The sequence below is a fragment of the Ictalurus furcatus genome, chromosome 10 (genome assembly GCF_023375685.1).
Source record: "Ictalurus furcatus strain D&B chromosome 10, Billie_1.0, whole genome shotgun sequence".
Lineage (NCBI taxonomy): Eukaryota > Metazoa > Chordata > Actinopteri > Siluriformes > Ictaluridae > Ictalurus > Ictalurus furcatus.
This window is the reverse complement of record NC_071264.1, coordinates 13,845,649-13,917,737: the sequence shown is the minus strand read 5'-3', so window position 1 is coordinate 13,917,737 and position 72,089 is coordinate 13,845,649. Positions and strand designations below refer to the sequence as shown.

Genomic DNA, 72,089 nt, shown 5'->3' with positions numbered 1-72,089 from the left:
CCTCGTTTTGCCTTCCTCCTGCAGAAATGACCAAATTCCAACTCACCACAGAGAGAAATGGCTGCCACATGCTCAAGAAGTCTGGTCCTCATAAGCTTAGAACACAATCAGTGCCATTAGATACGTCCAAAAAAAAAAAAAACCAAAGGAAAAAGAGAAAGTTGATTTTATTGTCTGTTCCAGAATTCTTCCCTTTCATTCCCATAAAAGTGTATGGACTACTGGACCATTTCTTCTATGTATTCCAGATGGTCCAGCTCATACTTTCTGACTAACTCAATCTCTATTTCCTTACATTATAATCTCAGAGGTGATTGTTGGAGCATCCAACTCCAGAATTCATGCCCTAAACAATGAAGAGAAGGAATGCTGGGATTTCCAGCGGAGGCAGCTGTATCTGGTCTTGCTGTATGTGATTTAGTGACTCCTCACTATAGAGGATATTAAAGCGGTGGGGCTTTTTTGGATGACCAGGCATTTCAGGACCTTGGCATGTGTCAACACTCATTTCACAGAGGACATGAGTGAGATTGTTAGATATTGTGATGTATCTCCATTGGAGCTTTGTGTTCCCAACCAGTGACAGTAACTGTGATGAGATTAAGATGGTGATGTGATCAGAGAGAATTATTTATTTTATTTGTTTAACAGTTTTAACAATAGACATTGTCCCAAAGCAGCTTCTCAGAAATCTGGATGTGGATTTGGATCCCTAATAAGCAATCCAGTGGTAACATGAGTAAGAAACCTTGAGACTCTGGATAATGCAATTAGAAATCATTACCCAGGTGTAGAAGAGTAAAGACAAACAGTGCTAAGTGTTCTGAGATGATTATTTATGATTACAGGAGCATGTCTTGGGTACAAATCTACAATATCCATCTGGAATTCAATCATAAAAGGAGGAATTTTGAGCACACATTGTTCTGGGGAATTTCAAATCTTCGGGGTGGCAATCTGGAATCATCCAGAGCAGTATTCTTTCACAGTAGTCGTGCCATCTAAATGAGTTCTAGGTGTTTTAATATTGTAGGAAATGCTCTGTAAGGATCTTTTTTTAAATGCCTACCTTAATTCCCTGTTTCTCATAGAGACATGTGAAGGGGTCAAGTGTGGCTCGGGGAAGGTGTGTAGGATGAAGGGCGGCCGTCCTCAGTGCATCTGCTCGCCAGACTGTTCCAACATCTCCAGAAAGCATGCTGTCTGTGGGAGCGATGGCACCACATATAAAGACGAGTGTGCCCTCCTGATGTCCCGCTGTAGAGGCCACCCTGACCTCGAGATCATGTACCAAGGAGAGTGTAAAAGTGAGTTGTTTTGAACATTTGTCTTAGGTTTTGGAGTCTTTACTAAACTCTCTTTTAATGAATTGTCTAGTAGAAACTAAACTTAGGACTCCTCACATTTGTTCTCAGAGTCATGCTCCAATGTAGTGTGCCCGGGCACCCACACCTGTGTGACAGACCAGACCAACAGTGCGCACTGTGTGATGTGCCGCACGGCTCAGTGCCCGATGCCGATGCTCAGTGGTCAAACCATCTGCGGCAACAATAACATCACCTACCCAAGTGCCTGCCATTTGCGCCGTGCCACCTGCTTCTTCGGACGTTCCATAGGAGTGCGCCATTACGGCCACTGCAGGAGTAAGGACTAAACACCTGTGGATTAAACACCTTCCATATACGGTAGATCAGATCATATCAGGGGTGCAAAGATATTTAAAACAGGGTTTTCGACATATGAAGAATAAACAGATTTAACAGATTTGTGTTGTGTTTTTATTAGATAGATGAATCGTAAGACCAATCCTCTAATATCTGAATAATGAAATTCTAGAAGCTTCCCTAAACAAATAATTTCATACTTTTGTACATGAATTTGACATACTCTTCCACCTCTGGGTCTTACCTCTACTTCCAAAATGGAGCATCTTGAGATGACAGGTTTCCTTTTGTGCATGGTTTTAAGTCAACAATTGGCATTACTGTAATAATCAGTGTTCCACTGTGTTTTGTGTTGTCTTTCAGGTAAAGAAGGTAGTGAGGAGAATTTGCTCTTTTAGGGATCTTGGCTTTGCATGAGACCAGCTTGTACATCCGATGACAGCACAGTTTATGTGAGCGAGTTGTAACCTCCTGGCAGAGTCATCCGTTCTGTTAAATGAAGCGCTAGGTGCATGCAGTACATGCACCTCTCTTGCTCTCTGGTATGGTATTTTAACAAACGAAAGATTTGAAGAGATAAACTGTTGTTCAATTTGGACCTGACCATGTGCATACTGTAAATACATTACTGCTTTTATTTATTGGAGAAATCTGCTTCTCCAAACATTTTTTTTTATTTATAGTTCTTTTCGTTTGAGCTGCATATTCCCAGATCGACTGCCTTCAAATTGATATTTATTGTGTTTTCATGTACAGACCAGTTAGAGTATAATACTAGCTCATGTAAAAAAAAATTAGGTCACACTTTAATGTAATGAAATGCTATGCCTTGCTATACGGCTAACTCCAAAGATAAATCATATTCTAGCATTAAAATTTCTATTACAAAGCTGTCCCTAAATGTTTTCGAGAAATATCCACAGATGTGCCTCTTTCAGAAAGCCATGCACCAGGAGAGGTAGCATTATTACACACTCTGGAGACTATTTATTACAGAAATAAAGCCAAAGAGGAGTGTGTGTGCTGTTTGAGTTCTGCTCCCTCACGTCTGGAGGTTAAAGAGTTTGCAGACATAGAACCAGAGGTTCCAGGCCTGATTCTATGCCACAAACATGAAGCAAGCTGCCTGCTGAGCAATGAAATTTCCAGCTATAGTCTAATGGCATTGTTTTTTTGGGTTTTTTGTTTGTTTGTTTGTTTTTTTATGAGCAGGCTGGATCAGTCCAAAAAATGTTCAGTCCATTGTACTGTTTTATGGTTCTGCCGTTATTGTTGCATGAGTGTGCACATTTGTGAAGTACTTGAGTGCATTATTTTCGTAATGCGAACCATTTTTTTTTTTTTTTTTTTTTTTTTTTGAACAATGATATTTAGTGAACCACTACATAAGTACTTTGGTAATCTGTTATGTTTTGGGAATAAGTGACAGGAGAGTGATATAGGCCTACTCATTAAAAAAATTTATGAACCACACATATATCCTTGTAAATATATTTTTCTTTTTGCAATCTTTGTGTATCTACTGTGAGATTTCTTAATGTATCGACTTATTTTTGTATTTTAAAACTGACATTTTAACTCTGATTAAAAGAGACTTCCTGATTCGCTTGTTATGTTGTAATCTGTCTTCGTGGTTCATGATGAAAACAGAATTGCCAGTGACATTTAAGAAAGGTTTGTATTAACCCAAGGCTATACGATGGCACTTTAACGTGACTACAGCCAATTTTCAGTTTTCCTACTGATAGACACAGAGACTAAATGACACTCGAACATAATGGAGACTACTAATTAAATGTTATCATGGTATGATCCACTGCAGTCCATCGCACTCTGAAAGCCACAGTGCTCCAGCTGGGAGTTAATGCATCGTTTACAGCTTTCAGCATCAACAAAGGCAAACCGCAGGGATTTCCCCTGAGGTTTTGGCTTAAGGACATTGAGCCTTGGTTCTGACCAAATGGAATTCAGTGATGCTATACACAGTCCAGTGACAGTGCAGTAAAATGCCATGACCCTTTGAGGTTCCCTGTGGGTGAGGTGAGACACCAGAGGACCACTGACTCATTTTCCTGTATGAAATAGCTCATTTGTTTTTTGTTTTAAAAAAATCCATCAGCCCGGAGAGGAAAGAGGCACTCTCGGCTGCATGCCGCATCTGGTTTAACTTTGGAAGATGTTTATATTCCAATCCAAGCATCATTTTATAACGGTGGGACTAGAATTAAATGTTTGCTCAAACAGACCATAACAATTCCGTACCAAAAAAGTTGTTTTCTGTAGTGCCTCCCTGTTGTTTTGTGGGCCTGTTGCTTTCCTCTGCAGTTCTCACGACTGCTTCAAGCTCTTTGTCTGAGTGACACTGAGAATTCATCGATTGAACTCAAACCCTCCTTTACAAGCATCAGTACATTGAGAGAGTTTTCTCACATTCTCATGTCATACATAGAAATTTAAGAACACCAAAATGGTAACTTCAACTTTAAGCTGTAAACATGAGATTATAATGTAATCTGATAGAAAGAGTTGAAGATTTGGTCTCAGCTTATGAACCATCCAAAGAAGAACTATCTAGAGGGATATGTTTACCACATGCCATGGAATTAAAGTAAAATGGCATCTATCCTAGAAGAATCCAGTCTCCTTGAATGTAGATCAGAAGTGAACTTCATCTGTTCCCAGTAAGTATAATGCTCCAACTGCAAATGCAGCGGTACAGCTTATAGGACCATGGATAAATGATTTCATAATGGTAATTGAACCAGTGATTTCAATTAAACTTTTTTCCCCCATCAGGACCTAATGATTTGGATCTATTCGTTTTTCTTGAGTTTTATAGATCCAGAATATATTCAGTGAATGAATAAATAACATTTGCATTTTTACATTTGCATTTAGTCATTCGTTAGACACTCTTGTCCAGAGTGACTTCGAAAATGTACAGACAGTTGAAGTACATGGAGAATCATAACCTGAAATACTAAAGAGGGTTTGTATTAGAGCATTTAGTGCTAGTGCATTTACCTAAAAAAAAAAGAGAGACTCAAAAGGGAACCTTTGGGGTGATACCAGATAGTGAGATTATAAATCATTACTCTTCCACAAATGTATACTGTGATATCAAAGAGTAAGTGTGTTAAAATGATGTTCAGTATGAGAATCACAGTCTTTATTAGTTTAGCAGTAGTTTAACAGCATCCAGGTGAGATTATCCACTGAAGAAAAGGTGAGACTTGGGTATAACCTTGGTTATCTGGACTGGTCCATTGAGCTAGTACACTAAAGCAATTAGCATGTGTTACAAGTATGCAGACTGTCAGAGAAGGACAAGCCACGTGCTCTGCAGGCCTGATATGGCATATGGGTGTGTAGTTATAAAGAAGGGGATATGGTTCAGAACAATGGAGTCAGTTGCATACCAGTACCCATGAATACATAATTAGTTCTTGATATATCAGTGCTTTCTTTATTTCTTGCAGACTGAAGTGCTGAATAATTACAGATCACAGAATTCAACTGAATCACTATTAAAGTGCCAATGAAATCAAAATGTTTGTATAACCAGTATATATGGAAAAATGACAAAATATGTGTTTTGTAGCTATTACTGCTTTTAATTTTATTGTTTGTCATTTTCAGGGAAATGGTTCAAAAACCTGATGACTCTGATGGTCTGATGCACTTATTGGTTTTCCAATCCATCCCTTGTGTGTTAGAGTTTACATGTCTGTGTATCAGAATCTTGATCTCGGCTCATGTCCAACCTCACTTCAAAAACATTGTGGGCTGCACTGGCTATGACTATCAAAAGCACTACAACTCATAGTTAGTATACAGCTAAGGTAATGACAATGCCCTCGTCCACAGGGCATGAGGGTTCACTGAATGTTTTGAGGAGTATAAATGATATAAAGCATATGTTATGACCTTCACATTCACCAGATCTCAATGCAATTGAACGGTTATGGGAGATTTTTGGACTAATGTGCTCTCCAAAAGCAATGTACAGTACTCTCCAAAAGCATCATCAAAAGACTAACAGAGGGAATAACTTTTGGAAGTGTGCATCCCCCCAGTACAGTTCCAGAGATGTGCAGAATATAGGAGGAGCATTGAAGCTGTTTTGGCAGGTTGTGGTGGCCCAACATTTTACCCCTGGTTTATACTTCTGCATTAAGAGATATTTGCATTTTTGTGTCTTTGCATTGTGATACAAAGAGGGGGATCATGGGTAAACATGGCAAGCAGAGACTCAAAGACATGCTAGCGCTCAGTCCTGTGTGCGTGCAGTAAGTTCGTAAGACACTTTAGGTTGGTTTTTCCTTTAATTTGTCACTCATCTGGATATACAGTGGTGCTTGAAAGTTTGTGAATTTTAGAAGTTTTAAAAATTTCTATATATCTGCATAAATATGACCTAAAACATCATCAGATTTTCACACATGTCCTAAAAGTAGAAAACGACAACCCAATTAAACAAATGAGACAAAAATATTATACTTGGTTATTTATTTATTAAAGAAAATGATTCAAAATTACATATCTGTGAGTGGAAAAAGCATGTGAACCTCTAGGATTAGCAAGTAATTTGAAGGTGAAATAAGAGTCAGGTGTTTTCAGTCAGTGGGATGACAATCAGGTTTCTGTTTTATTTAAACAACAGGGATCTCTCTGAGTCTGATCTCAGATGTTTGTGAATGTGAATTATGGTATGAACAAAGGAGATTTTTGAGGCCCTCAAAAAAGAGTTGTTGATGTGCAGGCTGGAAAAGGTTACAAAACTATCTCTAAAGCGTTTGGACTCCACCAATCAACAGTCACACATTGTGTACAAATGGAGGAAATTCAAGACCATTGTTACCCTCTGCAGGAATGGTCAACCAAAAAGATCACTCCAAGCAACTTCTAAGCAGCTAAAGGCCTCTCTTACATTGGTTATTGCTAATCTTCATGAGTATACCATCAGGAGAACACTGAACAACAACGGTGTTGCACCTATTAGAGTGCATTAATATAAACCTTTCTGTTGAATTACAATTTGCACTATTGTCAAGAATTCGATTAAATATGAAGTCTCTCAATCTGCTTATAATATTCTAATCCAGTTCACTTGTTTCCAGTAGATACCTGCATATTTGTTTAATCGTCAGAAGAGGTATGGCCTCAAAATGGCACAAGGATACTTATCAAAACAAACTAAAATTATGTTTAGCATGAGTTTGACTGCTAAACCATGTAGTGCAGTGCTGCTCATTTTCAACATGCAGTGAAATTCTTCTGAAACTGATTAAGGCACTGAGGGAGAAGAAGTCAATGAAATGTGCCAACTCGCCCTGGTAAGCCTCGGATGATGCTGAACCCAATCGGCGGTTACACCAGTAGACATTCACAGTAAATAATTTCTGAATATCCTTAGTAAAATTTAAATTAAAGTGAAAATGTTCATTGTGTTGTTCTGACATGTATTTTGTCAATAAACCTACGTAACTGTAGGTCTGCATTATTGCTACCCGCTGAGATGAGTATATGCTGCCAGGAACTTTTAGTTGACAACAACAATTTGAGGTTCTAGGAGACCACCCACTCTTACTTCTGCTGTTTCATCCTCAACTGGAGCAGCTCCAGACCTGCATGAACTGAGACAGATGTGGTTTATATGTATGACGTCATTTTTAGATAAAAAAAAAAAATGCAAACAAAAGTGATTTTGTTTTGTGTATTCAACTGACATTGTGGGTTTGTTTTCATTAGACTGTGACTGACATAAGATTCAGAACATTGGTGTGTAATAAACTAGGGAAATGCACAACAACATGTTTCAGCAATTAGTGTGATCACATGGCACCTTTATAGGTACAAATTTCAGAAGAACAAAATGGTAGCAGTAGCCCTAAACTCTGACTCTGAATGCAAGTATTTATGTGAGTAAACTGAAATAACTGGCTTAGGGGGCACTCTTACCATCTGAGATATCTAAAGAGGAACTATCTTAATGTTTATTACATAATGTTAAACCAAAATGACTTGGAAAAACATGCCATCTTCTAGAAGGTATCCTGGAAAACAGATCTCAAGAGATCGAATCTACCATTAACATTTCTCAAGACATCATGATTCAAAAGTTGCATAAACAGCCATGTTTTCTATGAGGGAAACGGATTGAGATTCCTTGTAACGAGGAGAAAAACAGACTTCGGAAGTTAAGCAACCTCTAATTGTTCCAATTAAGTACCGAGAGTCGAGATGTTATCTACAGGCTGCTCTACTGGGACACTCCGTCTGTGTGGTCTGCTTCCACATCACTTACTGATTTGCTCCTTGGGTTCAATCCATTACAGATGACAAATTGTGCAGTAAACGTCAGCTTTTGATTGGAGTTCTGCTTTGCAGGACAGCCAGCATTTGAAGGCAAATTTCCTCAAGACAAGCCACACTACTGACAAAAAGTCCCCATGTAGGGAATACATGATGTTCTAGTAAAAAATAGAGGTCATTTTTCAAAGACTCAGGATATATCATGTCCAATACAAACCCACAAAATGAAATGAGTTGTTGTTCAACAGTTCAACTTAATGCCTGTATTAAATTACTGGCCATTTGGAAGAACTGGTCTCCAATCTAAATTATGAAAGTTCAAACGTGATAGAGGAAATACAAAGTGCCTGTTCCTGGTGATCTCATTTAGCCATATGGAGTCCATTTCCTTAGAAATCTACACATCAACAGAGCTTGCAGTCCTAAAGCTCGTCTGGAAGACAGACCTCAGACCTGATATGGTCATTAGACACACATGAGTGCCACCCAAGCAGTTCAACGCATCTCCTCTTATCTGTGCTAACTATGGCATGGTGGGTCTTGGGTAGCCATATTGTTTTCAATGCACTGGGCCTTGACCGAATCCATTTGACACATCTGCCCTGGTTAATTTCTTCCAGCAGAAGATAAGGATGTAAATCTGGCATGGCATCATGCCTCCATCTGTTATAATGGTTTAAATGGAATATTTCCAGAAGCACAGAGGCAAACACTGTTTATAGGAATGTCAATCTAATTCCAGCAGACCAGCAGAGATCAATATAATAGTGAATACTCCAAAACTTGGTTCACTTAATATGCAATTAAGTGAATCTGCTAATAACAAATGATTGCACATTAAGTGATTTAATGGTGTATATATTAAGTGATTTAAGGAGTTTAACCAATAACATTGCCTAATCTGTGGTTTGCCATTCACTAGATATGAGATCAGCAGTTAAGATGGAGTAATGCAAATCTTATGAAATGCTGTGCCTTGAATTAACCAATTAACCTGCAGCTTTTTTTAAACTGGACCCGTTAATCTTGAAGTTGGAAGTAACAATGCACAATCACTTTGTTACTGTACTTACAGTGCTGTGATTTCTTCTGTTTTTGTGTGTCATACTAAATAGTTTTAGATCTTCAAATGAAATACAACATAAAATAAATGCAACCTGACCACACACATAAGACAGTTTTTACTTATTTATTTTTTTATTGAACAAAAATAGTTATCCAACATCTATCACCAAAATGAAAAACTAACAACTGTTTCTTTTTAGTAACTTACTTTTCCAGCCTTTTGCTGCCCCTGTCTTGACTTTTTTGAGACATGTTGTGGCCATGAAATTCAAAATGACCTTATTTTTTTCTTAAAATGGTGCATTTATTCAGTTTAAACATTTAATATGTTTTCTATGTTCTATTGTGAATAACTTATGGGTTTATGAGATTTGAAAATCATTGCATTCTGTTTTTATTTACATTTTACACAGCATCCCATCTTTTTTGGAATTGGGGTTTTACATTTCTGAAACAATTAGTATGAGACATACACAAAAACAGAAGTAATCAGGATGGGGCAAATACTTTTTCACAGCATGTATCTGTATTTTACTTGATTTTCTTTAGTTAATACTTTTGACTTTTACTTACTATATTTCAAAAGATAACACTAAATTTTCAAGCACTGTTTTTAAAATAATATATAACATAAAAAAATTACCAGGCAGCTATAAGGAGATTTAAATTCCTAAACGAAAAGTCTAAACAAAAAATCTACATAAATGTGACAGCAAGATAAAGACCTAATCTCTGCCTATCACTGTTATCTATCTGCCATGTATACTGCATTTATCAAGGCAGTTTGTATTGTAACAGCTAGCTATTATCAGAGTTGGAGTTATTAGCTAGCTAAAATTTGAGATATTAAGAATAAAGCTGTTGTTAGCAGTGGTGGAAAGGGTACAAAAACACTGCCTTGAGTAAAAGTACTGTGACTTGTAATAGTTCACTTGAGTAAAAGTAGTGATCAAGATAATTACTCAAGTAAATTAAGCAATCTGGTGAAAATCTACTTAAGTATTTACTTCACAAATTACACAAATTAAAAAAAAATAAATAAATAAATGTTTTTTTTTACATGTCTACAATAGACACAACTAATGAAAAAGGTTTTGTTCTCTATTCTGATCTTGTGTTACCTAAACATGTGAGCTATGCTGAAATAATGTAAGCTGGCTAGCTAAGGTAGCCAAGTGCTGTTGGGGTTTAGGTTGCTTGCTGTGTTCATTATCTAGCTAGCAAGCTAAAGTTAATTCATACATCTTATCAGCTGCATATTTAGCTATTTAACAAAAGTGTTAAAGGCTCTGGGTTACAGTTCAGAATCAGCCCCAGCACTGCCAAGCTGCCACTGTTGGACACTTGAACAAGGCCTTTTACAGCATCTGCTCCAGATGCACCATATCATGGCTGACCCCATCTTCCTAACAAGCTGGGATACGAGAAAAATTTGCCAGGATATCCTCCTGAATGTCAGCAAGACAAATGAGTTGGTAGTGGTCTAGCAGGAGTGAAGCTACCACCACCTTGAGATCACTGAGGCCCAAGTGGAGAGAGTAGACAGTTTCTGATACCTTGGTGTTCACATCACTCAGGACCTGTCATGGTCCTGGCACATTAACACTCTGGTGAAGAACTTTTACACATGCAGAATGGAGAACATCCTGACGGAAAGCATCACAGTCTGGTTTGGGAACAGCACCAAGCAGGATAAGCGGCTCTCCAAAGGGTGGTGCGATCAGCTGAGCGTACCATCTGCACTGAGTTCCATGACCTGCAGTCTATCTACAACAAGCAGTGCTGGACAAGGGCCAAGAGCATAGTGAAGGACCTCAACCATCCAAACAATGGACTCTTCTCTCTGTTGCGGTCAGGGATGCGCTTCCACTCCGTGAAGGCCAACACAGAGTGAATGAGGAGGGGCTTCTTCCCACAGGCCATTCGGGCCCTCAACCTGGACAACACACAGGACATGAGCTTGAACTTGTTTGCACAACACCCACTACCTCAGCTTTGCACAAACAACTGCACATATCTCCACCTTACTTAAAATACAGTCATACTGTTTGTCACCAATCTTTGTATCCCTTTATCTAAATTCTATTTTTGTCATAGACAGTGGAAAAAAGCATTTCACTACACGTCATACTGTGTCTGTCTGTGTATGTGACCAATAAAATTATACAGAGATTTTATACTGTAAAACATCGAAAGATCAGTCTAGCTCACTCAGCTAGCTAATGGCTTACCTGTAACATGTTTCCACAGGTCGGACGTTGAGCAGTGAAATGGCGATATCTCTACAGGTTTTGGATAACATAATTTGCACATCATTATTATGCTGTTACTTTTCAAGCCTTTAAAACTGAAGACACCTGATAAATTGGGCCAGAAATACTTATCTGTCTTCACTGTCTCAGACACTGCAGCTACTGACTAAAGCATTGGTACTAGAAGTGTAGACTTTCAGCAGGAAACTGCTTTATTTTACTCTGAAACACTGTTCAAAAATAAATATAACCAAGTTGAATATTTACATTTTTTTTAAACTCAAGGAAAAGTAAACATGCTATGATTTAATTACACTAGAAAAAAGCCATGTACTGTAATGAGAGTTCATAAAATTGCCCCCCTGGTTGGTAGTTAGAATTTGCTAATTGTCCCACGTTCCTTGGTGAAAGGGACACTAATTTACCAGCATAAACTAAAATCCTTGTGTGATCTGAGGCAGACATCTTTAATTATCATGATTTTTTTCTTATACTTTTATCTTCATACTTTAAGTCAATTTAAGTTTACAGTTTACTACTTTAACATGAATGAACAATTTAAATTGGTACTTTAAAGGTTTAAATTAAGATGAATTGTTGCACTTTTACTCGAGTAAATAATTATGTACTTTTACCACCTCTGGCGAATTCTGTACAGATGGTGTAATCACATGTATTCACTCACTGTGCGACATGAATGAATCTATGATGGTGAGATCATGTGATGTTAGTAATGGACTTCCCGCCAAACAGGATGACTGGCAGCACAAATAATGTGCACGTAATTGCACACAGAATTAATGAACACCTTGTTTTTCCACACTTGTATTAAACAAAGCTCTCAGCTGGTGTTAAAACTCTCTCTGGCTCAAGCCCAGGACGTTTCACAGTTTGGCCTGACGCATGACTATAGTCAGAGTAAGTGTTAGTGATGGGAATCATTTGGTGAATCACACAAGATGGTCTAGGCCAGAATTTCTCAATCCTGGTCCTAGAGTACAGTACCATCACCATGCACATTTTGGCATTTCCTTGCTCCTATCTCATCAGACTGAACTCATCAGCTAATTAACAAGTGTGAACTATGTTGAACTTGGTGAGTTAGGTGTGGGAAAACACTTGGGATGCATACTGGTAATGGTATTGGTTCAATATTGTGTTCATTTACTCATACTCATAAAAATAATACTCAGATACAAACATCCGATACCATGTGGTGTAAGCCTTGTGTACATTGTCGTCATGAACAGATGAAACAATCAGGATGTATTTCATGATTAATGATGGAAATTGCCAACTGTGCTCTGCAAAAATATCATGAGGAGATACTATATCATCTTCCTACAATACATGTAACTCGATCTTAAACATCTTAAACTTAAAACGCTTGAGGAATTGATTTCTAGTAACACACAGCAGCAACCAAAGCTTCAGAAAAATGTCTATAGATAACACTTGGTGAGTAAAAAAATACCAGCTCTTACCCAGTATATTGTTCTTGAAGAACAGCTATTATCGGACATTGACAACAAAGGATTCGGATGTAATTAAAATAATAAAGCATACATTACTTGCAGCTGTACAGAAGTGATTTTTCGAAGTGAAACAAGACCTGCTCGTCAATGTCAATTCATGGTAATTAATGTAGTTAGCTAATTCACTTCAAATCAACTAGCTTAAAAATCAAATCAAACTTATTGTAAAGAACAAGATTAGTGCATGAACATTCACATGTGAGCTTTTCATGACCACTATTTACACCACGGCAATAAAGCCTGAGCTAACTAAAATGTACCATGATGACCATAATTGATTCATGCGAATTATTAATATACCTATATGTATCAGTATCTGTGTAGTGAGTACCAAAAACTTACTTTTTTCCTTTTTTTCTCAGTCAGAAAAAAATGTAGCAATTCATTTTTAGAAAACACCAAAATGGGCACGGTGGCTTAGTGGTTAGCACGTTTGCCTCGCACCTTAAGGTTGGATGTTCAATTCCCCCCTCTGCCCTGTGTGTCTAGAGTTTGCATGTTCTCCCCGTGCTTCCTCCTCCAGTCCAAAGACACGTGTTGTAGGCTGATTGGCATCTCTAAACTGTGTAGTGTGTGCTCAGTTGTGCTCTGTGGTGGGTTGGCACCCCATCCAGGGTGTCCCCCTGCCTTCTGCCTTGAGTCCCATGGGATAGGCTCCAGGCTCCCTATGACACTGTAGGATAAGAAGTATGGAAAATGCATGGCTGGAAAACACCAAAATATGTAGGGTGGAGGTATTCCAGGACATGCCTGGGTTTTTTTTTTTCTGATGTTATTGCACACATAATGTATGATGTCTCTGCTTTGGCCTTTCATTCTGGATCATCACTAAAACATGATTTGCTCTTCACAGTTTACAGATTCCGTTCTCGCTTTGGCTGTACTGTCATCGTCACCTCATTATTTATTCCAGGGGGGCAATGAGTAACGCTATCACTGTAGTGTTTTGAATATTCAACATAATAATTTTTTTTTAAAAAAAGAATGATGCAAGCACCATAATGTGTAAAAAAAAAGGCTCTGGAAATGAGAAGTCTGGAAACAAAGCAATAAGGGAATTTCTAAGCTTGCATAGCTTCTGTAGCCACATGACCTGCTTCTAACCCACGTGTCTGAGCCGCTCTCCAGACACAACAGAGAACAGTGAAGCGGCTCATTTGGTGACGCATTTAGAACTGAGGATACAATAACTTTCTTCATACTCGCAGACACAGCAGTCCTCCGCTATCAAAGCCTCCTTATCAGAGCAGTGTCACTCCTACATAAGGCCTGAACCAGTCTATAACTGCTTCCTATTAGCAATGCATGTTTGTCAGTCCATTAGTGTTTGCCACATTGCCTTGTAAGCAGTAAATGTTTAATCCCACACTGAAGCTAAAAGCCATGCCCTGAATGTTGTTCCTCGGTGTGTACAAATAAAGTGGTTGTGCCATTATTTTTATGAACACTGGCAATAGCATGTTAAAACTGTCCAACGCCGTAAACATCTTTTGTCTGTTTTTTTTATTACTGCTTCTGCAGGGTATTGTCCATTGTTCTGTGTATATAACTAATTGGATCCTGTTACTTTTTTTTTCAAATTTAACAAGCCGTTATGGGCAATTAACCTCATATTCTGAAGAAGCATGTTTATAGAGCTATTTCACAGTGGATGTCTGAAGTTCTTGATGAAATTGTAACATTTTACAGAGTGTGGATCTGTTGTTTTACCCCTGCCAGTGCTTTTCTAGGTCAAAAACTTTCTTTTTTTTTAAGATATGTGAAACTGGGCTCGGGTGAGCTGAAAGGAAAGACAGGATTGGCTAATGGAAAGTCATGCAGAACCTCCTACTTGCCATCTAGCGTGTGTTTCAGAAGGAAGCAGAAACACAGTGTACTCTGAGTCTGGACGGATATCTTACAAATATGTCTCTGGAGCCTTAAAGCACCAATTTTGCAAGGACTTAAGATACCTAACCAGAGGGAGGACCACATGGTTTGTTACCCATGTCCTTTCTGAAAAAAAAAAAAAAGGCTTCTAAATTTAACCGTTCTTAAATAGTTTACAGTGGTTGTTTTTTAGTTATTGGGTGTTTTTTTTTTTTAACTCAAGTGCTCAAATAAGGTTTTAAAACAGAAATGAAAGGGACATGCCTATTACACCCAAAAAACAGATATAAAGCAATCAGGGACACCCAATTCTAATCTAGGAGGGCCAGAGTCCAGCACATTTTGGTGATTTTCCTGCTCAGTGCCGTTTAGGCCATCTATAATAAACAGATGTGACAATAAATGTTGTCGTATATCAAATTGTAAGGTGCCAATCCAACTTCAGAATTATGAAATGCTCTTAACATGCATGAACATGTACACATACAAGTGTAAATACAATGTGAAAAGTGAAATAAACAGGTGAGAAGGAATGCGACATCAGGTAAAAGAAAGCCCTGTGTTTTCAAAGCAGTAATCATAAGCACCACCTTGTGGCCATGTGTTCCAACATAACAAGAATAATCCAGATGATCATGTATTTCCTGTTCCGTTATTTTAATTGGTGTTTTGGTTTGTTATGTGAGCAGTATTTCAACTGATTACATTACTCTTAGGGTGCGAAAACAATTAATCATGCAGATGCAAGATGTTTATTTCAGCCTACTGTTCATTATAAGCCTATCAAGATCAAACATATCATGTATTCATCTTTTTTGGATTTGTAGGACGACAGTCTTTGTTTTATAATTGAGTCAGAGTAATCAGATGTTCTCTTAAGTGCGACAGTAGCTTTCACAAAAACACAGCTCATCGTGAATCAAAGAGGTCATCAGCCAATAATTTGTGCATTCATCCTCAGTAACCACTTTATCCTGGTCAGGGTCGAGGCGGATCTGGAGTCTATCCCAGGATATGCATAATAATATTCATAAGATATCTGAATAACCTAAAGTGCTTAGCTACAATATTTCAGCATTTTGCAATAGCTCTTTAATAAAATTCTGTTTCTGATAGAATTGCAGTTTCTTTGTCTGTTTCTTTAAACACAGATCATTAATGTACACACATATAGAAGATAGGCAGAAGTTAAAGTTATGTGTTAGTGACCACAGCATGGCCTGCTCAAATCCCAGGATGGCTCTTGTGCCATTGTAGAGTGTTTGAGCAAGATCCTATTTAGAGATGCACTGATACTAAATTTCTCAGCTGATACGATAACCGATTATTCAGAGTGATATCGGCTGATACCGATAGTTCTGCCTTTTATGCATTCTTTTAAAATAATAATAATTAAGTCCACAATTCTGAATGAAATGCAAATAAAAACATTATTCTCTCCATTTCAACAAGTTGTTTCACAGTAACTGGTCTCATAAACAGAAAACACATTATTCTAATTAACATTAACACATGAACTAAATTCTGAAGATTAAAGTAAGATTTCTTAACTTATTGAATGTTATTAATTCATATTAACATTGACTGAATTCTAAAAAAACATCCTGTTAGTCTCACATTCACTCACCACAAACAAAAGCATTTATACTTCATCTTTGTACATCAAACTGGTAATATATAATATAAACTTTTTTATATAGTAAGATTAATCGGATACTCCCGTTTCACTGCTGCTCACTTCCGGTGTAAAATTTGAGCAGTGCAGAGATTACAGAGATTACAAACTGCAGTTTTGTCATCATTCCACACAAGAGACATCATCTTTACACACAGCACACAATCGATGTGTTTTCCCGCCCTCTTTTGATTGACAGGATATAATCGGCCCTGATCATCGCATGTTTTTAAACTATACATCGATACATCGATGCATCTCTAATCCTAATCTCTCAACAGCTCAGCTATAAGGTTGGATTCAATTCTGCATCACTTCTGAAACACGTTGGATAAATTGATCTGCTGTATTTAATACATGTAAATGTTTGAACATCCTAAACTTACTAAACTTTGGTAAGTGGATCAGTTTCTAAGAAGATCGGTCAAAGGGTTGAAAGGAGAGTTCACCTGGAAATCATGAAATTTTGTCACTTGCTCTCTGTGAGTGTGAGACTCAGTATTTACTTCCTGTTTCTGAAATGAATGGAACAAAATCTAGAACACATGGCCTCTCTGCCTAGTGTGTTTTTTTTCACACAACATAATAGCCTTACGTTTTCTGGAGTTTTTCCTCTTGCGGTGTTTTTTGTTTTGTTTTGTTTTGTTTTACTTGTCTCCTGGTTGCCTCATGCTGGACATGTAAACATGAAATTTATACGGGGGGGTGGGTTTGGGGTAGGGGGGCGACTCGTTCACTGGAGTGAAGGTTGAAAAAATGTAAAACTGTTTGATCCTGTTTCACAGAGAAACTATACCTAATACATTTCAACACAATTCTTTTAAACACTGACTGTGCAGAAAGAGTGGACTACAGTTTTAGTGGGGTTTTTTTCTAGAACCCTTAAGGTTTCTTCTGTTGTTGTATCGGAGAATCCCTAAAGTTTCTGTGTATAACACTGTTTCCCACTCAGAAATGATTGTAAGAAGTCTGTAGGAAGGATTCTTGGAAGCTAAGAATCTTTGCGAAGAGAACTTTTTATCAATTACATTTGTTAAGTTGGCAAACACTTTTATTCAAAGTGACTTATGTGAGGATTCTAAGCTAAATACACAACTGAGCCATTTAGAGAATATGGGTCTTAGTCAAGAGTTTAATGGTGGCTCAAAGGCAGGTCTGGGATTTGACCTCACAACCTTCAGATCATTAGCACAGAGCCTTAACTACTTTAGTCAACTGATTATTTATTGCACAATATTTCAGACTAAAGCCTGGCACAAAACCATGATATCAAACACTTACATAGACAGTATGGATGTCCTTTTTAAGGGAAAAGCTTCAAGGATATTCATTCACAATACCTACAATACTTGATACTTCTGAAACTACTGCAATGCCCACAGGATTGCAAAATAAAGTTTTCAGTCAGCAGGAGATATAACTCAACAGGTGACATGCTGCACATGCATAACTGATCTCTTCAAGCTTGTGTGTGTGTTTGTGTGTTTGTGTGTGTGTGTGGGTGTTTGTGTGTGTTACATGCACCTTCCTATATTAAAGGATTCAACATGAAGCAGGCATAATTTGTGCTGTTTTTTTCTTCTTCATATTAATATATGCATTTAATTACTTCAGTATTCTCTGTTCTTTGGCTATTAAAAAAGAATGCTATATTAAAGTAAATATTTTTCATACAGAAAGCTTTTCAGTTTGTCGTTTTCTTAAACCTGAGATTGTCCATTAGTGCTGTTACGGCCCAGTCTAGGTTAGGCCGCACAGAGTAACCCCCAAAAACAAAGCCCCAAAAACCAAAGGTAGTCTTTCAAATTTTGACACAAAATAAAATTCGTAATATGCCAAAACATGAAACTTATAATACTATAATACCGAGTTAAACCCTAGAAACACTCCTTGCAGTTAGTATGTGCTTATGTCAGTAGTTGGCACTAGATGGCAGCATTGTGTCTTTTTTTTTCTTTTTGTTTTAACAAGACGGGGGGGGAATCATCAATTGGCAAGGTTAGTTTTGACTGCTTCATAATGGACTAGATGGAGGTTTTACACAGTGTTGAAACGAGTCGATTCAATCTGCCAACAATAATGGACAATGGAAAAGCAATATCCGCATCAGATTCACTCTCAAGAACAGCCGCAATTAAATTTTTAATATGTTTGACCTGAGCAAGGAATAAAGCAGTAAAATTAAGTCTGATCATCGGATATGATCGCATACTAACGCCAAAAGACAAGCATTGTTATTGTTCTGTAAAAAAAAAAAAAAAAGTTTGTGTAATAGTCACAGCTATCAAAGTGCAGTCTGGTTTGTGTTTGTGCATAAAGATCTAATACTAACCGACAATTAAAGAAGAACGTGAAATATAACCGAAAAGAACTTTTTTTATCGATATTTGCGATTCACCTACTATAAAAACAACAAAATACATTTTGATCGAAAAACATTATTGATTAAAACTGGAAGACTATTTTCTGTCTCCCAAATAGCTACCCCTTTAAGTGCACCCTTTAGATTATGCAGCTTTAGCTTATACACCTATCACCTATAGTAGTGCACTGTTTACATCAGACGGTTTGTGATTCCGTCTCGCGCACGTCGAAAGTGACGGGACCTGATGACGCAAACACGTTTTAACTTTGTGTACGTGCGCGTTCTAGTGCGCGTCAGGATCAAATAGAGGACAACGAGCGAGCGAGCGGCTAGTCAGAAAATAGCAAGCGTTTATTTGTTGCTGTTGTAGTGTACATTTACAGCAGGTTTTACATTTATAGTACAGTGTTTCACTCGAGGTAAATAGTTAACAAATGCGAGGAGCCATCATGCGGCTGCTGTGTGTGTTTGGTGCTATTTTATTTAGTTTTCAGCAGGCCTTCGCGCAGACAGGTAAGACTGGTGTCTTTCAGCGTCTATCGCTGATCAGCCATTACTGAATTCTATACAATAGTCTGTTTGTTTTCCCCCGAAAACGAGATTTTATCTGTTTACGTTTGTTTTAAATGGACATGATATCGTGAGATTTTATTGTAGATGAGTTTCATGTAATGTATTACAGTTTTATGGCGCTTTAAAGGTTTTTCGACGTGAGTGAAAGGGTTTCCTTGCCAGCAAAATCGTTCGCGTGAGCTAGTTAGGCAGGTTGGTTAGTAGCACCTTTTATTGTTTCTATAATATTATGTATGTAGGTGTGTTTATATATATATATATACTTTTAATTATTTGCGTCGTTCCAACATTTATATCAATGTCTATTAATCGTCGACGCCGTTACTAAGGTAACCAAGTCGAGCTCTTATCTGTTAGTTTTGCTAGTTAAAATGTCTCGATAACCCACCAACTGTTAACCTGTATAGCTTCGGCTACTAAAAACAACACGCCACATACGACACGAATTAAATGAACCCACAAACTCTGGGTCGCTAAACTAATTTAGCTCACGGCCTTTAAATTCAGGTTACGGACAGACTTCATGCTCAGCTGGGGTTGAGTTCAGTTAGGGCTCAAGTTATCATGAGTTACGTTGCGTTTTAAATTCACATCCCGCTAAATATTGAGCCTACATGATTAGGTTGCATTACAGCCCTTACAAAAAATTGCGTTATGTGTTGTTGGTTTAGACCAGTTTTCCATCAACCCATATATTTGGATATGAGGAAATTCCCTGTTTCTCATATCAGGTTAAATGTAAAAACCTGTTTCTTTCAAACTGTTGTCTTTAACCAAACTGTGCTGATTAGCGTGCAGTGTGTAGTAAAAAAAAAAAAAAAAAGAAAAACAACAACAGAAAATCCAAACCGGTTTAACAGTGCAGTAATCTAACCAATTTGATGGACAATGTACCTTTCAGGAAGGCCTCAGTCGTTAAAGGATTTAGTGTAAGCTTATTATAATTTTCCAGCACTGTGAATGGCCATGGAGCAGAAATCCATACCAACATTGCTGCCAAACACAAGAGGAGCAGAAACATCAGGCTTGAATGCTGGACATTGTGCCAGTAACTTGGCTATGAAAGATAAAAATAACAATAGTTTATATATATATATATCATGAATTCCCTGTGTGCATGCCATGACATGTTTTACCACAGCTAAATGAATGTCAGCACCTGTTAATCCCTACTTAATCTGCCTCATGGTTAGAAACAGAGCCAGGGTATGGTAGGGGTGCAAAGCTGAGGTGATCCTGTACTTAAACCCAGGCCCTCTCTACACACTGCTATTAAATGGCACCCAGTTTTACTTTTGCCATGAAGTTTGTTTTTCTGTCTGTCATTTTAGGACCACCTTTGTGCTAGTAGAGTAACAGGTTGAGGTTGTTGGAAGGCAACAGCACCATTAGCTGAGAATAGTTGTGCTGTAGGAGCGCCACATCAGAATTAAAATGAAATTTTCCCTCGGGTCTTCTGTCTTCGGCTTGGCGTAGATGGAAAATTGGGTTAACGGGAGCATGCAGGTATTTATCCACAGCTGAATGGCTCTGATATTGTTTCAGCATGATGGCTGACTAGTGACTGCCATTTTGTTCACGGGGGCAGTTTCTCACTGTGGGTCAGTTACACAACGTTGTCATGCAACAAGATCAGGAATGTCCTGTACTACATAATTGTGCTGTTTAAGCAATGAACTGAATCATTTAGTTGTGGTTCAGTCAAAGCTGCTATAATTATGATGTATTTAGATAAGTTTGTTCTCTAGATGCCAAAATACCACTTTTTTCCATTGTGGAGTACAGTATTACTGCATGATCTTGTTACATTAGTTCCACTCCCTTAAATATGATTCTCTCTCTGTAGGGATGATTATATTTTTTCAGTACTGTTTTGTGTGTGAGAGAAACCCATTCTATGCTCCATTTGTATTTTGTTATTGAATCTTCTTTTTTTTTTTTGTTAACTCACTGACACAATATAACCGTGCTTAACATGCTAAATTAGTGAAACACACGTATGCCTCCAGGCATTAAACTAGCTGGGTGTGTTCATACAAACTCCGCGAAAGAGCAATCAGTGGACTCAGAGAGAGAGAGAGAGAGAGAGAGAGAGAGAGAGATATATATATATATATATATATATATATATATATATATATATATATATATATATATATATATATATATATATATATAAAAAAATAAAATTAAAATAATATATAAAAATAAAAAATTAGTGTATGTATATAGGCTTCTCATGGTGACTTTCATAAGCTGTTGAACAGATTATTATTATTATTATTATACAAAATATTTTTTAGCTTGTTGCAATGAGCATTTGATCACCAATTCATATGGTAAAATGCATTTGGTTTCTCTACAGTGTTATCAGTCATCTGAAAAATCTGCCTACAATAAGTCTTGAAGTCTAAGAAGACAAACAAGCTCCTAGTCAAAAGCATTTATGTATTCAAAGTCAATGCATTCTCTTTTCTCTCTCTCACATATAATTGTCCCCCCCCCCCCCCCCCACTTGTCCTAAAACACATGCGTTGTGTACATTCTTTTAATAATCCCTGTTATGATGGGTTGCTCATTTAAAGTTCCTGGAATTCTATAAAATTCAGGCTAACCTTTACACTCTTTTATAGTTATTTGTAATTTGCCTTTATCAGTGTGGAAAGGAGAGTTTTGCTGTCTTTATGACTGAGTAAATAAGTTACCCACCACATAGAAGACTTTGAACTCGCTGAATTCCCATAAATGTCACTGAAATCGGCTAGATTTGTATGCTCATCCCTGTTGCTCATTTGGTGTTGTCATATTAACATGGTTTGTATGAAGCATGTGCTGATATAATATACCCTGATGGTAAATGTATACGATATTATAGATGTTTCAGAATACTGTAATGTATTCAGTCTTCTATTCAAGATGAGGTAGGCCATATCCTGGCCAACATTTGTGATCTCAAGTTGAATTTGATGGATTGTACATATTGGAAGGAACATTACATGCGTCATTTAGTTGACAGAAATCCTTAAACAGTGACTGGTATGATCTTAAATCATATTAAGTTGATTTCCAGTCAGAACATTTACAGATGAGCACAGGAATGTTTTTGTGCTCATGGTCGATGAAGAGCAATCACTAGGATGGCTAAAATACTTTACTTTAGCTTGTGATAAGGCAAATGGAACATTTGCAGCATGACATGAGGTTAGTAAGTTTGTTTAGTCAGATCTGACATTATGCTATTAATGCTCGAAAGATAACCTTTAGTAATGGATAAACAGATGCAGCCTGTTCCAGTTTAAAGGCCAAATGATATTGAATCACATGCAGTGGCTTCTTCTGAGTTTACCAGCTGGAGTCGGTCGAATAAAATAGTGATGCAGTATTCTGTGGTCATACAGCTCAGCTTTATTAGTTCTTCTGTGAAATATAATTCAGAGCATACATTGACTTTTAATGAAAAAACACATTTTGTTAGGATCTCCGTGTTCTCAGCGTTGATGTTGAAGTTTGTTTATTAATTAGACACGCATGCACTCCCAGGTTATCCACTCTGTGTATTGTTCTGAGACGCTCCATTGAAATGGCTTCATAGGAGTTTAATTCAAGCCTGTTTGTATGCAGGCTTTGTTTTCTGAAACAAAAAGTAGCCTCCAAGAATCATAGGAAGGGTGCTTGATCTTCGATAAAACTGAAACAATAGTGCCAATGCGTGACTTTTTTTTATATTCTTTAGCAGTTAAGCATGCCTTAAGTCATATTATATTATTTTTTTGTTTTCCTTGTAGCTTTTCCATTTGACTTGTTCTCTGTGCCTCCACAGCAAAATGATTTCTTTCTTTTTTTTTCACTTTTCATTGCTTTTCAAGAGCTGCTGTTTTCAATCATGGATTTGGGTATCATGCAGTATTTACATTCACACAAGCCAGCATTTGTTCTTGCATAGTAATTCCCAAAACCAAGCAAGCATTAAGTTATACTTTATATTACCTTCTTTGTTCTAACAGTCTGCTCTCTGTTTGTTCTTTACCTTTTCTTTCTTTCTTTTCTTTTTTTTTTTTTTTTTTTTTTTGAACCATCAACATTACCATCACTTATTATTCATCATTCCAATGAACTGCTTGCACTGAATCCAAAATTAATCCTTGCCACTTATCGTCCTTTATGGACAGCGGGCTTCATAAAGTCGCCCATGTCTCAGACAAAGCTGGTAGGTGATAGCGCTGTAATGCACTGTGAGGTGATGGGGAACCCCATTCCAGAGGTGCAGTGGTGGTTTATAGAGGGTGACGAGCCTAATGAGAGAGCCTCTCAGCTCTTTGAAGGAGCACAGCATGATCGTGTGTGCATCAACACCACCTACATCCAGCACAGCGCCAGCACCCTGCTTCTCTACAATCTCACATTCAATGACACCGGTGTTTACGAGTGCCGCGCTTCCAACGATCCCGACCGCAACGCCCTAAGGACACTGCCCAAAGTCAAGTGGATCCGCTCACAGGCCAATGTTATTGTGTTTGAAAGTGAGTGGTGAGGTGTAGAGGAGCAGCCAACAACTAGAGGATGTGAACCCCTTAGATTCCAGTTCTTACCCTTGTAATGCTCCTCCTGTGTCTTCCCTTCAACCACAAACCGGCCCACCGACATTACTGTACCCGAATTAGCAAACCGATGCTTTGCTTAGTTTATTTTTTTTTTTTTAAACTACAGTTGTTACAGGAAGTGAGAGTCCCATATATATATATATATATATATATATATATATATATATATATATATATATATATATATATATTTTTTTTTTTTGTCTGTGGTGTTATGTGGATGGTGTTCAGGGCTCCCTAATTTTTATCCTTTAAACTGTACTAACTTCTATTATCCAGTTATCTTCCGAGATCAAATTATGCCTGTAAATTATTTGCTTGCTTTTATTTTGTTGCATTGTTTTTGCTTTATTCAACGTTGTCAATCCTTTAAGCATTACCTGAATTCCAGTGCACTTCTTGGTTGATTAAAGCCCCTCACTTCCATCATCACCTTTATTTGTTAGCTCTGTATTTTGTTTCCTTCTAACTCATAGTCCTAATATATCTTCCCTTTACAAATCTACTTTCAGGATACTCTCCCCCCCCCCCCCCCCCATGTGCACTTTTTTTACCTCTGAACATTTGACAGCTTTGTTCCTCTGATTTGTTTTTATTATTTTAAAATCTGGAATGATTATACCAGTAGTTATATTACTATTTGTAGTAAATATTTCTGGATCTAAATAATTTGAACTTCATTTCAATGAGATTTGTGAGATGTTAAAGAAGGCATGTCATTTGGGTTAGACCATGCACATTTTCATGCTTATGTTAGTCACTGATTAGTCTGGCCTATGCATTTCCCTACTAGCAGATTCATTTAAATGTTCCATTGATGCACAGAGTGATTTTTTATTTATTTTTTTGGGGGGGGGACTTGTACCTCTACAGGGCCTGTGATTATGCCTATTCCAATAGAGGTGAGCAACCAGACCTCTGCCACACTCAGCTGCAACCTCACCAGCCCAGGATTTAAAATCACAGGCCACCACTGGAAAAAAAATGGCAAGATTATCGAAAGCACCAAGAGGCAAAGCACAGCGCAGTACATGGAGTACAAGTACGTTCTCATCACACTTACTTACCACATTGCTCAAAGCTTTGGCCATCTCATGTTACATATATGGAATATTATGCCTTAAAATGCAAAAACTGATTCTAGATTAACACTAGCCAAAGAGTGATAAAGTTCCAAGTAGTTCTACAGTTGCAGTCAAAACTATTCAACCCCACTGCAGATCAGGTTTATTGTCAGAATGTACAGACTTTCAGCTGTTTTCATTGAACAAATAAAACAAAGGCAGTTGAAATAGTTCAACACAATGAATGCTTCAAATGGTTTCTCCAAATTCGACGGAAAATGCAACTTGTGATTTCTCCAGTTTCAAAATTATTCAACCCCCCGAATAGAATCTCTCTCAACAGCACAAATATGCAAAACAGGTGTTGTCTCAAGCACACCTGATGCAACTAAGCGAGGGCTTCATTAGTTGCACCAGATGTGCTTGAACTGGAACACATGAAATGCTTGAACTGGATAGGGGAAGAAAATACATGAAATACCTGGACTGGGCAAAAAAAGGAAGCTATCAACAGCTGCAACCAGATTTCTGAGAAGGCAGGTTGTGAAAAACCCTCGAGTGACTGCAAAAGACCTGCAGCAAGGCTTGGTGGAAACAAGCACTAAGGTGAGCACAGTATGGAGGGTAATAAATGCAGAAGGTTTCCATGCCAGAACTCCAAGACACACACCAATACTGACCCAAAAGCACAAGAAAAGTCGGCTCAAAATCATAAATAATCCCCCACTTTTGGGATTCTGTTCTGTTGAGCGATTAAACAAAACTGGAATTTTTCGGCATGATGGATCAGCGATATATCTGGAGGAAGAAGAATGAAGAAAGAACACTGTCACAGTCAAGCATGGTGGTGGTGCGGTGATGCTCTGGGGCTGCTTTGCATCCTCTGGCACTGGAAACCTGCAGTGTGTGGAAGGCAAGATGGATTAATTGAAGTATCAGGAAATCCTAGGAGAAAACGTCATGCAGTCTGTGCGGAAGCCGAATCTTGGCCGTCATTGGACCTTCCAACAGGACAGTGATCCCAGGCATGCCTCAAATTCCACCAAGCCTCGGTTGCAGAAGTCGTTCTGGAAGATTCTTCAGGGCCATCACAGTCACCTGACTTGAACCCCATAGAAAATCTCTGGTGGGATTTGATCAAGGCCTTTGCAGCAGACAAATCCAAGAATATTATTGAATTGGAGACCATTGCTCATGAGGAATGGGCTAAGAAGCTGGTGTCTGGCTATGCATCTCATTTACAGCAGGTGAAAACAGCAAAAGGGTGCTTTACTAAGTACTAAAGATGCTTGCCATGAAGGGGTTGAATAATTTTAAATTTTGAAGTCATTATAAGTTGCATTTTCAGTGGAATTTAGGGGGAAACCACTTGATGCATTTGTCTAATTATTTCAATTGCTTTTGATTTATTTGCTCCTTTGCAAACAACTGGAAGTCTGTAAATTTTGACACTTGATTTGCAATGGGGGTAGGGCTGCACGATTATGGCCAAAATGATAATCCTGATTATTTTGATCAATATTGAGATCTTGATTATTTATCATGATTATTCATTGATTTTAGTGACACATTTTTATTGCACTTTCACATTTAAATACAGACCGCTGCTTTCACCTCCATGTTGTGCTACATTCCTGCTAATGTAGGAATCTTTGCATTAAATTAGACTGATCCTTAAAGTGCATCATCTCGTAGAAGTAAAACATAAATAAAATAGTACCCAAAATATAGGATAAGTAAAAATATATATGCCATCAACCAAATGAAAATATGAAATCACATAATATGCAACCAAATGAAAACAATTCAGGCCTATGCAGAAAAGGCAATAACAGGGTTTACAGGAGGAGAGATGCAAGACAATTTCTTTAATAATAATTACAAAAATTTAGGAGCACAGTTGAAGTCGAGTGTGGTTTTTTTTTGAGATGGTAACATTAATGTGCCACAATATAACGCACAAGTAGGCATGAGAAAATTTGAGCTTTGTCAGTGATGACAGAATTTAGGAACATTGTGTGAGCCATGACTAATTTGCCTTCTGATAAACTAAATTTAATATTTTCAGTTAATTTTACAGACTGTATGCAAAAAAACCACTGTTAACCTGTTCCACCTTGTGAACAAATACAATAAACATCAATGTTCAATCTTTGAAGTCTGCTCCTCTTAAATATATTTAAATCTACAATATTAGACATTTTCCACTGTCGTGGTTCTTGGCTGGAGTCAGTTATCGAACTGTTCTGTGTGTGTGTGTGTGTGTGTGTGTGTGTGTGTGTGTGTGTGTGTGTGTATATATATATATGTATATATCTGAATAATGTCATATAGGATGTGATTGGGTGATTCATTAACCCAGCAGATGGGAAGCGCTTTAGTTTAATGGTTTTCATTAGGGATGCTTCGATCAGGATTTTTACAACCAAAACCGGTCCAGATACCAATATTTTTATTTAAGCTTTAATCAGGAGGTCTGTCATAAACAGTTAAATCTAAGCTCTCTGCTCATGGCCACTGTTAATTGAATTAAAATAATAGCAATGAGAAATACTATAGGTTAATTGATAAATAAACAAGCATAAAATATTTATTTTTAAATATCTTAAACAATAGTTCTAATTAAAAGTAGATTAACACAAACATGATCCTTATTAGGAAAAAGGCTAATAGCTTTCTAAGGAGATAGTGAATTTATCTTAATGTCAAATTGATATTAAATGCAACCTATAGTCATTTAAAATGAGAAATGAAATGTTTTTTATATTTTATGAAGAAGTTGTTATTATTATATCTATTTTTTATATTACATGATTTATTTATAACTAAGCACATTTTCTGTCTTTACATTTTATTAGTTTTCTGTTTTTGTTTGTTTGTTTATCAGTTGTTCCTTTTAGATCGGTTTCCCAGTACGTCTGCTGATTAATATTTTTTGTGGGACTAAATCAAAACATGGAAACTGGAGTTGACTTTTCTGATGATATCTGGCAACCTTAAGTTTAAATGACTTGACTACGCTATGTATTTGAGTTAGTGAAGAGCGTGAAGGAGAGCAGTGGTGTACTCCTTCTGAACAGTTGTTAATCTTGATTATTAAATAATTCCTCACCAATCATAAACAAGTTTGACTTAAACCCACCTTGTAGCATTAGCATTATTAATTTTCTACGCCCAACACCGCTGTGTCTACACGAGCAGGTGAAAGTTCAGGTCATTTTGCGGGGTCAATACAAATGGCGGTTTGTGCGATTGGGAACTTGAGAGAAGCCGATGATGTACAGAGTTGCTTGTCATCATAATGGCTTCTTTGCAGTATTTCCACACTTGTTCGGTTGACTGAGGTAATGAAAAGCAGTGTGAAAATAACTTGTGATGTAGATGCATTTTGGACTTCTTGTAGTTTTTATTCCAATTGTATCATACAACTCCGAACAGGTCACTCGCACCGATGCAAATAAATATTTATTCACAGTCGCACAAAATACTTTTCAGTCGCAAACGCGAGTGAAATGGTCGCACTGTAGAGCCCTGAGTTTATCTGCAAAGTTTTTTCCTGTTTGGCATGATGTTTAATGTCCTCCACAACCTCTGTAGTGCCATTTAGCATTGTGCTAATGTCATGATTTCCCCTCGCGCAGGCGCTCGCAGCGAAACTGGCAGCTTGAGTGCTAAAATGCTAATTCCGTTTCCGGGTTTTGGCATTACAAAATGACTTCATCCCTGTGCCACTCTATGGTGATTGACTGCAAATTTAGGAAGCGCTTGATTTGATCTGTAGTGGAGTTTTCTATGAGCGGAGGACGAACTTTAAACGGCAATACCGCAGTCGGTCATGTTCTTTTAATCATGGGCAGTCAAAATCGTGATCGTGATCGATATTGGATTAATTGTGCAGTCCTAAATGGGGGTTGAATAATCTTGATTGCAACTGTATGTATTAGGTTGTAAATACAGGCCAGTTGATTCCTAGTGAGGTAAGGATAGTGCTGGTTGGCATCTTTGCATCTAGACCAGAGCTGGCAAGTTTTAAGTACCCCAGCACTGACTGTAATTCATTCACTGGAGCACAATAGCCCTGTGATTTTTGTAACACTGGGGGTGTGGTGGCAATTTGCCGAATGGAAACCGTCTGTTTTTACTTGGTTACCTTCTGCTGTCTGAAAACACTTTAATCAGAGGGAATATTGTGCTGTGGCCTATTCCAAATGTCTGAAGATATATCTTGTGGTAAGGGTGCACTGCTCTAATCTGAATCCCCAGAGTGAAACTCCTTGAGTAATTATTGAGTTTAGGTGACGATTTGAGCAGGAAAATCATCCAAATGAAATATTTAGCAAGCTCCTGGAACTGAACTCATTTTTTTTTTGTTGACTTTTTTTTTGTTTGTTTTTCTTTTATCCTTGGGCAGCGTTTCGAAGATTGAGACCAACTCTGGAATATATACTTGTGTCTTTGAGTCTGAGATCCCAGCTGAAAAATCCATCAATGTAAAGGGTGAGAATGTTTGACCTTGTTAGACAAGTAGGCTTCACAGAGCAGCACAGATATTATGGTGTAAATTTGGCATTGACATATTTATGAAACAATTTTCATGGTCTCTCAATTTCTTACTAACTTGCAGCTAAAAGCTTTTTATTTTTTTGTAAATCATTTTAGATTTGGAGATTGTAACCAATACTTTTAACTAATGCAATGTTATGTTTTGTTTTGCCCCCCCCCCCCCAAAAGGTCGTCCTCATATTGTGGTCCACAAGCACTCTGAGAGTGCTAATGAGAATGACAAGGTGCTGTTGGTGTGCGAGTGCCACAGCTACCCCTGCTTCACTGACTGGACATGGAAAATGCTCACTGAGTCAGGCAAGGAGATGGTATGACTTTAGCGTACAGTATATACATATTGAGCTTTTTGTCTAGTGTGAGAAATGTAGCCTTTTGCATTTCAGGTTCTTGAAGTCACTGTTTTCTAAAACTTTTACATGACCTAAGCTGTAGTGTTGGTAGGAACCCTTACTGGACAGTGTAATTCAGTATTAGATTTTTCAAATGTATTTATTTGTTTACATTTTTCTATAAAGTATCACAATACTAGTGATGATCATAAGTTTTGATGACTTGCACTTTACTGAGACGATTAACATTTAAAACTCACCAGCACTGTTTATTGAAAGCAGTAGTACTTTTGGTAATGCTTCAGTGACTTGTGTGTGTGGTTTTTTTTTTTTTGTTTGTTTGTTTGTTTGTTTGGTTTTTTTTTTTTTACAATTTTTGCCTTTAAGTTCAGATGTACTGAATTTTGGTTTCATTTCAGCCAAGAATTATTATTATTATTATTAATTTTTGCGACTACTTTATATAATTCATGGTTTTGAGTATTTGGGTTGCGCATTCACTGTACTACACCTTTTATTGTAAACTCATTTTTCTAATCTTTAATGTTGCGTGCAAGGACATCGGCAATGCCACTGAGAAGTATTCAATCATGAGCGTGCCCGAAAATTCTACGCTTACCATCACTGACCTGAATAACGAGGACGCTGGTAGATATGAGTGCGTTGGGGAGAACGAAATTGGCCGTGCTTCCAACAATATCCAGCTACGTGTGCGTAGCCGCTTGGCTGCTCTCTGGCCCTTCCTGGGCATTGTGGCTGAGGTCATCATCCTTGTCACCATCATCTTCATCTACGAGAAGCGGAGAAAGCCTGACGAGATTAACGACGGTATGCATCAGTCTCCTGGTTTAAATAAATTTGCTTGCAGCCCACTGAATGTACAATGAATGTATGTGTCATCAGTGATCAGATTTTTTTTTTTTCTCCCCTTCTTAAACGTACTTTTTAAGGAGGACCGACCTCGTTTCATCACGTTTTTTGCATTCTTGTATATATTTTTGTTATCTCTTGGAAAAGTATTGCTTTTATTTAGTTGGGTCTGTGTTTTATTATTTACGTTGTTTATTTCTCTGTTCGCTGCTGCTTTTACGTTGTGGTAAGTGTTCAAAACTGCATGTCAGGCTGAAGTGGTTTTACTCAGGCTAGGAACATGGAGCAGTTCCAGATGTGCTTCTTGCTTTGAGTAGCTGCTGCTAGAGTTGGTGAAAAGCAAACAGCTCTTTCATTGGTTACTTTGTAAAGGGGGTTTTAAAAAGCATAACTGTAAACTTGTGGTCAAACAATTACATCTCCTAATTATTTTTGATTCCAACTACATCCAATGAACGGGCTGAAAAGGGCTGACCTGATCTAGGCCAGATTTATTTATTTCTCTCTCCAGGTATTTGGTCAAATAACACGTAACATTTCAGGGCTCAGGAGAGGTTTAGCAGCATTGTTGTGCATGCTTTCTGCATCTCATTGCATGGGTTATGCTGGTGAATTGCAGTCTCTCAATACTCGGACAGTATATAAAGTTGTGAAAATGAAATAAGGGTGGGGGGTGACTTTTTCAATCAGGAACTGCTGTGGGTTTTAAGGTTGCACGGAAAATTACATTGGATCGAAATTTTCATATATGTTTAGTCATTATGATGCATGATTAACTGCCTTGTGCATGGAAATAGTGTTTAAGTTATTTCACACACATTGTGGGTATAATTATCCTTTAATTATTGATGGTCAGGCTAATAATTTAATGGATTTCTTGCCATAGCCACTTAAGACATGCCTTAAACTTTGGACAAGTCATCTGAAAACTTGACATTTGTAGGTGTAAAACCTGATAAAAATATTTCCAATTTACTTGCCAGAATCTAACAATGGTGCGTGTGTGTATGTATATGTGTGTATATGTGTGTGTATGTGTGTGTGTATATATATATATATATATATATATATATATATATATATATATATATATAAAATATATATATAAATTGTTTTTTTTCCCCCCTCTGTGTTTTTCTGTTGACTCTAGATGATGACTCAGGATCAGCCCCACTGTAAGTCTTGCATCATTTTCCACTTCTACAAAGTTTTTTGTGCACTTGCCTTTTTGAGTGAATTGAAGAGGAAACTAAGGAAACACACTGCTGATGTTCTGTGTTTCAGGAAGAGCAACTCCGCAACTGACCACAAAGACAAGAATTTGCGTCAAAGGAACTCCAACTGAGAGCAGAGTTGAGGTAAGTCAACTCAAGAAAAATAGCACATGCTGTTCCCTAAAGATCAAACGACAATATTTCAAAGCACATCACGTACAAAGACTTGTTGTTTTCTTTTCACTCCACTTGTAGGTATCCTGAAGACTACTAAGCAAGATACAAGAAAAGCATGAAGTTGCTGTGTGGCTCCTCAAGATCGTGCTCTGCGATCTCGGTTATCGTTTTCTGCTTAAGTGTAAATGTCCTGAGATATTGATCGCTTTGTTTTCATTCTTTCCCAGTATTCCTCTCTGTATTGTGCTGCCAGCGAACGTGTTCTTAAAAATTGCGGGTTTTGGGGTGGGTGGTGGGGAAAATGCATGATTTGTATTCTTGCTATAAAGTGTGTTGTAGTGAAACCCTTTTCATGTGGGAATGAACAGTTGATGGTTTTCTTGTGTCGGCTTCTTCTACTGTGCCACGCAACTTTCGCTTGGATACCAAACTGTGAGAAGCGTGATCAGCTACATCCTGCCTCTGAAATCAGCTCATATTCTGATTGCTCCCTGTGGATTTTTATTTTTAGTGGTTTTTTTTATGGTGGCAATTTTAGTACAGTCTTCTGCCAATTTGAACCACGTTTTATAACAATTTGATACCCAGGCTATTATAATTCTGCACCTATTCTTAAAGCATATATAAATAAATATCTCTCCGTTTGGCAGCATGGGATTTGCAGAGCTTCAGTGTCTTCAGCTATTCTTGATGTCTATATTACTACCACAAAGTTATGGTTTGAAAGGTTCACCTATTTAGTTCACTTTTTTGGCAGTTCTTTTTTTTTTTCTGTCAGCCTTAATGTTGATCCATTTTGTTGAATATGCTTACTTTATAGTCATAGAATTATTAACTATTAGCACACTGAATTGCACTGTCATAGTTCTTTACAGAATGCCACTTTACTTTGCTTAATTCTTGTCCTAGACTAATATTTTTTTTGTGTTTTAGTGATGCTTTTTAAGTAAGGACAATGTTTTTTGGTAATAGCAACAGTAACCGTGCATTGAAGAGGACCAAGCATGAACAGTTTGTGCCATTTATTACGCGGATGATAATCTAGAATCTAATACAGAATCCAGTACTAATCCAAACTAAAGCTAATTTTAGATCTATAACTATTGAAGTAACCGTGCCATTAAGTTCAAGTATTTATCCTGAGTATTCATCTTCCCTGTAAGCAATTCAAAAGCCATTCTACACACAAATGTATGACTGAATTTGTGCCATTTCTTGAAAAGGCATATTGAATACGAAGAATTTACTGAGCTGGTGTAAATTATTTTGCCTTTGAGACATAGGAAATTGTAAACTGTCAGCTTTACTGACTTTCACCCTCTGAATAAAGTTATTTGGTTTGATTTTAACATCAGGCTGGTCTGTTTGATCTGATTAAATACTGAAGTTGTAAAATAGTTGTTGACATTTATACACATGCTTTTAGCACTTGCTGGGACTTGGTGTCTCACTTCAATATTCACCCTATAAGAGAAATTAAATACTTCAGGATGTGCTGTTATTTGGTCTTTGCTATGTAACTAACTCTGCTTCATGTTGGACCCCATGACATCACCCAGTTGTTCATTTATTTTCTTGTAGCAGCTCACTCTGTCTTGTTTTATTCCTTAGTTAATGCTTGTGCATACACATGGATTGCCTGTTTATACACTTACACGTTACACAAAATGGTTGAGAGGAAAAATACTATATTATGATTGCACAATAAAACCTCAGTAAGGTGTGCATGTAGATGAAGAACTCTTATCAACACTTTGCATGCAGTCAGATTGTCTTTACAGACACACCCACTTGCAAAGACCTTCCTTTTCTTGTAATCTGAATGAACCATCTATCAGATTGAAAATAGTTCTTGATGATTCTGAGTGATTCTATTTCACACTCCTTACCAAAAGTTCACTGTTTAGCTACCCAACTACTAAGTTTAAAAATATAATCTAACGAAGGCATCTAGGAAGTTGATGTAATATCTGGTTAACACTGTTAATGTCTGCAACAAGTCAATCTGTCCACTGATTACACTCACTGTGCACTATATTAGGAGCACCTGTACATCTGCACATTCATGCAATTATCCAATCAGCTGATCATGTGGCAGCAGTATAAAACCATGCAGATACAGGTCAAGTACTTCAGTTAATTTTCACATCAAACATCAGACTGGGGACTAAAATATGATCTCAGTGACTTTGATGATGGCATGATTGTTGGAGCCAGATGGACTTTTCACACACAACCATCTCTAGAGTTTAAATCTCAAATGGTGGCCAAAACAAACAAACACAAACCAGCCAGTATGTGAAAGGCCTGCAGTTGGAAATCCCTTGTTGATGAGAGCGGTCAGAGGAGAATGGGCAGACTGGCAGATGGTTAGCAGAAATCCACACTGAGATCCACACTAGTCAGCCAAGAACAGGAATATGAGGCTACAGTGGCCACAGGTCTTCTATCACTCTTCAACTGCCTAGTTTTGGTCAGCCTGTGATCTATGGTCAGGTCCATAAGTATTTGTACAGTGATGCAATTTTTGTAATCTTGCTTCTGTATACCACCACAGTGGATTTGAAATGAATCAATCAAGATGTGATTGAAGTGTATACTTTCACTTTTAATTCAAGGGATTTAACAGAAATATTGCATTAACTGTTTAGGAATTACAGCCATTTTTTACAGTCCCTCCATTTTCACAGGCTCAAAACTAATTGAACGGTTGACTGATAAGCAGTTTCATGCCCAGGTGTGGCCTGTTTCCTTGTAATTATTTCCCTCATTATAAGTCAGGGAGATAAAAGGTCTGGAGTCGATTCCAAGTATTGAATTGCTTCATTTCAAATCCATTGTGATGGTGTACAAAAGCAAAATTAGGAAAATTGTGTCACTGTCCAAATACGTATGGACCTGACTGTATGTATATGCTTTTCTACACTGTAGCACTTGTTTAAGCTTCCACCAAAACAATATCTGGAAAGCAGTAGTTTAATTGTGATCCATCTTCCACTAACGGACACAGCAGAGGTGGCTGACTTTATTACACAACTGCCCCACTTCTTGTGCCTGTACTGATAGCGCATAGCATTCACATGATCAAAACAAATAAACGATTCTGGTTAAAATAGGCAAATGTTTAGGTGTGATACACGTTGATTCTTAACTGCACATATAAGCTTGTCGTGTTTTCAGTAGGATGCAATAGCAATATTCAGGCCATATCGTGCGGCTACAGTAAAGTTATATTACTCACCACCAGGTGGCGACATTGATTCACGGACGAGTCGCTTGTGCTTGTATGGATTGAGTATGGCTCAGCGCACCGGGCCATCATCTTCTAAACCAAATAAAATAACGCCCATGTTAGAAACGCAGCAGCCACACACTACATGAACATATATAGCAATGACTTTACTTGGATATTATGAGTGTTTTATTTTATTATGGTACAGTTTATTACTATTATTACTTAAAAAATAATTTTTGACATTATGTAGCCTATCATGTAGGCTATTATGGGTAAAAGCAGTTGTTTTCTTATTTTCTTGTTTTAAGAAATAGATATGGTCTATACATTAATATAATTAATAAATCTATTGTTTATGATGATGATGATGATGATAATAATAATAATAATAATAATAATAATAATAATGTTATTATTAGCCAATGCCATGTTACTTCCACTAGTTGCTCTCTCTCTCTCTCTCTCTCTCTCTCTCTCTCTCTCTCTCTCTCTCTCTCTCTCTCTGTTCCACGCTCTCTTTTACTCTAAAATAAATAGGCTATAAAATATATTCAGATGAACATCACAGTTTTTGGTTTGAAGGCGCTCCGGGCTGTGCAGGCAGCGCACGGATGCCACTGTAGCCATAGCAACGCGCCGCACGCGCGGTCTCTCTACCACAGTTGGTGTTGTTGGGAAGAAGTAAATCCGCGCCGCCGCGTCTCCGCCTTCACACTCTGATCTCCACCCAGTGGAAGAGCCATGGACGAAGCGGAGGACGGCGACGAGGACCGCAGACGTGAGGGGGGTCCGAGGCTCGACAGCGGAGGCTATGCCCACCTCGACCCTTCCAGGACCAGGTGTTTAACTCCAGGTGGGGGAGCAGCACCGAGCCAGACCTCTAACAGCAGCGCCGGCGGTCCAAACGAGCTCCGTGCGTCCCGCGATACGGACCGCGCGCCTGTCTCTCTGTGCCAGGGCGACGCGTGCGGCTTCGGCTTTGGATTCAGTTTCACGAGCAACGACGACGACACGAGGACCTCTGCCACTAGTGTTGATGTGGAGCAAGAAGACGGAGGCGAGGAGGAGGAGGACGTCGGCATGAGACACGCCGTGAACGGAGACTGCAGGAGAGGCACGAGCTCACCTTCACTCCATTCCAAACAGGAGAAGCAGACAGGTGGTTCGGTCACACCTGAGGAGAGAAGAGCGGGTAGCGCATGCCCTTCTGTCACCATGGACGGCTCGATTACGCCCGTCGGCACCGGAGCCGCCGAGCCGGAGAAGAAGGACTCCCGGGTGGCGTTTTCCAGCTCGACTCCGGCGCAGCCCGCCGCGCTGTCCAAGACCGAGGACGGACAGCTGACAGCGGAGGACGCAGAGGCCAGGGACAGTCAGACCTACATGCAACGGCAGTTCAGCTCCATGCTGCAGCCCGGAGTGAACAAATTCTCCCTGCGCATGTTCGGCAGCCAGAAGGCGGTGGAGAAAGAGCAGGAGCGGGTCAAATCTGCCGGGAACTGGATCATCCACCCCTACAGTGATTTCAGGTATTTTGAGCGTCCAAATCATGCCTGCATGCATGTATATTTACAAAGAACAATATAGATTAGTTGGTTATGTGCATCTGTTTACTGTAACATAACTTCAAAATACTTTGTAAATAATTGATTGGTATTTGTTGATCATTATTGCAAGTCTTACGCAAACACCTTCTTTGGACATTCACAATACAGGCAAAAACTATGGGCTTATTTACATGAGCTCCCTAATTTCTCCATCTGAGGATTAATAAATTATTATCTTATTTTATCTTATCTTATCTTATCTTATTTTAAACTTTTTAAAATCCAAGCCACATGCATATTTGCAGGCTACTGGATGCAAGTGAGCAAAAGATACGCGCGAGGAAAAAAAAAAAAAACAGTCATGATTGCAAGCAGTAAAAGTTGTGCATGTGTGCTAGAATACATCCCTGCCTTGATTGCGCGTCCTGTTAATAATTCACTGTGTTTCTGATTCTATGTCTTGGCGCATTTCTCATGGCAAAAAAAATCCAGGCGCTTGTGTTACTCATTGCTCCTTTGGATATGTGTCTATGCGAGGTTTGCTTTGGAGGAAGGAGTCAGGTTTAAAGTCAGACGCACTCGTGCTATATTTTTTTCAGTGGCTGTCTGAACTTCGAATGCCTCCATGCTCCCTCTCTGCTCGAGGATATATATATATATATATATATATATATATATATATATATATATATATATATATATATATATATATATATACACACACCAGTAATGGTATATATCCATGTCCTGCAGTGTTCCCGTTTGGGAGTCAGCCTAAATGTAGAAACAGACAATTCTTCCTATAGGATATTGAGATTATATTAATAGAGATGAGAAAATAAGCAGATTCTGACAGGGATGGGCTACTGGTATTCAGTCGCATACTAAATAGTCTCTGAAAATAGTACGCCACCTACGGGGTAACTATGGAAACCTGGGATGATGTTGTATTTTGACATTGTATTTAGTATGCGGTTTGGGACGCAGCCCATGCCCGATTTAGTGCGCGGTCGTTAATTAAAGCGCGATCACGTAAGGGTGCATTTTCAGCACCACGGACAGCGCTATCTCGTCATTGCTCATCAATCTGAAATAAGCTCCTATTTAAAAAGGATGGCCCTGTGTTGGTGTCTCCATCGCTTCACCTTTACTGTGGATGTCCTTGTGACGACCTTGCTCAGGGAGAAGATTTATAGGGACTATATGCACGATGTATACAGTACAGGCTACATAACAATAAAATTGCATGACACACATGCCATATCACACACATTTTCATGTGTAAGACAGCTCACTTGTTTCATGCGGTCATTATGCTACTACATATTTCTATTGTAATATGCATTCACAGAATATTGCAATATAATAATCTTCATTTCAGTGATACCTTAAACAAATGGATTATCCACCATGCAATTCTTATGAGTTTATTTACATTTTCTGAAACCTGAAATTAAATCAACACCCAGATGAAAAGATGCTTAGGTCTGCCCCTTTTCTTTAACCCATTATAGTCTTCTTAAAGCATTCTAGCAACTAAAATTAGTATTAACGCTTGTGAATTATTCAGCAACTCCTGTGAAAATAAACAGAAAGGTAACAAACTGACATGGGTAAGTCTGGAACTGCTGAGAGGTCCTGAGGCTTTAAGGGCATAAAAGCAATTCATAAGGCATACATAGTCTCAAAAGAGTGGAATGTGGTCGGTTGGAAGGAAGGAGAAAGCTTGACAATGTTTTCATTCTGTAAATCCACAAACAGCTCCTTTTAGAGATCAGCCTGCATTATTTTCATCAAAACAGTTCCCACTTGTTGGATCTTGTGAATGCTGTGATTCATAAACCCATTTGATGTGTTTAATATTGGCCAGGATGATCACAGTACCCAATAAAGCAATTAGTGATCAATTGGAGGTCTTATATGAATGTTTTGGCCTCCTCACATATCAGCATTGAAAAGGCAAATATTTTAATAATCAGTAACAATGAATGTAATGTGCAGCTCTAAGGTTGCTCTCTGATTACATGAAAAGAATTGCACAGTTTAACGGTTTGTCCCAGTTTTAATGAGCTATTTAGAAAGTGTATAGCATAGTCCCCTTATGTGCACATCAGACCAGAAATTTAACACGTTAAAGAAAAAGTGATCGCTAATATTTGATTTCAAATCATTTAAATGCAAAGTACGCAATCATTACGTATAGACTGCATGTCTTAATGGTGCTATTAGTGGAAGCAGAGTCTCTCTATATGTACTCTTTACATCCATTCAATTCACATGTTTGTTTTGCATGTGATCTTTTCATGACATGTCATGTATACGGTACACAGGGTTTTGGTAGAATAATTGCCACAGCATGTAATACATGCATGCACTGTATGAGTAATAAGGATTTATTTAATAAGTGATAAGTTCTATGTCATGAGAGTCAGTCTGGTCCTGCCTGGAATGTTGTTATAAATAAACCTGTAATTTGAGTTACTCATTGAGTCATCATTTCAGTGAATCTGCTCAGTGAGCTTCAACTTTTGGCCTCTGTGCCATCTTTCTCAGCGTTTTCACATTTGAATAATTTTGTCATTATTAGTCCTAACACATTTCTTTTTCTATTATTCGGCACATCTGTCGGTCCTGAATGCAAAATCCATCCTTATTCAAAGCACAACCTTCTTTTAACCATGTACTATTTCATTGTATTTTATTTCTCCCCACAGTTTTCAGGTAATTATAAAACAACCTATTTCAGTTCCACATAGGCCTGTGTTTCTCTCTCTGTGCCCTGTAGGTTCTACTGGGACTTCACAATGTTAATGTTTATGGTTGGCAACCTAATCATCATTCCAGTTGGCATCACCTTCTTCAAAGACGAGACCACCACCCCCTGGATTATCTTCAACGTGGTCTCAGACACTTTCTTCCTCATGGACCTGGTGCTTAACTTCCGCACGGGTATTGTCTTTGAGGACAACACGGAGATCATTCTAGACCCTAAAAAGATCAAGCAGAAGTACTTGCGGACTTGGTTTGTAGTAGACTTCATTTCATCTATCCCTGTGGATTATATTTTTCTCATTGTGGAGAAAGGCATCGACTCTGAGGTCTACAAGACAGCGAGGGCACTGCGGATCGTGCGCTTCACCAAAATCCTTAGTCTGTTGCGGCTTCTGAGACTTTCAAGACTTATCCGCTACATCCATCAGTGGGAGGAGGTAAGAGCAATTGTGATGGAACTGGACGCATCTAAAGTAGAAAAAAATAAGATTTTCACATTTCATTTGACAAGAGGGTGGCCCCAGTTCAATCCTGATCTGTCTGTCTGGAAGTTTGAATGTTCTCCACATGTCTCTGTGGGTTCTCCGGTTTCCTCCTACCTCCCAAAAACATGCCATACAGGGTACATTCCTCCTGCCCAGTCTGGAGCCACCATGACCCAAAGTCCCAAATGATGTTTAGTCATTGCTCGAACGTGGAATGTATAGAAGCTATTACAGGAAAACTTTGATGGTAATAATGCATTTAAAAAAACATCTTTGATTTTGTAAAAAAAAAAAAAAAATTGTTGTCGTTTAAAAAAATATATTATTTAGTCCTCCTAGAAATTATGAAAGATAAGGATATCCCCAATGAGGCTAGTAATTATAATAATTCTAGTGGCAATGGTAATAATGGTGTATGCTTTAATGAACTCATCACTAGGCATTCTGTAGTTTCCATATATTTAGATAAAGAACATTAGGCCAAATTAAGTTTACATCTATACTGTCCTCTCTGGCACAGAGAACGTCCTGCTGTTTCTGTCCTTGAGCTGCTAATTTTTAGGCTACTCCACTTAAGTATCCCTCATTCAGTTCATAGTAACATCCATCCAAAGTGACCCCAATAAAGAAAATGGCTGAATGGCCAACTCTTTTGCCCTTCCTTTATCTATGCAATAAATCTAAATATGTCAATCATCCAAGTTCTAACAGCATGAGTGAGAAAGGCATTTATCTCATTCATGAGCCTTCAACTCTTGCCACTGCATAACATTCAGCAAAGTTGCTGTAGTGGAAACATTTGCCTATTGTAACTATATGATTTACATATCAAGAGAAACCACAATGCTAGTTTCAAATGAGCAGGAAAGGTCATCTGCTAATGTCTCTGGGGCCTTTGTGATAGGCTGTCCATGCATGTCGACTTTAGAAGCAGACTTTCACATTTCACAGTAATGTTTAATAAGCTCCAAAACGAGAGGTGCTTTAAGAAAAAAATGTATATGAAATTCACATCTTTGCACAGAAAAGTAGTTAACCCACAAATAGTTGCCTATTTTTGATCCATAGGATTCATAGTCAATAAAAAATGTGCCCATTTCAAATAGATATATTGTGTTTTATATTATTTTGTGTGTGTGATGATGCACATAAACTTGTTGCTGAGATATATATATGTATATATATATATATATATATATATATATATATATATATATATATATATATATATATATATATATAAAAAGTATGATTGGTCAAAGGTTTTTATTTGAAAGCTGTGGACACTGTTATACTGTTGAAAAGTGACACACAAAAACCTCAGCAGAGTGCTGGTTTATAATCTAAACAAAATAAGCAAAAGCATTTTGAAGTCTGAAGCTAGGAATGGTTTCCCTTGTATTTCTTTAGCATACAAAACCCTTAAAAGTTAAAGAAATACAATAAAACTGAACTGCTTTCCCCCATGATGACCATCTCAGCCTTCAACCAGAAACTGCTCAGTTATGATTTGAAGCTCTGTGCGGCTGCAGTAACATAAACTGCCCTGCCACTTCTTCACTGGGTCTTTTCTGTTTCGTTAAAGGCCCTCTGTGGCAAAATCCAACAACACACAACGCTTTAAACAGTCAAATAATAAAAACCGTCCTCATTCATACCTAGACCTTCCTCTCAGGAGAGGATATTTGATCAGTAATGTCATTCAACAGTCTCCGCTTCCACAATATTTGTAGTTTTGGAGGTTCAGGTGAGTAATCAGGCTTTAGGGGTCAATTAACATAGCTTGAAATAATTACTCAAAGATTGAAAACATGATTGCAAAAACATCTCAAAGCACCAGAGCTGGAAAAATCGACTCTGTTGTGCTTGGTACTTTTTCAGCAGCAATTTGTTATCATTAATTTATTCCACTAAATGTTAGACGCTAATTCAGTTATGAAGAGGATCTGTTTGTGCTGACTCAGCTTTGAGTACTCTTCTGATTACAGTTGCAGCCTGGCATGAGCATTAATCACTAATTTAATTATGCTTGGTACCGTGGCTTCTCTCTACTCTGCTACTTTTAATACAAGTTATTTTAATAATATTCCTGGGCTCTCAAGAATGTTGGCACGAGATTGGGCTGTTCGAGATTTACTTTCAATCCAGAGGCACTGGACAGTGATTGTGGTCTGCAGGTGCCATGTTTGACACCGAGCTGTAATAGATGTTCACAGTCAGTGTTTCTATGGCTCATTAGTCCTGAGGATGGTTTGGATGGCTGTTCAGAGGGCCAGAAGGGTTTCCACAGAGTTGTCTGATGAGCCCTTTAGGAAGCTCTGTAGAAATGAGACCACTAAAGTCATGCAATACACAACCCTCATAAAGGCCATTAATGATGGGCCATAAATGTGCTGTACTGTAGGGAAAATACAGAGAATTTGTGTTTATTACACTATCCTTGTGAGAATATAACTATAACTAGAGGCTGCTTGTTAGCTGCAGACATAAAGAGACTCTTACATTTTATCAGTGTTTTAATTTTTGACTTCTTTACTAGTATGAAAGGGAAATGTGTGGATCAATCTTTAAACTTATGCAAGATGTGATCCTGGAGCTCAGAGATAGGAGCCTTCTTCATTTTGTAACACACTGACTACATGTACATGCACATCAAATTCCATTTCAGGTCTATATTTGGGTTGCAGCAATATTCCAAACATCATATTTATATGAATACAGGCATTGAATTATTCCTGTATACATAGTTGTTGTAAGATTAAGACAATCAGAATATTGTCTTAATCTGAATTGGGCAATCAGATTGTGGCATTAATATGACACAATACTAATTAGAATATTGCTAAATTCTGATTAATATTGGAATATTGATGTGCATGTAAACATAGTCATTGTCTCCTAGGCAGAACATACCTTCTTCTGCCTCCTTCAGCTGAACATTAACAATGTATCTATCGAATTAATTTCTCCCTGAGCTCTCCTACTGACATTGCTCACTCTTGGTCCCCATCAGATCTTTCACATGACCTATGACCTGGCGAGTGCTGTCATGAGGATCATTAATCTGATCGCGATGATGCTGCTGCTGTGTCACTGGGACGGCTGCCTGCAGTTTCTGGTGCCCATGCTGCAGGACTTTCCCTCTGACTGCTGGGTTTCCCTCAATAAGATGGTGGTGAGTTTGGCTTCTAAACTGATCTGCATGTGTGCCTGATTTATGTCCTTACAATTTGCTTGGAGGAGTTGATGTTCATGCTGGGTTATTAAGGTAATAAAAAAATGCTGTTCACATGGTAGTTTCTTAATCAGAGTATTGTCTTAATCGGGTTAATATCGGATTATTGTTGTCCATGTAAACGTACTGACTGACAAACTGCACAAATCTACAGTCTGGGCTTGAAAGAAATCAACCACAGCCTCATTTCTTCATACCATTATGTGTATTTTTTATGAGCTTTGGTGGTGCTGTTGCAAATAATCTCATGTGGGTACCAAAAACAAATACTTACTCTGATGTCTTTCTATGTTTGAAAGACAACGAGGCATAGCCACACTAGCTCTTCACCCTATCAATCTCGGAGGGTGAAGACTAACATATGCGTCTTCTGAGACAAATGATTAGGACTGTTGTGGCACTTGGGAGCCCTGAAAAAATTTTTTTTGACAATTTTAGGACCTAGTGCAATACACAGTGCTTTTCACTGTTATCCAGTAGCAACAGATGAAGGTGTTTTAACCAGAAAATTGCTTTTCTTTGGTGACTGTGCTTTCATTATTTGTTTATCATCTCTCACTGTTAAAGATAACGAGCTTCACATTTCAAGAATAGCAACACTTCAGTTTGGACATTGATAGGTCTGAATGAGCAATGAATTACACTACAGTTCTGTTGCTGGTTCATTTTTCACTTTCACTCCAGTTATTGTTGATAGGAAATGCACACACTTCTGCTTGAGTAGCATCACAGCACTCGAGGATGGTTTATGATTCTTCTCCACACCTACGCTTAGATTAGTCACTATCTTCTGATGGATGAAAACTAAGTTGAGACTCAGTCAGAGAAAACTCAGAGTAAAACTTACCTCAAAGCCACTGTCACTCTGTGAGACGCTGACAAGCAGAAGTGTGTGTGTGTGTGTGCGTGCGTGTGTGTGTGTGTTTTCGCTTGTTTCAGTCTTTCCCCTGTGTTTTCTGTTTGTTTTGCTTTTGCACTGATTTTCAGAACAGCTGCTGATGCACACCTGTTGATGTGAGGACACTGGAGGATGCATGTTATATAGTGGTAACTAATTAAAAAAAAACAAACATGTTATTTCCATAATAATAAGGAAAACATGTCTGTCTATCCATCTTTCTGTCACTCAATTTTAAAAACACCCTATTTTGAGAGCTGCTCAGATATGAATATATGTAATAGGATTCTGCTAGTAGCTATATCAGGGGTTGTCACCTGGCATGTGGATGCATTTCAGCAGACTGTACCAAGTACTCGAAAAATACACTAGCAGAACTGATCAATGCATGGAAAAAAGAAACTGGATGCATTCCAGTGATTCCAGTTTTCATGATGGATAGGAACCATCATGGCTTCTTCAGCAGATCCCCTGCTGTCTCTGTTGACCTTCCTGGACTTTTCAAGCTTTTTTTAATCTCTTTGGACTGATTCGTGAAACGACATGGCTTGTTAAAAAAAAAAAAATATATATATATATATATATATATATATATATATATATATATATATATATATATATATATATATATATATATATATATATGTGAAGCAAACTTCTGCATGTTGCATCACAGAGCAGTGTAACACTCTAAGAGGAAAGTGCTATCTACCTTCTTCCACATCAGGTTTTTAAGAACAGCTTACCTACTCCATTCATCCATGAAACGTTTATGGAAAGTAAGCGATAACTTCTAGTTATAATTTATGTTTTAAGTAACGGTCACCAGCTATATGGATTACATGTTTGAACTAGCACGCTAATAGGCATCTAGCACCCTTTGCTGATTCAGTGGTTTTGTTGCCTAGTTTACAGTAACAATAGTTACAATAAACAGTACTGTATATAACAACAGCAATGTTGCAGTAGATACAATAAGGTCATTTATGTAATACAGTATAATCTTCTTGTGCTGTACATATTTTCCTATAATGCCATGAGGGTTGCTGTATTAAACTGTAAAACACGGTACTATAGTGGTTTGATCACAGTATTTTTGATAATTGAACATAGCATCATGAACATGGATATCCCCCATTTGACTGGATTTCTAGCACAAAGGTTCAGATTTCCAAGCACTGTTCCTTGCAAAATGTATTCATAATGAACTCTCCATTGAACTTACTGCTTTCATTCATTTTAGAGTACAGTCATCTTAGTCTTTGGCATCACTTAGCAATCAGTTAGCAATCAGCTTCAGCAGCTCTGTGGAAGAGAATTGCTTTAAACAAATGATGCAGTCTTGAAGGATCTGTCTGATGAGCCTTTCCACCCTTCTTTACTTCACGTGCCTTGTAGCTCTTAGGTTCTTTAATCTACAGGATTGCACATGTTCGTTCACATTAACATACAAAATTGCTATTGACTTAAAATTGACAAGTGGCCCGAGTGGTGTTCTGGCGTAAGATATTAATATCTTTAGATGAGATTCCAGGGAGACATGGGATTCCAAATCTAACACTCAGATCCATGGGATTGCTGTCTGAAAATGTGTTTCAAAGGAAGACATAAGTCTCAAAGAAAATACTTAAATAAGATGTAAAATAATTTACAGTACACATGTACAGTATCTGTCCATGTGTATGCACATGACCTAGACTGAAGTAAAAATTGTTTAGTTTATCATGCTTATTGTGTCTAGGACCATTTTGGTTCAGCCTTGACCTATGACTGATGAAACATATGATAGCTTTTATAAACTTAGCTGGCCAAACGCTTCAGACTCTTGATTATTCTTATTTATCGGAATAATCTGAATTTTGAATAATCCGATCGGCTAGGTACACGTCTAGGTGTACAAACATCTGTGCAATGGTTTCCAATGGGGAAACAAAAATTTTAACACAGTGAGAGTGTCTTTCATAGCAAGATACAGTGACTGGATAGACAAATTCAAGGTATCATATCTTTTTCTGAAACAGTGGTGAGTAAACCTTTGAACGATTGCAATGCCAAACTTCCTGTGAAAGTAAGTGGTTCTTAGCCACGTTTACTGATCGAAAAGTATCACACTCTGTAAAAGTACCCAAGTACTAGAATCTGGCTTGTGAGAGAACATGTACAAAATCATTACTCTCAAGTTAGAAGAGATGATATGTACTAAAGCTACTACTTAAGTTAGATTTGCTGTCCTTGGCAAGGTAAACATAAAACTGGATACAAAATAGCAGAAAAACACAATATTATAATCAAAAAGGATCATTCTTTCCTCTTCACAGGAAAATCCCTAGTGTTGAATTAACACCCAGAGTGTTCATTTGTGTCCAATGGACTTATATAAACACTGTAGGGTGTTAAATCAACACTGGGGATTTTGCTGTGTGGCTTTTTACTCCCTCCACCCACCACTGAGACATGTTACACACTTAAACACAATAATTATCACCTGTACAATATGTACCATCATGAAGACAGAATACAAGTGGTTTTGCTCAATAATTAGTCAACACATAAGTAATTACCTTGTCAAATTTGGCAAGAAGCCTTAATGAGTGACACTACAGCTCAATACAGGAAGAATAAATACAAGTTTGGAGATTTAAACAGATATTCAGTATTTCCAAACTTACAGGTAGATGAGAATGAAAGATGAGAATGTTCGAGGGTAATACTGCACTGAGAAGAATTGTTGTCTAACAGTAATTGCCTTTTCCCATCTAATGAAGGGACCATTAAAATAAATCAGAAAAAAATGGAGGAGTTTGACATTGAACAAATGACAGAGGTCATAGCTATACTAGCAAGCCAATCATATTAGAATTTCATTTAGTCGGACATAAATATTATCCAGATGGTTTGGATGTAATTCCTGCAGGACCTTATTTCCAGCCTAACAGGTCAATGCAGCCATTTCATCCTCTTTGATCCATCTGTACTGTGTGATCTGTGAGCTGGCTTTCTCTAATCCCTACACAGACTCCAGAATAAACCATCGACTGTAGTACCAGGAAGAGCCCTGTGACTCAAATATATTATGCCATATTGTTTGAATGCTCACCACACATAAATGAAATCTAACATGCTCCATGAAAAAAAAAAACAACATACTGTAAAGTATATTAGTAAAGCTTTCGACCACCATACTTTAAACCTTCAATATGCCATAACTCTCTGGAACTGTACTGGAGCGATGAACACCACTCTTACAAAAGATATTCCCTCAGTTGTTTTGATGGTGGTAGAGCCTAATGTGCCATTTCACTTGGGTTGAGATCTGGTGACTGTGAAGGCTATAGCATGTTATTTACATTATTTTCAAACCATTTACTCAGCCCTTCTGCCTTTTGGATGGGGCAGAGTTATCCTGGAAGAGACCACTCCTATCAGGATCGAAATGTTTCATCATAGGATAAAGGTGATCAGTCAGAAGAACTATGTACAGAAGGTGAATACAAATAGTTCGTTATTCCGAATGAACAAATAATGTGCTCAAAACAGATACAAATACAGATGTGAATAGAGGTGCCAGAGGCAGGCCAGAAAGGTTCACAGGGCTTCTGGGTGAAACTAGAGATGTGCATCAGGACTGAGATCCCACAGGACGCACTAAAATTCATGAGTTGGAGGTGTTTATTTTCATGTGGATGTGAGTGAGCAGTCAGATATGAAGCTTGTGGAGCAAAAAAAAAAAGGCCATGTTCATTAACATGAACATACAGCGTTCATTCATTCATCCTTATTAACCACCTGGTTTGGGTCACAGTGGTTTAAATTAGGCTAAATTAGTGTATCTTTACGATACACTTTAAATCCAGGTTTAAACATGGGTTTAAATCCAAATACAGATACAGATATGAATATATGGAGCACTAAACAGATACACATTGTTGCATTGCGTTACACTAATGTAATGTACAGTACCTTTTTCTGACAGAGTATCAGCTAATCTTTTGCTAACTTACACAAACAAATTCCAAAAACAACATTTTCCTCAGCTCCTACATTCACAGTCCAGTAGGCAAGAAACACCACAGAAGAGCAATCATGCATTGCAGCTAATTAGGCCCCTTTATTTATTCAATTACCGTTGCAATGCCTTGCTGAGCTGCCACAACATGAGAGACACGTGGACAGTGCTTGTTTTCCTTCTGTCTTTCAGTTCTATGCAGAAACTTTCAACACTTTTTCCAGACCTTTATGGATGTAAACTAACCTATAACTAATCCTAGCTAACAGCTACATCAGTAATGGTGGGAGATAAACTATCTGTCCAAAAACCAGCTTAACATTTTCACATGCTTTGACTCGTTCAGCACATCCTCCAGTGTCCAGGGTTTCTGCTAGTGCTTCATTTAGCATCAAGCTACATTTATACATTCTGCTGGCTGTTCTAGGAACCATCCTGTTTAAGTCGATTATCATGTTATTGTTCTTCTTATTTCCCTAGAGAAAATGAGTATGAATGCATATTTACTCTTTTTTTTTTGGTAGAAAATGTTGGCCGTAGAAAAAAACATGGGACTCGTGTTACAAAAAAAAAAAAAAGCTGAATGTCTTCAAGGTAAAGGAGTGCTTTCACGTAAGTTAACTAAATGCAGGCATTAGCGTGTCATTGTCCTTTTGTCTCCCTGAGTTTTTTTTTATAGCTGTTTACTGAAGCACCACGTTGTGGGCTGTGGCCTTGTGGCAAACTGATCAATGTCTCCTGCATGGCTTCGTGAAACAGTATCAATCTAATTGATCTGGTCTATGGATGAAGTAAATGGATCTCAACTGTGTGTGCTAGATCAGTTACAGAACGTGAACAAACAAATGAGGCTTCATGTCAGTTAGTTCAGGTTTGTTTGCACATGCCTGGTGGACCTCACAGACACTTCAGTGTCCAGACAGTATTTAGCTTTGGATGTTCTGTTTATTCTTCCATCTCCAGAAAAAAAACACACATATGCTACTGGAAAGATAGCAGCATTTCTTCATAGCCTTGTAAATTGCACCGTACCATAAACATGGTAGGAGTTGAAGGAGATATCAATCTCTACACACACTTTGCGCTCGCTGTTTCTCTCTTTATAATTGGACCTCATAAGCCTGTGTGCCCAGTGGACGCTCTGCATTCTTGACAGTGGACATGTTCCTCCCTAGGAGGAGATTTATCATCCTGACATGGTCAGTCTTGGTTCTTATTCCATTATAAGTGCTTCTGTGAATTTCCCAAAACAAATTAACAAATTAACGAAAGTCTGGATTGTTCAGCATTTTTCAAAGCAGTAAGATGATCATAGCTATTTGCAGGCTGCCCATCAAACAAGAGGATGGAGTGGTAAAGAAACAGTTATTAAACTTTAGTCCCAGAGGGGAAATCTCTGACATATCTGACATGACCTGGCTTGGTGGGCCATCTTGGTGGCATCTGGCTAGAACCTTTTAAGGCTTTTAATGTAAAGAGGCAGGCAGACAAATCCAAATCGTAGGGCAAAATCATGGTCACTAAATAGGCACAGGGTCAGGCAATCGGCAAACAACATAAACTAGGTTTAGACAAGAATCCAGAAATGGGAGGACACAACAGGATCAAAACCATGAAAAGAGGACACAGAACAAAGGCTTGGTATGACACAGAAACATGATACTTCGTACAAAGCAAAGACACACAGGGGTTTACATATACAATGAAATCAAAGGGCATAACACAAAACAGCTGAGACATTAGGAAAGAACCAATAACATAACAGGGGCAGAGACAGGACAGAAACCAAAACAAACACACGTGTCAAAAGTAAACACAACTTGACAACCCGGAAGCACGCGCTGTCATGCTACGGGCTGTTGAGCGCGCTGAGCGCTGGAGGGGAAATCTCAATAGTGTGAGGACAAGATTAAAAAATTTTAAAAATAGATGTTATTCTATAAAAGCTCTATAAGATACAGCTCAAGTTAGTCAACGAACCTGCCAAGCAAATGACTAGAATAGACTTGGTTTGTAACAATTAGTCAGCTTTTCCACCATGGGAAAGTCTTCAGGACAGAAAACTATACTTTCCAGTTTCTCAGGAACATGAATAATGTTTTTTTTTGTTGTTGCATTAATTTAAGAAAAAAAAAGAGGCTGGTGAGAGAACAATGTAACATGACCTAACTTGTCTCACGGACCTTTCACAGCATTAAATATAACAAAAAATATTTAAAAAGCAAAACACAGTGTGCTACAAAGCAGAAACTAGCAATCACCCAAAGAACATGAAGATGGGAGGGAATTTTTTTCTCAAGTCTGAACATCTCATCAACCTCAATTCCCCCACCCATTACTCTGATTATCAGCTTTTTTTTTTTTCCAGTATTCCTCACCCCTCCTCAATATTTCTCCTCATTTAAAGTCAGTTCCATTCTCCCTACAGTGTTCTCATCCCCTTAACCAACCCTAACTAACTAAATGCAAATGGTGAAACTAAATGAAACTAAATGCAAATGGTGAAAATAGGGTAGAACCCATCAGGTCAGTCCTAGAGAAATTACAGACGGATAATGGGGAGCACAACGGATTCAAGAAGCAAGAAGTCTTAAGTAGATAAAAGAGAAAGAGAGCTTGAGAGAGGTTCAGGCCAGGACATAAGTCTGGTTGAAAAGATAAACAGTGCTATGCTTCTTGGCTGCCTTTTAAAGGCTGAAAAAGAGAACATGGATAATGAATCTATCACACCACACTGGAACTACATACAGATAACACACTATAAGATTTCTAGTGACATGGAGCTGTTTTATAGCAATCAAGCTGCTCAGAGATACAGCTTCAGTGATAAATGTCTACTGAAAACTAATAACCACTTGTGCCTTTATTCATTTTTTCTCTGTGCAGAATGACTCATGGAGCGAGCTGTACTCCTTCGCCCTGTTCAAGGCCATGAGCCATATGCTGTGCATCGGCTATGGACGCCAGGCCCCGGAGAGCATGTCTGATATCTGGCTCACCATGCTGAGCATGATTGTGGGAGCCACCTGTTACGCCATGTTCATCGGCCACGCCACTGCGCTCATCCAGTCGCTGGACTCGTCACGCCGCCAGTACCAGGAAAAGGTAGGTAACTGTTTTGCTTGCACAACACACACCTGCATGGGATTGTTTTATGTGCCATCCACTATTTGATCTTGGCAGATCAAAGTCAGCAACTATTGCCTGTTTAGCAAGAACAGGTCTGCTCCGATTGACCATTGATGCAACACAGGTCTCTGGCATCCCTCCCGTCTGATCCACCCGCCGCAGTAATGGCTAGCGCTTTGATTCTCATAGTGGCATCTGGTGGTTTGTTTACTGCAGTGTCCCCGCTTTGCAGCTCATCTCCTCATGTCACCAACCATTTGGCGTTCTATCAGATATCCATGCGGTTTGTTTTGATCCTGCTCTTTTCCAGACCGGGTCTTTTTTTCCTCTTCTCTTTTCCTAAACAGAGAACCAGTGTTTTCGGGATCACAGTGTGACCTAAAAGAGAAACATTTATTAGCACATTGTGCTTCCCAGTGAGTCAATGAAAAGCAGAAGGAGTGTTCTTATATTAATGGACAGTTCTTCAGGCTAGCAATCAATTCATATAACAGAAGGTGACAGTGATGTGGACAGCATACTCAGAAAAAAAAAAAGAAACATCCTCTCACATTCAACCTCTTTTATTTCCAGCAAATTTCTTAATATGTGTAAATATTTGTATTAACATAAGAAGATTCAACAACTGAGACATAAACTGAACAAATTTCAGAGACATTTGATGAACAGAAATGGAATAATGAATCTCTGAACAAAGGGGGGGGGGGGGGGTCAATATCAAAATCAGAATCTGGTGCCACCAGCTGCTTATATATAAACATACGCACACACACATTAGTTTGAGCCATGATTTAATCCATAAAATACTGATGATTAGTACTGCAGTTTGGTCTGACCTTCCAGCCCTGTGTATCTCTGAAGTGGTAACGTTAATATAGTGTTCTTATGGAGAGTGACCAAGGTTGACAGACCAAGTTGCCAGTAAGAAAAATCTGATATAACGTTATGACATGAAAAGTACTCTTCGGGCAGGATACGATTTCTGGACATATGTCTGTTAAGAAATATTCCTGGAAGAATTCTGTATTGTTTATGTACGATTTGCATGGGATAAGTATCTGTGTTTAAATCACAGAGATGGGTATGTCTTCACGATGTACACATGCTCATCACACTAAACATTCCCACACATAAAAAGCTCTTGTTTTGCGGTACTGATGCTCCAAGGCTAACATTAGAAAGCCAGACTGAAGTTTGCAGGTGAACACCAGCTGTTGGAGGAGTGTATTCTGGTCAGATGAAACTAAATTTAATTGTTTGGCCATAATAACCAGACCTGTGTATGGAAGAAAAAAAAGGTGAGGCTTTTAATCTGAAGACCACCATCCCAATTGTGAAGCGTGCATGTTGTGTATGTATGTGGTGTGTGTGTGTGTGTGTGTGTGTGTGTGTTGGGGGGGCATGGTTGCTGGAAAAGGGACTTTACACTTTAGAAAATAGATGGCATCATGAATTATCTAGAAATACTACAGCTGTGCCGGTAATGTGTATAGAGGCTATACCTGTGCTAGAAACTTATTAGGGTGCCTTTGCACAGACAGTAACCTGAGTTTAGAATCAAACTTTGGACCCATGAGGCAGCAATGCTACCATGCTACCCTCTCAAATGCAGTTATTTTTTTATTGTTAGATTGGGTTTTATCTGCATCATCCAATCTTCTATAACCATAGTATTATGAGAGTAAGTTTCCCTGAAATCCCACTCGACAGTCTTTTTGATAACATCTGAAATAACAGTGTGACATACCACAGCAAAGGGACCATCACAAGTGCTCATCAGATCTCCCTAGGCGGCAGACATTCTTCTTTATTAATCATTATTCTGCAGCACTACTGAGCAGCACACAGCCAGAGAGCTGTCTAACGCGGGGATGGTTATGGCAACAGAGCCATGGAACACACTTAAGGGCCTGACAAAAGCCATTCTTTGAACAAGATAACGTATATAGGAGGAAACTAACAGCATTATTTCCATGACACAGAACAAACAGACATTGCCGATTACTGTGTTAGGCATAAATGGAGCTGATAAATGTTGGTGGTGCTGGAACTAGTTTCAGATTTGATGGTTATGAAAGCTCTGTTATAGACTAGGATCCGCAATAATCATGCACTTGGATATCAATAAAGCACAGTAGGAAATAAGTAAGCTATGATAGATATGTCCTGAAGCAATGAATAAAATCCTGGGACTACGGTGGTGCAAAACACATTAACAAACCAAAAACGCAACAGCAAATCAGAATCCCGAAACACATCAACATGAACTCAAAACAGAAAGACATTGCATGATTGTTGCTGACAGTACAATGTGGGGTGATCATTTGGTATTGGCTGATGCTAGTTTTTGGGTGTTGGCTTGGTGTGCCACAGTACTAACAAACAAGTTCCTATGTACCCCTTGTTCTCTAAGTCATGGTGCATGTCAAAGCTGGGAGTGTGTGAATGTCAGTATGTTCTAGACACTTTCACACACTTACACATATGCACATCTTCATATACACTCACACACAAACATATATAAATAGCTATGGCCTATCTATAACCTTAAGTGGCCTGAAGGTGTTAGTTTCCACTTCACAACAATGTGAGTGTGTGTGTGTGTGTGTGTGTGTGTGTGTGTGTGTGTGTGTGTGTGTTGGATTATGAGAGATCCTTTGTGGTCCCTGTTTTCATACTTCTGGTCAGAATGTCCCTCGTTGCCCAATCAGTCCTCCGCTGTTTTTTACGGAGTGTTTCCCTGGTTCCCAGTACAGGGGTAGAACACTAAATGTTATGTAACAGTATTACTCTCTCCTCAGACTGCTGCTTCACAGTGTTCTGCTCATAATGTGCACAGTAAATGTCTAGAAGCTAATTCAGACTGCCTTGGATCTATATATTTTCAGCTTTAATTCACTATATCATAAATAAATTGGGTCAAAAGTTTACATTCACCAAGTTGACTGTCTGTATAAACAGTCTGGAAGATTGATAGAAATTGACGTAATGAGTTTTAGAAGCTTCTGAATTGGACAGTTGTCATAATTAGGAGTTAATGAGAGCACATCTGTGGCTATTAAAGAGCCTATAGTGAGACAGGGACTTTCTCCTGTTGATAACATGGGAAAACCCAGCAACTCAGCCAAAAGTTCCAGCAGTCTTTTACGATTATTACTTGTCGCACTGTACAAGATGAAAATAAAATCTTGGCAGAATTCTGTAACAAACTGTGGGCTAACGTGTTCTTCATGCCTGATTATACGATGAAGACCGTAGACCTATGATTAAAGAAAATGACTACGGTCTGCCGTACTGGGTGCGCAGCGATGCAACACAAGTTTGTAGCTCAACTAAAAAGCATGAAATAGTTTCATGTTGTCATATTAGTAAATAGACAACTCACTGAACAGAGCATTTGTGTGCTACATACCTGAAATCTGTAAATCCTCTATGTCTTTCCACGCTACATCCACTTTTGTCTATCATGATAGAATTGTGATGCGAAAGTATAGAGACATTCTCGCTTCTGCCAAAATTCAGCAAACTCTTCTTCTTTTAAATCCTGTATGTTTTGTTTACATTTTGTCATTGCCACTACTGTATTTGTATTTGTAGGCATCCTGTGAGTTTAATCCTATGCCGTCCTCCTATTGGTGACTTTTAGAAGAGTATTGTAGCAGCAGTAATATTCTTTAGACTTTAATCTGAGATTTTAATTTTCGGACACTGCCAGAACTTTGTCATCATCTGTCTTTGGTCGTAGTGGCCCATCGGTGAGCACATCACATTATGCATTGTAAGAGCAGCCGGAAAAGATGTTTTGCAAGAAAGAAGCCAATACTCCAAGACTGGCATAAAAAAGCCAGACTGAAGTTTGCAGGTGATCACCTGCCTTTTGGAGAAGTGTTCTCTGGTCAGATGAAACAACGTTTCACTGTTTGGCCATGATAATCAGACCTGTAATGTAATGGAGGAACCATTACCATAACCTGTATGGAGGAAAAAGAGTGATGCTTTTAATCCAAAGAGCACCATCCCAATTGTGAAGCATGGTGGTGGCAGCATCATGTTGTAGGGGGTGTTTTGCTCGAAAAGGGACGTTGCACTTCAGAAAATAGATGGCATCATGAGGAAGGTGGATTATGTAGAAATACTGAACCAAAACCTCAAGACATGATCCAGAAATTTAAAACTCGGTTGCGACTGGGTCTTCCAACAGAACAATGGTCCACACATAACTCCAAAGTTGTAACAAAATGGCTAAAAGACAACACAGTGAAAGTATTGGAGTAGCCATTACAAATTCATAACCCAAATCCCATAGAAGTTTTGTGGACTGACCTGAAAATGTATGTCTGAGCAAGGACACTGCAGTTTCTTTGCAACATGACAAGCTGTGTTTTTATTTTGTCTTATTAACTTCAAGAGAAAGGAAAAAAAAGTGTAGAAACGAATGTTTATAGCTGCTATAATGTAAGCAGTAACAGGAAATAACATGTTTTGTGCACATTACATAACATTAAACACATATATAACCTGACAAAATGTTTGACATATCATTTATTAACAAATCAATACATTGTAATTGTTGGCAAATAGCTGCAGTATAAGAGGAATAAAACACATTGGGCCATATCACACCACTGCACCTTTAATTATTTTCAACACACCTGAAGTGTTTCATTCTAATAACACTAATAGGACTTATTACCAGACAGATGCTAATAGTACTAAGAGCTAAGTTACTTTTAAATGGAGTGAATTTGTTTCCAGTAAAAAAAGGCACACTGTTTCTCATATACCTGCTTCCTTTATTTTAAAGAGTGTTATAAATGGAGCCATTGTTAAAGTTTAAAATATAGCGTAGTCAGAACCTGACTCACATTGGAACTGCTGAGCTGCTGCTACAATAATATGTCATGATATACCAAACATAAACATGTTAATCAGTCAGCTTTTTCTTTTCTTTTTTTTTTGTAAATTAACTGTACAGTACATTTTCTTTCCTACTTGGCTGTGACTGCTAATATGGCTACGATTCAGCTGATCTTCCAGACAAGTTCTTCCTTTCAATATATAATGGAATTCATTATCATCAAATTAACTGCAGTGGCCATATAAAGACCATAGAATACAGAAACAGCAGGTGTACCCTGTTATACCTGCACAATAATGAAGACAGCATTAGGAGGCCCTGAGCACCAGGAGTGAAAGACATCATGCTTTTTTTGTGAACCAGATGTTAAATATAAGAGGCATAACACGATGAGATACATGTGCCTGTCGTTTAATACAGAGCTGGTGAACAATTTCATTTCCTGTTCTTGAGTGACAGACAGCTGTGACATCTTTCCTGCAAAAGGTCAACCTTACATCTAATAAACAAGGGAGTAAAATACATTCAGATGATAATACTGTATGTGCTGATATGTAGGCAGTTACACTGTTATGATATAGCTGAAGGTTACAGCCAGATGGATTTACTGTAAAGATGTTTTGCTGGAAGGATTAAGCAGGTAATCTGTAACATGTCTGTCATAATTGCAGCGAGTAAGCTTTTAACCTGTTGCATAATAAGATAAGATAATACTTTATTAATCCCCAAACGGTGAAATTTGGAAGTTTGATGGCAGCACAGCACTTGCAGAATAAAGCTGGTGTGAAAACGTTCATCTCCAGAGTTAGTAAGCACGGCCAGGGCTAAAAGGCAAATTACATGGTGCAGAACTGAAGCTTATATTTGCCATGGACAAAGAGAATACGCCTGTCTGATTCGCTGGCAGGTGTGTATTAATTCCTTACATTTCTAAATCACTATGGAAGCCTGTTGGATTGTAACCATGACAGCAAACACAAATAATGTTATTACTCGGCCAATATTACACTATGCTAGTGATTTCAGTATCACACAGCTAACCATTAAAATGAATAAATAACGGTCATGAAAACAGTGGTAGATTCGAGTTCTCGGACTCGTTAATAAGAATCCAAATCAAAAGGCAGCCGTCATCGTCAAACAGGCAAAAAAGGTCAGGTGATCGTACAAACAATTTGTGTTAAGCAAAACCAGGATGAAAAACTGAGTAAAGAGAAAAAGGTCAGAGCCAGAGAAGCAAAACCTGAAAATGCTCAGAATAGCAAATACAACTACAAAAATATCAAAACCTCACAAAGAGCAGAGTGGAGTGTGGAGTTTAAATCAATTAGATTGACATGAAACAGGAAGCAAGTGTGTTAGAGGTCGTGTGAGTTAGAGAGCTGCAGTGTCCAGAATGGACTGGGATTAGGCGGTGGAGCGCGATGCCGCAATAAACTGGAGTTATATGATTTGTTTGGAAGATGAAAAATTAATTTTCTTTTCTTTCTTTCTTTTTCCTTTTTTCCTTCATTCCTTCTCCATTCCTCACTCTTGCCTTTTCCTTCATTCATTCCTTCTTTCTTTATATTTTTCTTTTTCTTTTGTTCATTTGTGTTTGTTTGTCCATTCATTCATTCAGTTATTTTGCAATAATAGTAAAACCTAGATATAAGAGTGTGTTAAGAAACCACTACATTGCTGGAGAGAGAGAAGAGGAGAGGACACGAGAGAGAGGAGAGAAGAGGAGAGATGAGGAGAGAGAGGAGAGATGAGGAGAGAGAATAGAGAAGAGGAGAGAAGAGAAGAGAGAGGAGAGAAGAGGAGAGATGAGGAGAGAAGAGGAGAGATTAGGAGAGAGAGGAGAGGAGAGGAGAGAGAGGAGAGTAGAGGAGAGAAAAGGAGAGATGAAGAGAGATGAAGAGAGATGAGGAGAGGAGAAGGGAGGAGAGAAGAGGAGAGATGAGGAGAGAGAGGAGAGAAGACGAAAGATGAGGAGAGAAGAGAAGAGATGAGGAGAGAAGAGGAGAGAGAGGAGAGAAGAGGAGAGAAGTGGAGAGAAGAGAAGAGATGAGATGTAATTGCATTAAGGCCTGATTGAATGAATCACAGGGAAACGTATGCTGATCTGATTGCGAGTGACAAACAGTAATAGTAACAGTTACTGAGACTTTGTCCAGCTTGATGAAAACCTCGGCTGCGCTTGAATAAAGATTCACAGTTACGGCAGCAGGGTGTCTCCTTTCATTAACCGGTGCTTATTTAAGATGCTCTATCTCTCATCGGACGCATTTGTAGGTTGTAGAAAACATCTTCTAACTTTTGTTTTTTCTGAGCTCAGCTGTGGGATTAGCAGGCGTGCAGCGCTAAAGGACGAGTTGATACAGAGGAAGGGCATTTTGCAAGCCTCTTAGCTTATTTCACTCTTATCCCACTGTAATGAATTGAGATTTAATTAGATTAGGATTGGATGCGGATTACAGAAACAAAAGGTTTTGTGAAATTGTTTTGTAATTGGGGATTTCTGGTATTTCACCTCCCGACATTAGCTCTCTCTGCTGGAGGGGATAATGAGTAATTCTCTCTCTCTCTGTCTGTGTGTGTGATCTATAGTGCACACTTAATGAGCCCATGTGTATTTGTTTAATGCACACACGTATTTAAAGGGAGAAAATGCATTAGTTTCCCAGAAATGTGCTTGTTTAAATTTACTAAGAAACATCAAGAATCATCATATATAATGTGCAGCAAGCAGGCCCAGCTAACATTCAGCATACATCTATGTTGTGGTGAACCAGTTATACTGGTGTAAAAACATGAAATACAATAAACACAAGGTTTTGCTTTTGATTGGCTGTTATATAGTATCTGGTTCAGCTTAATGAAAAACACACAGTAGGAGATTAATTTTTAAGAATGCAATGCTGAAATGCTGAAATGCAGAAGTGAATGTTATTCCCTGTAGTGTTGCATTGCATTTTACTTTTGTCACTCATGCCACACTGAAATACAATCACTGTCAAAACTCAGCCCTATTCAGTAAGTAGAACGGGAGAAGGGCATAAAAGCTTCATTTTCCCAGAGGCCTTTTCTTTCTTTTATTCTTTGTTTTGTCATTCCTGCTGTATTGATTTTTGAAACCTTATTCATCAAGCTTTCTTTTTTACCTTCCTTCCTTCCTTCCTTCCTTCTGTCCTTCCACCTTTTTTCTTTCCCCCCTTGTTTCCTTCTTCTTTCCTTCCTCCCTGCCTCCCTCCCTCTCCCTTTCCTTCCTTCCCTCCTTCTGTCCTTCCTTTACTTCTGTCCTTGCTTGTTTCATTCTTTTTCCCCTTCATTCCATCCTCCTTGCCTCCCTCCCTCTCCCTTTCCTTCCAAACTACCTTCCTTCCTTCCTTTTTCCTTTTCACATTTTTTTCCTTCCTACCTTTCCTTCTTCTTCTTTCCTTACTGCCTCCCTCCTTCTCCTTTTCCTTGCTCCCTTCCTTCCTTCCTTTCATTAACTGTCTTTTCACTAGCTGATTAAAGAAACATAAAATCAGGTAAAACAAATCATTTATAAAAAAAATAATAATAATAATAAAAAGAGCACCACAGGAAGTGGTGTGGAAGTGTGGTTTAAACCAATATTTGGCTACATATTTGCTACAACTTCTAAAATAGTTATGTTTCAATCACAGCTTGTGAAAGGAGACATGTTCAATAGCTGAAAGCAGGGCTTCTCTGAAGCCAGTTACAGAGCTGTTACCAGGCTTGAAGATTGACCTTTCACCTCGGTGTGTGTGAGTGCTGCACTTATGTGTGTCAGATCAAAGCTTATTAATGTTCTCACTCACACCATCCCTCAGCTACATGGAGAAAGACTCCTGCACCAAGCCAAGGCTTTACCGGGGTTTTGGCACCAAAAGCAGAAATCATGTAGCATACCTGTTCACTGCTGTAGAAATTCAGACCTCAAATGCAGTTTGTTGGAAACATTGTAAAGATATTTGATTTTAGATGGATGGTTTGGCAGCTCAGGGTTCACACACTGAGGTTGTTCATGGCCCTTACTAATTATGTGATTGCACAAAAAAAACATTTGGTGTTTTTATGTTTTGGCCATATACTATATTATGTTTTATTGCATCCCAGAATACACCAGCAGTTTATCAGGGTAGCAACAGAAATAGAAGAATGCTGTTTCACTCGTGCCTCACTACCATCACAGTCTCCCATGCTCCTGAGCCTATCCCATCCACCGTAAATAACCCAGACTGATGTCTCCTAACATAGTAACAAAGCCCAAACAGGAAAGCCATGCTGTCTTTCTAATTATGCAGCCTTATCTGTATGTAAGTAACATCACCAGCATGGTTCTTGCTGAAGTAAATAAAAGAGATGGATGGAAATTGGGAGAGGGAAATGAACAAGCTGTTGCTCTGACACACATAACTGAATGCATCTGTCTTTATTGTTCTGTTCTCTTCAGTATAAACAAGTGGAGCAGTACATGTCCTTCCACAAACTTCCCGCTGATTTCCGGCAAAAGATCCATGATTATTATGAACACAGATACCAAGGCAAGATGTTCGACGAGGAGAGTATTTTAGAGGAGCTAAATGAGCCACTGAGAGAGGTGAGTCCTACATTAATCATAATAAACTAATCAGGGCGTATAATAACTATAAATTACATTTTTAATCTAATGCTCGCCTCAGCCAATACATTTTGCTCTGTGATGACTTCCCTTTCCAGGAAATTGTCAACTTCAACTGCCGCAAGTTAGTGGCCTCCATGCCGCTTTTCGCAAATGCTGATCCCAACTTTGTGACCGCCATGCTGACCAAACTCCGTTTTGAGGTCTTCCAGCCAGGGGATTACATAATTCGTGAAGGGACCATTGGCAAGAAGATGTATTTCATCCAGCATGGGGTTGTGAGCATCCTTACCAAAGGCAACATAGGCATGAAGCTCTCTGATGGATCCTATTTTGGAGGTAAAGACCATACACTGTAGGCGAAGACTTAATGTATATCACTTTCTGTGACTTTTAGGAAGTAATCCTCTTTTGATTGAAGTGAAATTGGAGCAAAAATGCAGTTGTGTGTCAAATTAAGGAAAAGAAAATTGGCATGGTGTAGGTCCACTTACAGAAGGGAGGATCACTGTAAATCAATGATCTTCCGACTGTTCACATTTATCTCATGTTGAAACATTTCTGTCCTTCCAGGATGACTCCGCCCAATCCTATTGAATGAGGGCTCAGTGAATGGTCTGATGACTATAAAAATTATATAAATCATATGCTACGGCCTTCAGTCACCAGATCTTAAACCATCTGAACACCTATGGAGATTTTGGAGCGATGTGTTAGCCTAGACAGTGCCCTCTACCACCATCATCAAAACACCAATTGAGGGAATACAGAACAGTGTTCATCCCTCCAGTACATTTCCTGAGACTATAACCTGACATTACGTTATGGCACAGTCTGTTATAGAATGTGCCGAGAATTCTTAGGCTTATCTCATACAGTGTGACTAGAAATTATCTTGAAATACTTCTGTAATCACATATAGTAATCTTTAAATTATTGCATTAAACCTCAAATGGCTGCACATATTTCACTGTTATTTAATTGCTTGGTGTCCACTTCCATTTTCTGAGAAACTCTCAAACACTTCAATATCATTAAGGAGAAAGCCACAAGCATCAATGATGAATATATGAATATATATGAATATACACAATCACCAATAGCATTAAAACCACTGCCAGGTGAAGTGAATAACATTGGTTTATATTGTTACAGTGGCACCTGTCAAGGGGTGGGATATATTAGGCAGCAAGTAAACAGTCAGTTGATGTGTTGGAAGCAGGAAAAATGGGCAAGCATAAGGATCTGAGTCACTTTGACAAGGGCCAAAATGTGATGGCTAGATGACTGGGTCAGAGCATCTCCAATACAGCAGGTATTGTGGAGTGTTCCCAGTATGCAGTGGTTCGTACCTACCAAAAGTGGTCCAAGGAAGGACAACCGGTGAACCAGCGACAGGGTCACGGGTACCCAAGGCTCATTGATGCGCATGGGGAGTGAAGGTTAACCTATCCAGTCCAATCCCACAGAAGAGCTACTTGAATGCAAATTGGTGAAAAAGTTATTGCTGGCTATAATAGAAAGGTGTCAGAACACTATAGGGTTGCATAGCGGCAGCCCGGTCAGAGTGCCTATGCTGACTCCTGTCCACCACAGTGCACCACAATTATCCTCTTTCAGGAGGATAATTCTCTCTACCACAATCCACAACTGTTTCAGCAATTTGTTCAGGAAAGGTTTGAGGAACATGTCAAAGAGTTCAAGGTGTTAACTTGGCCTCCAAATACCCCAGATCTCAATCCAAACAAACATCTGTGGAATGTGCTGGACGGACAAGTCTAATCCATGGAATCCTCACTTCACAACTTATTGAACTTAAATGATCTGCTTCCAGATAACATAGCACTCAGCTTCAGTGATCTTTTGGAGTCCATGCCTTGACGGATCAGACCTACACAATATTAGGCAGATGGTTTTTAATGTTATGGCTTATTACTTTGTGTAATTACTTTGGCCCAGTTTAAGAAACCATTCAAGTCTGTTTGATGATATTGATATTGTTGATCCATTAAATAGTGCAACCTCTTTCCCACATCTTTGGCCCATAGCCCAGAAATTCACTTCAGCTGGGAATATGCCAAGAATTAGGAATACCAAAGGAAGGCTAAGGATTCAAACAGAAGGCCGATTAACCTAATAAGCATGGCCAGACAACAGTGACAGAGTACTTTGTAATGTCAACCTTGAAGATTCCCTATCAAAACAAACAAACAAACAAACAAAAAACACATTAGCCAATAATGAGGAAGGTGAGTATGACTTTAAGAAGATGCTAACTCATTTACCATAGTTTGTCTTTAACTTCATTGTACAATCCATTTTATTGAAACAATACTACACTTTTAGTTTTTATTTAAAGCCAAAATGGTACGAAAATTACAGTGGGTGACCCATGAATTTAACAAACACCCTTTCTTCGCAGGGACATGACATTTCTTTTTTTTTTTTTTGCATTAGTTTAGCTTTACTTAAGTCTGCACTATTTAATGGGAAATGTGAGGAAAGATTGAGTTGGGATGCTTTAGTCTGTCATACACACTTGGTCTCATTCCCTGTGCAAGAACGATCATTAATCTCCTCTGAGCTGTGAATATCACGTCTGACACACACACTTACACACTCACATATGCATGACTCAGGTCAAGGTCATATGCTAATGTTTCCCTTTCTCTTTCTAAAGAATGAAAGAATAATGAATCAGTATAAAGCATTTTATCTGCTTCTCTGGTAGTCTATGCAGGAATAATACAGTATGTGATGCTATGTGACCTGCGTGTAGCTTTAAGTTTATTTGATGTGACAGTATATTAATAGGAAAATTGATCAATTAACATTGATAACTTTTTCATAATTTGTGCATGCTCAAGTAGAAATCTGTATTATAAATTAGGTTTATAATAAATATAATAATTTATTCCCATAGTTCCACAAAAGATAAATGTTTCATTAGTATTTCATGACCAAGGAGAATGTTGGTTTTCCAGCATTAAGTACAACATAATATTAGTATGGTAAAATTCTGTAACAGTCCATAAAACAGGCAGTGCTATAATAGGAAATAATCCATGCTGGAGTGGTGTGATCTGGCCTAACATGAAGAGGAGTAGATTATTTTCCTATAACAGTGTGTCTTAGAGTGTGTAACAATTTTTCATGTTGTGGAATGTCCACGAGACAGGTTAGTTCCTGTTATCATTTATGTAATACCAGCTATAAACAGCCATTCCATCACCAGCCTCTGCCCTTTCTCTTTCTTGAAGAGACAAGACAAGCAGCTTGTCACATTGTTTCCATAAGTATAAAAAAATTCCTAATAGAAAACCTTACCATATCACTGTTTATATGTTTTACTTTGTTAAACAACTCATTTTTGTAATCTGTTTATTATTAGGCTTATTGATTATGTGGTGTATCCACCATACAAGTTTATGTGAATTTGCTGTTACTATAGAAACAACATCGTATTAGCACGAGGGCATTAATATAAAGCTATGATTTACATGTTACAGCTGGAACTGCTGTCAAAGCCATGCTGTTATAGAAAATGAATATATAAAGTTTAACCAGCTCTAATTAAGATATCATTTCAGAATCAAGTGTAAAATCAGCTGAGCTTTGCTTTCGCGCGCTCTGAAGCACGGCCATGTCTCCAGCTTTATGACACTTCCTTGTAAAGCGTCTTCTTGACTGAGTGGTAATTGGCCTGGTGCTTCCCAGCCCTGTGGCGTTGGCTCTCTGACCTTGAGGAAGAACAGCATGCCCAGAAACACGAGGGATCCAGTTCTTGACCCCTTCAGAGACCAACTAATGTGGTGCTAAATATAATTAGATGTATTAATTAACGTGCAGGCTATTAAATGCCAATCGGAGGGCATTTTGAGAATGCTCTGGAGCATATTTAAACAAGAGCATAGCGTTAAGAACATGTTAATTAACAGAGATGTACCAGAATTGGCTGTCCAGTTCACAATATGCAGGAAATATTATTGTTATTGTGATGTGCATAAACTTTTTAAAATAATTTTTTTTTTTATCATTTGACATTTATAAAGTGTTTATAGTTTGTGCAAGTTTCAGTAGAAATCTGGATAAAATTTACAGTGTGTTGGTTAATGTTAGATCATTTATCAATATTAAAATGTATTCCCATAATTCCACAAATGATTTTTCCACAAAATAGTTTTATCAAAATGTTCCATGCAAGGAAAATGATGGTAGCTATGACACTGGCTATGCGCTTATTAATATAATATTAAAGGATATACAATATACAGCTGCCAACATGGTGCTTTTCATGTATCTATAAAGGTTTCTAGTGGTTGTGATATTGTAATTGGTGTAGCATGATGCTGACTCAGTGTCTGTGCTTCAGAGATTTGCCTGCTGACTCGGGGGAGACGCACGGCCAGCGTTCGAGCCGACACCTATTGCCGTCTGTTCTCACTCTCTGTGGACAACTTTAATGAAGTTCTGGAGGAATATCCAATGATGAGGAGAGCCTTCGAGACTGTGGCCATTGACAGACTAGATCGGATAGGTAAGGATGTATTTATCTGTTGATCTTATCATCCATCCATCAACACATGGGTTGTTCATTCAACTCAGCAACTTGAGGTAAAAGCAACTGAGAGCCTGTATGGCTGCCACACAGCCAGTCTGATTCCACCTTTTGAAAAGCATCAGAAATATGCTTATTTGCCTAAAAAAAAAATTTTTTTGTACTTTTTGTGCTAGTGGATTCAATATTTAGTTGCAGTCTAGCAAACTGGTTAGGAAGATGGCTACACTGCACCTTTCCTTGTTTCCTTGGGATGATACCCTTATACCCTTAATATGCATCTGTACACCTGGAAATGTGGATATTGTATACCATTAAAAATAGAGATAAAACTGGAATGTAAATACCTTTTAGGGTAAAGCTTCACATGTACACTACCATTCTACAATAGGTAAGATATACAATATATGTTTAAGTATGTGGACATGTGACCATCAAATTCATATCTGCTTTTCAGATCCCCCCCCCCTCCCCCCCATTTTATAACACCCTCCACTCCTCAGGATTTCCACTAGTATATGGAACGTGACTGTGGGGATTTGCTCATTCAGCCACAAGAGTATTAGTGAGGTCAAGCACTGATGTGGCTGAGGAGGTCTGGCACGTAGTCAGCGTTCCAATTCATCCCAAAGGTGTTCAGTGGGGTTGAGGCTCTATGCAGGCCACTTCAGTTCTTTCAGTCCAACCTTGGCAAATCATGTCTTTATGGACCTCACATTGTGCACAGGGACATTGATCCAAGGTGCCTATAAGTCGATACTCCTACCTCCACTTGGGTCAGCTGACCACAATACAATCCTTTTAGCTTCTGCCTACGTGCCAGTTGTAAGGTGTGTATATAGAGAGAAAAAAGACAATTAAGAACTGGACTGCCTTGAGCATAGGAGAATTGCAAAGCTGCTTTGAGAATACCGACTGGGACTTGCTTTTGAATGAAAGTTCTGATTTGAATGAACAGGTTCTTGTGGTTTCTGGCTACATCACCTTTTGTGTTGAATATATTATACCTACCAAAAAGTCTTACTGTGTTTCCTAACAATAAACCATGGGTAACCAAAGAGCTTAAAAGTATTCTTAATAGGGAAAAAAGGGCATTCCTATTAGGGATCAGTGAAGAAAAAATATGAATAAGGAGGTTGAAAGAGCAATTAGACATGCCAAACTAAACTACAGAAATAAAATTGAAGAAAAATTTGTTCGAGGTGGTGGCAGATCTAAATACATCTAAGCAGGGGATAGTAGTAAATGAAAAAGGCAGTGTTAATTCCCTAGCTAATGATCTGAGCTTGTTTTTACGTGCTTTGAGAAGTATGATCTAAGCTTTGTTCTTGAAGGTTTTCAACAATCACTGAGCCCCTCTCCATCTCTGAAATTGTACCTTCCTAATGTGATTAAACAGCTGAAAGCTATACCTTTCAACAAAGCCCCTGGACTGGATGGTATCTGTGGTAGAACCCTTAATCACTGTGCAGTGCAGCTCAGTGTGGTGTTTCACTCATTGTTTCAAGCTTCATTGGATCAGGCTATAGTTCCTCAGTTATGGAAAACCTTTACTGTAGTACCTGTTCCTAAGCAGGAGAAGTCTCACTCTTTTAATGACTACCAGCCTATTGCATTAACTTCATTAGTTATGAAAGAATTGGAAAGAGAGGTTGAGTCACAGCTTATGACAGTCACGGGTGAGAAGTTAGTTCGCTTATCACGCTAAGTGAGGTGTGGATGATGCAAAACTCTTCCTCCTGAACACTCTTCATCAACACTTGGAGAGTGGGGGCACCTTTGCTAGACTGTTTGTTGATTTCTCCTCAGCATTTAATACATTGAATCCGATTATTTTAGCAAAGAAACTCATAGATGAATTTAATGTCAGTCTTGGGCTGGTTTCATGGATCTTAGACTTTTTAATAGGTAGGTGGTAGGCAGCAGAGGGGCAAGATGAATGGAGTTTCTTCAGACACACTCTATATTGGATCTCCACAGGGTTCTGTCATCGATTCTTTTCATACTTTATACAAATGAGTGCCTAAGTTTTCAGGATAATTGTCATGTTATAAATACGCAGGCGACAGTTTTCCAATCCCTGCTATCAAGTTCAGAGTGTGATGATAGTCAGGCACTTAATGAGTTTATTATGTGGTGCAATGGAGTGGAGTTGCAACTAAATATGACTAAAACAAAAGAGATGGTGATAGATTTTAAAAAAATGCTTCCAAGGTACAACCAGTGTACATTCATGATAAGGCAGTTGATAGAGTAGAGGAGTACAAATACCTTAGAACTATTTTTGATACTACCTTAATGTTTCACCAGAACACAGAGGCCATTATTAAGAAGATTCACCAAAGATTTCATGTTCTAAGGAAATTTAACTCCTTTTGCATACAAAAATCTATACTGAAAACCTTTTATACAACCTTCACTGAGAGTATTTTGAGTTTTCATTTGTATGCTTGTTTTCATCACTTTCTTGAAAGAGTAAGAACCGCTTACAAAATATAGTTAGGACCTGTTCAGAAATCACCGGCGTGCCACTACGGAGTTTAACAGAGTTTTATGAGCAACAAGTGATAAGGAAAGTCTGGAGTATTATGAACGATGACATGCACCCCTTGAATATGCACTTTGAGATAATACATTCAGGTAGGTGGCTTAGAAGTATTAAGTGCCTTACCAACCGCTATAAGTTTACTTTCATGCCAGAGGCCATCCGTCTTTGTAATCTGAAATTTTTAAAGGCTTCTTAATGAGCTTTCTTTTATTTACAGGTGTTTATGAGTGATTGAATTTGAAGCATGTTATAATATGTAATATTTGACTGCTTTATGTGTTTAATGATTGGTTTATGTTTTAATTTGGTTATGTATTATGTTTTATGTCTCAGATAAGGTTGTGTGTTGTTTTTACGCCCTACTGTAATTGCCCTTTGCGAGGTTAATAAAGTGGCAAACTTAATTGTCATGCTGGAACAGGTTTTGGCCTCTTAGTTCCAGTGAACAGACATCTTAATGCTATACAAAGAAATTGTAGAATGTAGACAATGTAAGGTAACAAGTCTAGGTATATTTCCATGATCTTGGGCTAAATAATATTATAACTCCTCATATTAGTTAGGTAAGATAGATGCAGCTGATGTTTCCAAGAATGGCGCAAAACTGAAATGAGGCAATACCACAACAGTATCGACTGGAATAACCATTTCAAATACTAAATCTGAATGCACCTGCCCTCAAAGCTAGTTCTAAGGATAAATAACATTTAAATAGTTTCCTAATAGGAGCGGATGTAAAAACAACAACAACAAAAATATCTAAGTTACTTGCCTGCTAGCTAGTCAGCTTGTTCAATTACACTGCTATCTAGCTAAGTGGCTCGAACAGTTGAGCTAATGAACTACAGGACACATTAACAATCAGCTGTATTTAAATGCTTTCGCTATCAGTCATCACTATTTACAATATATGTATTTTGAAGCCGTTTTAAAACTGTTGGTTTTTGAATACCAGCTTTTTGACATTTTCTGCCATTGGATAAATTCACTTGGTAGCTTCATATCTGCATTGTTTACACAAAAGCTACTCAGTATTGTGGGGGGAAAAAATCAACTCAAAACAAACTCAGTCCATTCAGATAGATATCACAACCTAGCTTTTCTAGAGTGTCAGTATCTGTCTGTATTACATGAGTACTTTATCTGCATGTGTTTGTTTTGTATATGCCTTTTGGCAATCGCACAGTGAAAGGTCAAACGAGGAGATTCTTTCATTAGAGTCAGGTGTTTTTTTGTGTTTTTTTTTTAAACAATGGAAGTCCAGCAACAGTATGTAAACATGCATTCTGCTAAGTGACACCACTCCTCCCCACATCCCATGCTCCTCTCCCAAGGTCGTTGTGCTGCTGATGTCACTTTGTGTCACATGACCACCTCAGCTGTTTACAAAGCGCCTACATGGCTGCTTCCCGCCCTGCTGTTGCCATGGCATCCACATTCCATCCGAGATCAGTTCTGCTAGCAGATGAGTTCGGATTCCAGACACAATGACAGCTCATCCTGCCATGCCAGCCCTGTGTTTGGACATTTGGATATTCAACATTAGAGAGACTGGGATAAAATTATCTCAATGAATAGTTATCTGGTTTTGGGAAATGCGAGGTTCTCCAACAAAGAAGATATGCCATTGGTGCCTCAGATATAGCTTCATTTCAGATAAAAAAAAAAAAGGATGTATCCAAAATAAGCTTGCTTGTTTTACAGGCTTTTACAGTGCTCCAGAATACATCTGCTCACACATATCAGAACATGCCCCTAGCTGTTAAAGTGTTTACTTTAGAAGGGCAGCAAGGTGGATATGGAGGGACTAGACCCCCTGGGGAGGCGCGAGTCAGCACTGCGTGTTATACTGAGATGGAAGAGGGACAGGGGATGAGCATAATAGAGAGAGATGGTCAGGCTCTTGTCTGTGGGAGGTAGGTCATTTCACCTAGAGAATTGATTTCTCTCAGTAGTAGGGGTGATGGGATAGGGCTATGGCCACATGCTCCATCTCATGCTGGTACAAGCAGCACAGTGACTCAGCAGAAAATAGAGAAAAAAAAAGATCCAGATTGCTCCTGCTGCACTGGGTGGGGCCACCACTGCAAAGCATCCTATGTAAGTTTGGGCTATTGAATAAAAACTGAAGAGAAGTTATTATTTGCATCAGTAAAAACAGATGCTCCACAATCACTGTAGTTACTGTGCATGTGAACCTTGAAAATCAGTGAATTTGAGTGTAATTATTGTACAGACAGTGTTGCAGTTTTTGAAATTAAAAGGGCTGGATGCTATGTTCTGGATTAGATATTTTAACTACTACTGCTCCACTAAGCAAAGAAATCTGTTCTAAGCACTGCACTGGAACACCCCTAATAAAATATAATCATGGTGGTGTAAAGATGTCAACACTTACAAATCGTTTTGATAATGAAGAACAGCCTGGCAGTTTGATAAAGGATGCTGCTATGACGCCAGTATTTCAGAACCATATATTGTATGTATAGTATTATATATACAATATTGCCAATTTATTAGCTACACCTACCTTGATTTGGCACAACTCTATCATCTAGAACTGTCTGTGCTGGGATCTAATCACACTGCAGTCCACCAACCTCCAAACAGGAATGAGGCAGGAAAATGATACCATATGTATCAGCACAGTACCCATTAAGATGTTTGCCATTGCTGCTCTGAGAATAATATCTGATCAGTGGTGGTCCTGTGGAGGCCCCTTTCCACTGGGACATGCTAGAGGGTGCTGATAAATAAGCTACAGCAAGTAATGGTATGCCTATATAGTGGACATATATAGTGGGTTAACCCAATAAACTGGCAACTGAGAGTATAATATGCCAATAAAAATTAATGTTGCTTCTCTTTATTTCCAGGCAAAAAGAACTCCATTTTGATGCACAAAGTCCAACATGACCTAAACTCTGGAGTTTTCAACAACCACGAGAATGAGCTAATTCAGGAGATTGTGAAGTATGACCGAGAGATGGTGAAACTAGTGGACCTGCAAAGACCCAGGGCCATGTCGGCCACTCAATCCACCTATGGGACCATGTTTCCTTCATCCAATCAGCCTCCAACAGGTTCGGCAATTGCCACCCTGCAGCAGGCTGTAGCCATGAGTTTCTGTCCCCAGATGGCCAACCCTCTGGCAGCCCACGGAGCTCTCCAGTCACCCCGTATGGTCCGCCGTTTCCAGGTAGTTCAAAGCCTTTCCAGCCCTGGGACCCAGCAGACCCCTCCAGGCTCACAGTTCCCCAGCACTGCTCTACCCTCTGCCCTCACCAGCACGCCAGTCCAGAGCCCATTGGCTACCGGCAGTCGAACATTCCAGTACAGCTCCAGTCCCATGGGCGCTCCTTCAGGCTCCCAGCTGTCCCTGGTGCAGCAGCACATCTCCAGCCCTACGCACCGAGCAACAGTTCCCAGAAGTGCAATGACCCAGGATGCCAGGGCCCTCTCAGCCTCCCAACCATCTCTGCCCCATGATGCCACGCAACTGGCTGCCCCAAGCCCACCCCAGTCCATGAGAGTTTCCTCCACCTCCATTGGACCACCTCACAGCCTACCAGGGCCCATGGCCTTCAGGGCTGCAATTCCTCCCAGGATGACACTTCAGCACCAGATGTCTGTGGGAGCTTTCCCACCTGCCTCTCTACCACAAATGAGGCCAAGCCAGGACTCAGGACTGCCCAAGAAAGATTCAGTAGTCAGCCTTCCAGACACAGACCATCATGTTAGATCTAGATTATCTTCCAATTTGTGACCTTGATGGAGCTGGGTGTGTAGGTGTCTCTTCCTTCAGCAAGTACATTTCTCACCTCCTTGTCATGCCCTGGATCTTACTTTAAGAATGTACATGGATCAAATCGTGACGGGGGGGGGGGGTGACTAGAACTGCCAGACTTGACAGCATACTAATAACTATACAAAGTCTGTAAAACTAAAGATTTAAATATCAGAGATGTTTCTGTTGTACCCACCAACATAAATATCAATGTAGCTTCTTCCCACACAGTTTGCCTCTTCATAGTTGCTTACATTTATTGTGGTTGTATTCAACATTGCAAGA

The 72,089-nt window shown here is 38.6% G+C and overlaps 3 protein-coding genes across 5 annotated transcripts in view; all 3 read left to right on the top strand.

The window, feature by feature from the left end:
- The window catches only part of fstl3 (follistatin-like 3 (secreted glycoprotein)), a 6,102-nt gene extending 2,836 nt beyond the window's left edge, over positions 1-3,266 (top strand). The window contains exons 3-5 of one of the 2 annotated variants that reach the window (XM_053635280.1): positions 1,092-1,307; positions 1,416-1,643; positions 2,028-3,266. In XM_053635280.1, coding sequence (XP_053491255.1) covers positions 1,092-1,307; positions 1,416-1,643; positions 2,028-2,062 — 479 coding nt within the window. In that variant the 3' untranslated portion in view covers positions 2,063-3,266. Of the gene's footprint in view, positions 1-1,091; positions 1,308-1,415; positions 1,686-2,027 lie in introns of both variants that reach the window. The other variant, XM_053635281.1, reaches the window with a different exon arrangement.
- Positions 3,267-19,020: 15,754 nt separating this feature from the next.
- bsg (basigin) lies at positions 19,021-33,480 on the top strand. Of its 2 annotated transcripts, none has more exons than XM_053634248.1 (8): positions 19,021-19,253; positions 24,788-24,956; positions 29,390-29,475; positions 29,710-29,849; positions 30,428-30,698; positions 31,903-31,915; positions 32,025-32,098; positions 32,210-33,480. In XM_053634248.1, exons 1-7 carry the CDS (start codon positions 19,175-19,177, stop codon positions 32,083-32,085), a joined length of 819 nt encoding a protein of 272 aa, XP_053490223.1. In that variant the 5' UTR covers positions 19,021-19,174; the 3' UTR covers positions 32,086-32,098; positions 32,210-33,480. The 2 variants fall into 2 exon arrangements, with proteins under 2 accessions (XP_053490223.1, XP_053490222.1); XM_053634247.1 differs by having other exon boundaries at positions 19,022-19,253; positions 31,891-31,915.
- A 1,748-nt stretch (positions 33,481-35,228) lies between these two features.
- On the top strand, positions 35,229-71,886 carry hcn2b (hyperpolarization activated cyclic nucleotide-gated potassium channel 2b). Its single transcript, XM_053634249.1, has 8 exons — positions 35,229-36,895; positions 39,699-40,122; positions 43,184-43,345; positions 51,196-51,414; positions 60,744-60,890; positions 61,010-61,250; positions 65,284-65,448; positions 70,894-71,886. Exons 1-8 carry the CDS (start codon positions 36,108-36,110, stop codon positions 71,781-71,783), a joined length of 3,036 nt encoding a protein of 1,011 aa, XP_053490224.1. The 5' UTR covers positions 35,229-36,107; the 3' UTR covers positions 71,784-71,886.
- Positions 71,887-72,089: the final 203 nt, after the last annotated feature.

Coding starts and splice junctions, on each gene's coding strand:
- bsg (XM_053634247.1), top strand. CDS start 19,175: ATGCGAGGAGCCATCATGCGGCTGCTGTGTGTGTTTGGTGCTATTTTA. Junction 24,957..29,389: donor GCGCAGTACATGGAGTACAA/GTACGTTCTCAT, acceptor ATCCTTGGGCAG/CGTTTCGAAGATTGAGACCA. Junction 31,916..32,024: donor GACTCAGGATCAGCCCCACT/GTAAGTCTTGCA, acceptor TCTGTGTTTCAG/GAAGAGCAACTCCGCAACTG.
- hcn2b (XM_053634249.1), top strand. CDS start 36,108: ATGGACGAAGCGGAGGACGGCGACGAGGACCGCAGACGTGAGGGGGGT. Junction 40,123..43,183: donor ACATCCATCAGTGGGAGGAG/GTAAGAGCAATT, acceptor GGTCCCCATCAG/ATCTTTCACATGACCTATGA. Junction 51,415..60,743: donor GCCGCCAGTACCAGGAAAAG/GTAGGTAACTGT, acceptor TGTTCTCTTCAG/TATAAACAAGTGGAGCAGTA.